Source organism: Vespula vulgaris, chromosome 25 (genome assembly GCF_905475345.1).
Source record: "Vespula vulgaris chromosome 25, iyVesVulg1.1, whole genome shotgun sequence".
In the NCBI taxonomy this organism is placed as follows: Eukaryota; Metazoa; Arthropoda; class Insecta; order Hymenoptera; family Vespidae; genus Vespula; species Vespula vulgaris.
This window is the reverse complement of record NC_066610.1, coordinates 221,041-293,129: the sequence shown is the minus strand read 5'-3', so window position 1 is coordinate 293,129 and position 72,089 is coordinate 221,041. Positions and strand designations below refer to the sequence as shown.

General features: G+C 26.4%; 4 protein-coding genes and 3 long non-coding RNA genes across 10 annotated transcripts in view; 3 read left to right on the top strand and 4 right to left on the bottom strand.

Moving 5' to 3' along the window:
* The window catches only part of LOC127072462 (odorant receptor 10a-like), a 4,132-nt gene extending 2,859 nt beyond the window's left edge, over positions 1–1,273 (bottom strand). Inside the window, exon 1 of the mRNA XM_051012906.1 lies at positions 1,121–1,273. Coding sequence (XP_050868863.1) covers positions 1,121–1,178 — 58 coding nt within the window. The 5' untranslated portion in view covers positions 1,179–1,273. The remainder of the gene's footprint in view (positions 1–1,120) is intronic.
* Positions 1,274–15,410: 14,137 nt separating this feature from the next.
* LOC127072459 (fatty acyl-CoA reductase wat-like) lies at positions 15,411–32,278 on the bottom strand. 2 transcript variants are annotated; one of them, XM_051012900.1, is made up of 9 exons: positions 31,049–32,278; positions 20,145–20,461; positions 18,938–19,186; positions 18,714–18,859; positions 18,499–18,608; positions 18,238–18,433; positions 17,759–17,998; positions 17,421–17,678; positions 15,411–17,334 (listed from the first exon to the last, which is right to left on the bottom strand). In XM_051012900.1, the coding sequence occupies exons 2-9, from the start codon at positions 20,439–20,441 to the stop codon at positions 17,229–17,231; spliced, it is 1,602 nt and encodes a 533-aa protein (XP_050868857.1). In that variant the 5' UTR covers positions 20,442–20,461; positions 31,049–32,278; the 3' UTR covers positions 15,411–17,228. The 2 variants fall into 2 exon arrangements, with proteins under 2 accessions (XP_050868857.1, XP_050868856.1); XM_051012899.1 differs by lacking the exon at positions 31,049–32,278 and adding an exon at positions 23,754–23,911.
* A 5,267-nt stretch (positions 32,279–37,545) lies between these two features.
* Positions 37,546–39,634, top strand: LOC127072463 (uncharacterized). The gene is made up of 4 exons (XR_007785454.1): positions 37,546–37,810; positions 37,940–38,859; positions 38,951–39,233; positions 39,384–39,634. It is a non-coding gene; the product is annotated as an uncharacterized LOC127072463 (long non-coding RNA).
* Positions 39,635–42,274: 2,640 nt separating this feature from the next.
* LOC127072461 (fatty acyl-CoA reductase wat-like) lies at positions 42,275–52,254 on the bottom strand. Its single transcript, XM_051012905.1, has 12 exons — positions 52,097–52,254; positions 50,342–50,552; positions 50,165–50,216; positions 49,486–49,781; positions 48,680–49,005; positions 47,068–47,316; positions 46,215–46,360; positions 45,335–45,444; positions 45,068–45,263; positions 44,727–44,966; positions 42,820–43,077; positions 42,275–42,733 (listed from the first exon to the last, which is right to left on the bottom strand). Exons 5-12 carry the CDS (start codon positions 48,941–48,943, stop codon positions 42,646–42,648), a joined length of 1,551 nt encoding a protein of 516 aa, XP_050868862.1. The 5' UTR covers positions 48,944–49,005; positions 49,486–49,781; positions 50,165–50,216; positions 50,342–50,552; positions 52,097–52,254; the 3' UTR covers positions 42,275–42,645.
* Positions 51,455–53,543, top strand: LOC127072464 (uncharacterized). The gene is made up of 3 exons (XR_007785455.1): positions 51,455–51,639; positions 52,228–52,405; positions 53,294–53,543. It is a non-coding gene; the product is annotated as an uncharacterized LOC127072464 (long non-coding RNA).
* A 1,405-nt stretch (positions 53,544–54,948) lies between these two features.
* On the bottom strand, positions 54,949–63,412 carry LOC127072315 (uncharacterized). The gene is made up of 3 exons (XR_007785343.1): positions 62,821–63,412; positions 56,308–61,461; positions 54,949–55,676 (listed from the first exon to the last, which is right to left on the bottom strand). It is a non-coding gene; the product is annotated as an uncharacterized LOC127072315 (long non-coding RNA).
* A 3,741-nt stretch (positions 63,413–67,153) lies between these two features.
* LOC127072314 (fatty acyl-CoA reductase wat-like) overlaps positions 67,154–72,089 on the top strand; it is a 23,950-nt gene continuing 19,014 nt past the window's right edge. For all 3 annotated transcript variants that reach the window (XM_051012630.1, XM_051012631.1, XM_051012629.1), the window contains exons 1-3: positions 67,154–67,281; positions 69,453–69,787; positions 70,883–71,131. In XM_051012630.1, the coding sequence (XP_050868587.1) occupies positions 69,473–69,787; positions 70,883–71,131 (564 nt within the window). In that variant the 5' untranslated portion in view covers positions 67,154–67,281; positions 69,453–69,472. The remainder of the gene's footprint in view (positions 67,282–69,452; positions 69,788–70,882; positions 71,132–72,089) is intronic.

The window sequence follows — 72,089 nt, the reverse complement described above, 5'->3', positions numbered from 1 at the left end:
ATGTCACAAAAAAAAGTAAAGATTATTATTAAATTTAGGAATATTTTTGAAAAATAAAAAACAGTTGTTTTCGAAGGGGACACGTTCTTATCATAAATTCATCAATTTTGGACTAACTTCTTCGAAAATCTTAAATGGCAACAGAAATTATTTGGAAAATCTTTTAATTCATTTTACAATTATGTTGTTTTAAAAATTTTGAATCAATTATTTCCCAGAAAATGCGTTTCGAAGTTTCAAATTGAAAAATATATTCATTTTATGAAATATTCGATTCCACAGGGTGGATCAATAACTATTAACACTTTAAATATCTCTATTATTTGTTATAATATGGAAAAAATTATATAGACAAAACTTGTATGGCATGAAAGTGGAAAATAATGAAAGATTTTTTTAATGGATTCATGCTTTTTTCTATAACGTGATAGTAAATCACAAATGGAATACGACTTATGACACAAGATCATTCAAGATCAACCAAGGTCAATAATTACAAGACAAAGAATTCGTATGGTTTTTTGAATTTCTATTATTATGACCTTATGTAATAAATCCACTCATAACTTTTTTCCACTTATGACCTACTATCATGCTATAAAAAAAAAACAACATATGAATCCATTTTAAAAAATGAATTGAAAACTTCTATACTCTCTCACTTACTCAAAATGGATGAATATATAATAAAGATCTATTCTCTTAAAAAACACGATTGATCTGTCCGCACATTGTTCGAAAAAATCATTAATTTCTAATAATCTATTATATTAGTATATATACATATGTATAATACATATTAGATATTTCACACAAGAATGAATTAAATGAAAGTTCAATGATAATAAATAAACAATCCGCATTTATAAATTACAATTAAACAATTGTAAGTAATTATAGATTACTAAAAAGAAAAAAAAGAGTTATATACAAAAATAATCTCAATCAAAATTTCTAGTAAATATATAAACATAATTAAAAAATGAAATTTTTAATAAGTGAAATAAATTTAATAACGATATGAAAAAACCTGTTTTTGTTATATGTAAGTACATATGTACAAAATATACATACTTTAATTAATAAAATTATTTCTTATGAAATTGATCGTATCAATTACCGATTTTTATGTTCGGTAATATCCCGACGATGAAATACAATCCAATGGCAAGGGTCATCGATATAAATGCGGTTAAAAAATAATATTTTGCCAGTTTAGTATATTTTATCAAAATGAATTTCTTCTCCGATGTATTATAATCATCATCGATCAAACTATTTTCAATTTCTAGGAGCAATTGTGCTAACGATTTTCTATTCATCCTGCAGATCGTTATTTTCGTGAGTGTCATTATGAATAAAACGTTTTCGGTGAAATTATCGAGAATTTCAGAGAAACCAATTTTATAATAAATCAAATTGGCAAATGTCAAGCAACAGTGGAAGGAAAGATACATAAAAGTAAAGAAAAAAAGTGGATCGTAGATCTCGAGCGGCCATATTCCAAGATATTTTAGTAATCGTTTGTTCCATCGTAATGATTTCATTAATTCGGTTATATGGAGTGTCTGTAATAAAAATAAAAAATAACCTTATTAATATTAATAATAAATATTTGAAAATAATTTAATGATCACACAATCGAATTTTATGTTTCGACGGAATTATAGTAAAGTTATTTTTCTATTCTAAAAGAATAAAATGGTTTAACGATTTTAATTAAATTAATTATTTCTTTGTATAAATATATATGTGTATAAAAATATACTTGCATATCACTAAAATATATATGTTTTAAAAATATGTAAACAAATATATATATCATGATAAAATATTATTTATGTAAATTGGTACATATAATTAAAAATTTTCGTGCCATTTTAATCTACATGTTTTAAGAAAAGTTGTTTGTTTCTTTCTTTTCTACAAAATGATGCAATTTTTTTAAGAAAAATATTAAGATACATATATATATACCTATTACATACATATAAATCTATATGTATGTAAGTATATAGAAAGTGTTGTTTAATATATGTATCCACTTCATCGATCTAAAATCAAGTTCAGATAAACATGTGACCCATCTGAGTAGATGTCTATCGATGATCCATTTATTTCCTGTCACACTGTGTATCATTTCCAAATAATGTTGGATTACTGGATTCAAGACCAGAGATGGAATCGTCAATTTTCATAACATTCATTAGGAGAAACCATAGTTGTAAGGGATAGATCAACCAATTGTCAATAATTTTGTACTGACACATGCACTATTGAAGAAAATTTTACCATAGAACTTGTAAATCATCGCTACTATATCATTTATTTGTTTTTAATACTTGTCTCTGATTTATTAGAATTTCTCAAAAAATTGGTTAACATAAGTAAATATGTTTTTTTAAAGATTTTTTTGTTTTATCATGCCCGCGGACTGGCGGACATAAGTTTGGGACTACTAATCTTTTGATAGATAATTATATACTGTATTATAGATAGTAAATAATCAACAGTTTGTAATTGCTTTTAGAATTTACACATACACTCATACACTACCTACGAATGATGTAGAATCATTCAATATATAAAGAATCCATGAAAAGGATAAAATCTTCGATGCTTATTTGCTACGAACATTACTTTGTGGGAGATTAGTATTCCATATGAAAAAAGTATTTATATTAATACAAGCAACAATAATTTCTTAAAAATTTAATATTTTGTACAATAACTATTATTTTTAATGATTGCAGTACATCTTTATGGCATGTATCTTTACGCATTGTTCTATTGAAATACTGATTCTGTTTCAATTGCAGTCTACAGTAATTCAAATTTTTTTATTTATATCTCTGCACATTTCTTTTAACAATTCTTTCAATAATGTTTAACAAGTTCTCGATCGGATTAAGATGCGGTGATTGTGATGTTTATTTGATGAGAATGATAAAACAGTAATATTTTCTTCCATGAAGTATTGTTTCACAATTTAATCCATTATCCTGTTGAAAGATAAAATTATCTCTCATATATTCATGCACGTAAGGTATCATGATTCCTTTCATAATCTCTAGATATTGAAATTCGTTTATAATGCCATTGGCATACATTCCTATTGATGACATACGCTCTTAATTGATAAATTGATCCTGGACTATTTTGTGAAAACGGTACCCACATCACTGTGCTTGAATGTTCTTATGTTGCATTTTGTATTCATTTTGTTTCGTCTTTATGACGTTTAACATAATCTAGTATCTAACGTAATCTAAAATAATCTAAATTCCATCAGAAAACACCCTAAACCTTTCAACTTGTTAGAAAATAACACATTTCTTCAATCTTGCACTATCCAATGTTTCTGTACTTCAGCGAAAGCAATCCGCAACTTTCGATTTTTAATCGTTAATTGATATTGGTTTCTTTCGAAACAATTATCCTTTTAAATCAAATTCATGAAGATGCCTACGAATGATTCTTACATTAATATTCAAATCATAGCACAGATTTCATTTTGAATATTAGTAGTAGTCTGGAAACGATCCTTTTTGAAATTACGTCCTGCGTATAGTTTTCTTCACTGACACTCCATATTTTCCTCACTAAAGTTTAAGAATGCGTAACCTAGGGACCCATTTAAAACAGGAAATAAACAGATGACTATTATCATTCTTAGAACAAACTCTCTGTATTTTATTGCAGCATTGTCAAGTCTTCCTAATTCTTAAACCCGTAGGCCACCTACGTGCTTACTATCAGCTCCAGAAACATAAACAGCTTAGATCTCGAATTTCTTTCGTTCTAAACAAGCACTTCTAGAAATTCTTTAAATCTTGACACCAGTCAAACCTCGCCTCTTGATACAATAGACCTTCTGTTAAAATATAAACTAATCAGAATCCTAAAATAAAGTATAAATAAAATTATTATCCAATAAAAAGCGAAACTTTATTTTTGGCAAATTTTGTAAGTAATCATCTAAGTACATCAAAATTAAAAGGAGTCAGTCGGAACAAAACTATAAAGTTAGTTCAGTATTTGTCTCTCTGTAAAAGCAGCCACTAATTAGCTAATAAGTCCGTAATCAGTTCTAAGTATATATATCTACTTAGTAAAGCCGTCAATTAAGTAATAAATTCTTATTCTGAAATCCGTAAAAACCGTATTCCGAAATCTGTAAAATCAGTAATTAAATAATAATTCAGTATTCTACATTCTATAAAAACGAAAATTAAGTAACAACTTCGTATTCGTAGCATTTCGTAAGAGCAATAATAAGACTATATTCCGAATTTCATCAAAAATCTAATAAATTTAAGAGACTTTATCCAAATATCGATGAGTCAATAGAGCCGCTTGTATTTTCTTATAATGCCTACTGAACATCGTTCGACTACCCCGCTGAGACGAGAAACCACCTGGTAACTCACTTATAGGCAAGATATGCAATTTGGAACTGCTATTCTAATACCGTGTCTACACCTTTCTTAGCTTATTAATCTATCAAATTCCTCCTGTTTTATCCCATAGATCTTAGTTTCCTACTTCAGTCGCTTGATAAACGGTGAATACAGAGGTTCATTTTTGCAGTAATTTTTAGAGTTCTGCCATTTTTCAGTTTATCGTACTTTTTAGTATTATCTCTATGCCACTTTTTGGTATTATCTCTTGCATACTATATGACACGAATTTTTTTCTCTTTTAAACTAATAGGTTGTCATATTTTTCATTTTAATTTATTAATTATTATTGCATATATAATATATTATATTAAACAATATTATTATTCCACAATTAATTTGAAATGCTATTGCGTTTGAATGTTCGTCTTAAACTATGTTCACAACAAATATAACATCATAGATTTCATGCTCATCATTTCAAGAATTATTTATATTTTAAATGATTCTAAATCGTTTATAGATAGAATATGAAGATATATAAAAATAATTGAGAACTGTTGGTTATTTAGTATCTTCGATAATCTATCAAAAAAATAGTTTTTAAAATTTAACCCACCATTGTAGTTACAAAAAAATAAAAAATATTAAAAGAATATTATTAAAGTTAACTTATTAAGAGATCTATTAAAACGTTATTTTTCTCATAAATTAATTTGAGATTATGTAGAGTATTGTAGTCAAACTGATCCGTTCGGATGTAGTTATATGGTTAACTGATCAACCAACTCGTGTAATATTAGTTTGTACTAGCACTTTATTACAAAAATTAATTATTTTTTAAAATTAATTAAAAATAATTATCTCATAAAACAATGAGGACGTATCAAAGAAAGTGAATTAATCCAATTTCAAAAGGAATTATAGAAGAATCATATAACAAACTAATCCTTAAAAAAAATGAAGCATTAATGCAACCATTAAGGAACATGATACACCATATAAAATATTTCATAGATATGTGACTAAATTGCGAAATAAAATTAATGGAAATCAAAGTGTCTTAAGATTAGAATTATTTTTTGATAGGTTTAGATACAAAAAAGAAATAAACAGATTTTTATCAACGACCGAAAAAAAAGCTTTAATTAATTTTATATATATAAGAAAAAAAATTGTTGACATTTATTTTATTTTAAAATAAATTATCAATAAAATCTTCTTAATTGATAGTGTCTATAATCAACTTACCCCAATACTGTAAATCTACCAACCCTCAACTATTAATACCTACTTAATCAAATTAGGTATAAGAAAAATATTATAATTCCTTAATTATTATTATATTAAATAAATTTTTATCATTGAATCAATTAGTCAAATATGTTTCATTGAATATAATAATCGTTACGATGATATTTGATTCACATAATTTATTAAAAATGGAAAAATGGGATAATAAAAAATGGCCTTACCAGCTCTGGTCTCTCCTATTGAACCGAAAAAAATCCACGTTTATTAGTCCGTCCAACAAAAATTCAACATCAATGTATAGCCTTCTGTTTTTTTAAAGAGATTAACAGGTCAACCTTACGTAAATTTCCTTAGAAAACAATTAATGGTAACAAAATATACTACGGATAAAATAATTGTTATCCAAATTGTCACGTCATCGTATATTTTCGATTGATGCTATTTTTTACTGTTCCATTGTATTCTTCAAGTAATTTAACCACATGTTTAAATGGGACCACATGTTTGCATAAACTTTTTTCATTGCTATTTCTCATCCATCGATAAAGTAGATCCCACATTTTATGAAACACTGTATAATACATATAATGTATATAATGATAATAATAGATAAATTGATGAGCTTAAAAACATTAACACGTTGACTGCTACAAGATTTTCATAGATCTTATCCTGAAATTAAAAATTATTTTCATAATTATAATAATTTTATTATAATAATTAATTATTGCGCCTGGTGAATAAATAAAATTATACTTTTGTCACTGTTATCCTATTAATGCTACTTCCTTGCTTTTATCACTTCGTTAAACAATTAAAAATTATTAATACAAAATTGCACAAAATAATAATTTACAGTTTTATTTATGCATGTCAGAAAATTTAATTTTTGTAAAATATATTTGTTAAATTTCGAATTGGTAGAAATAAATGAATTAATAATTCAAAATAATAATTTTCGAAAATATTAATTTCGTTAACTTTTGAATCAACAAAAACGAATAAACTATTCGTTATATAATATAAATATTCTCAATAATAAATAATTTATATGTATATTATAGCATAAAAATAAATATTTATTATTCACAATTTCATATATTATATTCATAAAAATTGTTAATAAAAAATGTATTAATTGTTCCACGACACACAGTTTTATTATTTATTTGCATTGTTAAAAAAAGAAATTAAAGTTAAATTTTTTTCATCATCCACCATATAACATATATAATAATTAATTTGTAAATTAATTACTATCACCATGCTTCAACTGAGAAAATATTTAGTAATCATATAAAAAAAAAGAAATAGAGTAGTCAACTCGTTAAGAAAATTCAAAAATAAAATTTCGATTTTTGCAAATCATCGAAAAAACTAAAAAGAAAAAAAATAATTCTTCATGATAATTTTCTAAAACCAGAATAATTTCTCTTCCCCTAAAATTTCTAAAAAATTCACTTGGAACAGTTATTATCACAAACGTCACACTTGTTAACAAACTGTCAATTATGTATTTAAAAAACGACGTGTACATCCATACTTCTCTACTCTCTTCCATTTTACTCGTTCGAAGGTCGTTGACAGACTGTTTCTCCAAGTCAGGATCTACTAACGACGTAAACTACGTTCGTAAGGGGTTAAAACGGTTAGTTGAATGGTTCATACGACTAAAAAAAAAGGAGAAAGAAAAAAATTACGGAACAGTTTTCGAACCCTTTTCCAATATATCGAAGGTGAAGATGAAAAGAAAAAAGAGGAGATGGTGAATCGTTAACGAACGAACAAAGTTGACCCAGTAATAATTGATTGAAACTTTACGGACGGTGTTTTTGCATAAATCATTTCTCTCTACCGTTCTGTCTAAGTAAGATATACCTTTTTCTTTCCTTTCTTTCTCTGTTTTCCTTTTTTTTTTTTGAACTCTATATCCGTCGATCGTTTTTACGTATCATTCTCGTGAATATTATTTCACGTAAAAAAAAAGAAAAAAAACAAAAAAGTTTACTACGAACTTCTACTGCAGGATGGAGAAAAAAACAAAGAAACTAAAAGTAGATGTGTTCAAGTTGTAAAACGGTTAGATGAATTCAAGTTTCACCTCGAGTTCTCTTGTTGTTAATTCACTTTTAATCGATCGTTATAAAGTGTTCAGAAAATGGTGAAGCAATTAAAGTTCTTACATTGGAATTGTTAGCGATAGTTAAAGTTCCTTACTGAAAATAATAGAATAGTTACTAAGTTCGATTATACGTAGAAAAGCAAGTAAGAATATCTTCGTACAGGAAAAATTGTTATTAATTATTATTTAGAAACAATAAAGGCCTTCGATATCATCGAAGTGAATTTTATTTTATTACGGTTAAATAATATAACTAAAAATTTTATTATACTCGAAAGATTAATTACATTAAATATATATTACGATGCACATTAAACATATATAATTAAATGCAATGCTATGATACATACGTATATTGATACTAATTCTCAGACGTTTATAATTTTTAATTAAATACCATATGCGTCTTATATATATATATATATATATATATATATATATATATATATATATATATTGTATGTGTATGTGTACACAATATAAAGGGGGTAGATGACGTCCTCAAAATTATATTTAAATTATTATTTAAATATAAAATTAGTACATAATAATTTAATTAGTATATGTAATTTTAAATTTATAATAATTTAAATTAAATGTATATTTAAAATTAAAATTATATTTAAATATAATACAAATTATATATAATATATATTATATATAAATTAATATATATAAATTATATATATAAATTATATCTATAAAATATTGATTAAAATATAAAATTTATAGCAATTTAAATTAAATTTATCATTATCGAAGAACAATACCGAAGGACGAGGAATGTGCTTAACTTACAATATCTAAACTCGAACTATAATAAGAATCATGAGAATTCAAGAAAAGTGTTCCTTTTTTCTAGGTATTCTTTTAGAGATTATTATTAAAGATATCACAAGAATAAATAATCTCAATAATGCTACTTAATTCTTAGCAGATAATACCATGAATATCTGAAGGTGTGCTCCAACATTGGTGAATCCTCTCATCTCGAATATTCTCTATTTTGAAGAATTCTATTTAAAAAACAACTTCAGTGATGATAATATCTAAAACGTTATTCTTTTTAATAATGAAAACAACACAAGATTTTTAATTTTTCTATAAAGAGATCGATTATAGTATCCCATGATCTGGGATAAAAGATATTCTGTAAATATAAATCATTCAAGTTTAATGCGAACATCATTTTCATAGGTTAATGCTGAATTTTGAATTATAAAAATGAGATAATTTTTGCTTTGCTATTCGGAAATACAAAATATATGTACTTAGTAATAATAATAATAATACTAATAATAATAATAATAGTAATAATAATAATAATAATAATAATAATAATAATAGTAATAATAATAATAGTAATAATAATAATAGTAATAATAATAATAGTAATAATAATAATAGTAATAATAATAATAATAAATTTAAAAAACAGATGGATAGTCCTGTTTAATCATCACATTTAAATATTTTATAAATCATGAAGATATGTATGTACGATAATTTATCTCATAACTCATAACATCGCTTATTTATCATATAAGATGTATAGTTACTTATACATTATTTAGACAATTTGTACAATTAACTATAAAATTACACCTTTTCTTTTATTTATTACTTATTTATTCATCCCGTTATTACTTATTTATTCATCAGCTGATCATTTTCATGCATTCACTATTACATTTAAATGTATATAACAGGCTATTATGATAAACGGCGTTGATTATAATTTATGTAAATTCGGTTTCCAAATACTATCTATTCCTTTCCCTCTCGATAACTAGGTTAAATGTTGCTAGCCGATAGAATCAACAAAAGCATTCAACCAAAATATCTTCGGTTACAATATATGAAAAGATATAAACGACATTACTTTAGAAAATTCATGCAATTGAATAGATGTAAATAGATATTTGTATAACGGAATAAATAAAATAAGAAGGAATATTTGATAGTGATCAAAATTAAAAACTTAATAAATTTCATATGATTCAATACTTGGTACCATACGTATACAATGAATAAACGCACTTTTAATACGAGAATATCAACAAACATTTATCATAAATTTAGTTCTGTTACATGTAAAATGAAAACAGATCGCGAAACTATTTTGGTTATGTTATTATTATATTTATCATTACATTATTATATTTGCATTCGATCTATTTTGTCATTATCATACAATAAATTGAACGATCGTGCTTACATATTTGCAAGCAAATGTAAACAGTGAGTAAATGAATTTTTTTCACATAATTTTATCAAAAAGATTATTTGATACAAATTAAATGACACGAACGAAAGTATTAGAGAGCAAATAATAGAAAAGATCCATGATCGTTCAATTATAAAGTTTAAGTTCTAGATAGAAATTTTCTTTCCATATATATATATGTATGTATGTATGTATGTATGTATGTATGTACGTATGTATGTATGTATGTATGTATGTATGTATGTATGTATGTATGTATATGTATATATACATATACACTAATTAAAAGTTTAATATTTATCAATATAAATAATATTTAGGAAATAAATTAAGTACTGTAAATTTATAAATGTATATGTCCTACAAAATAATAATTACTTTTAAGTATAGTTGTAATTATATTTTTCATGCCATACATTATTTCCATAGAATATTTTATAATACTATTGGAAATAACAAACATAATTTAGGTAGAGAAAATTAATGTTCAACCATATTATAAGAGAGGACTGATCGGAAATAGAAAAAAAAGGGAGATATTAGGCGTGGTCAAATGATGACACACAAATGAATTCTGATTCGTCCTGTTTTCTTGAGGTAATCTTATTGGTCATATTTATAAGCTGAAACATTATTACGTAACATTCGTGCCATTGTTACGCGAGTCATCAATTCCAAACTCACGAAGATACCATTCGCTATGAAGTTCGTTTACGAACACGCCTTCGGAAAATGGATGCTCTAATACGAAGAACGTACAATGGCTCACGAAAGTATTTAAACTCTCTCTATAAAAACTTTATACAATATAATAGAAATATAAAAAATATACATATTAAACTTAAATTCTGAAAGTAATGTTGCAACTTTATATTTCATACACATAATACATTAATTTCATATATACAGACACAGTTGTTTCTTATAGCAGTTATAACATTACTTATACAACTTAAATCAAATAAGAATATTTTTATTATTTAAAATTTTATTAGCGTGCGTTCGAATAATTTCGTGAGCTGTTGTATATATATGGCCTCGAAAAATAAGAACGTTATTTATAAAAGATATGTAATAATTTCGAATGAGATGAGTAATTGTGAATAGGAAAACTCGATCTCATATTTTCTAGATATAATCTCTTTTTCAGATATTTATTGTGATAGGATTGAGAGTTATTAACAATTCTCGAAAATAGTACACTTTTTGTTTTCAATTAAGGAATTATGTAAGTTATTTGTAAGTTATTTGTAATATAAAACTATTCTCGAAAATTTTATACTTAATCTTCAAATCATAATTTACTAACAATTTATTAAAAAGTGATGTCTATTTGAATATTTGTGCATTAATATAACATTAAAAAATTATATTTACATTTATGTATTGATATATTTTCTTAACATTATTGAAAAAAAAAAACAAATATACATTACTCCCTGACTTTTGAATTAAATGGTTTAGACTTTTTCGGGGATAAATGATCCATCATAAAATTATATCTTATTTCTTTTACGACGTAAATTTGGCTGTTTATACAGATGATGTATTTCTATTCTTTGTGTTAATCATTTTTAATGACGAAACTCTATTATGCTTTTTCTTAAATGAAGCACAACAAGCAGAACAATATCTTGTCTTATGTATCTAGAGAAAATACAAAAAATCAAAAATAAAAAACCAGAATCTATCTGATCTGTTTGTTAAGTACAGATATAAAAGACAAGTATAAAATCGACAAATGATGCAGTGATAGAGATGGTAAATAATACAGATGGCTGAATTATCGATAGTTTTGTTTTTCTCCACTTTTCATAGAGATGTGAATGATTTTATAAAATGAGACAATATGATGTTGATAATTTTTGATGACAATTCAATCTATAAAGTTGATTAAATGAGATCAAATGAAAGGAGATGAGATGAAATGAGATGAAAATGAAAAAATTAATGTGAGATATGTGCCAAGGAAGAAGCAATACACTGATATTTATACAAAACAATAACCAAAGAAAAATTCATTATATTGCTTAAATGTACAGATATAAAAAAAGCAAATATAAGACAAAAATAATCAAATAAGGTTATTATTTTGTAGTGACCTGTTCTGTTTAATGAGAGTTAATTAAGCTTGAATGATCGTACGAGTTCGTAATTCTAATTTTAACAGAAAAATCTAACTGATTAACAAGCGTTCCTGTATATTTATTAATATTACTATTTTTCTGTTTAATTATACGGTCTATTTCTTACATACACACAAACACACACATATATATATCCATGTTTTACTTGAAGGATGCATGTGAAATCTTCAAAATTTTAGACAAATAATAATACAAAATAGACAACAAAAACAATTGTATATCTGTTCTGGTTCATGTACATATGTATCATATTTCGGTATTACTTAAAAGATATATGTTGAACCTTTAAAATGCTAGACAAATAATTTCTATATCAACTTTCTTTTCCTTATATCTATGAAACACTAAATACTAAATACTAAATACTAAATATACTATTTAGTGAGGATAGAGAATCTGAGAGTTGAATCAGAATGGAATAATATAGAAATAATAATCTATCGTATATAAATCTCCCAAATTTTTCATAATTTCCCTCGTGTATTGAAATGACCTTCTCTTTTTTCGAACGTATCCAAAAACGAATACATCTGATGGTCCGAATATCCTTTCAACGTTCTTTCTCGGTCAAAAATTTTCTCATAAATCCAATTCAGTTGATTACGACTATATTTTGACCATGATAAAGCCCATAAATGATTACCAATATTTTTTTGTATATGTTCCACTTTATTATTTGTTCCTATTTATACAAGTATTCACAAATAGTTATATTATAAACACTTGTGTTTTTCCTCCGTTATATTTAACAGTAAGCACTATAGGATGGATAGGATATCTACATAGGTTATATTATATCTACATAGGATATACGCATATAGGTTATTTATAAGTTATTTATATGGTTAAATAATTAGTAAATTTAATAAGTACAACGAGTGTTTTCGCTTTAGTCTTCTAGTTATTTCTTCATGACAGTTTGTTACTGATGGATTCGTATGGTTTTTAATCCCAATCTTTTGTGAATTGAAAAGTCGTATTATGTCTTCTTGCACTAAATAAACGTTTAATGTTTTACGAATGTCATCGTTCCGGACGTAGCAGGTCGCATTTAAAATTGCACGAAGAATTCTTGATTATAAGCTTTCCAATTTTTTAATGTGTGACTTGGCAGCCATTTCCCAAAATTAGATTCCATAGCTCCATATTGGTTTTATTACGCTTTTCTATACAAGCATTTAATATTTTTATTGAGTTTAGATCTTTTAGGCATTAACCATTACATATTTTTATTTAGTTTAATTTGTTTTATTTTTTGCTGTGTATTTTTTTTCCATGTCAGTTTACTATTTAGGTACAGTCTCAGATATTGAACTGTAAATTGCTGAATACTGTTGTCATTCAGTTTCAGATTGACTGCCTGAATTCGTAATGTAAAGATAACATGAGTATATTTCGTGATATTAATGTTAATTCTATTGTATTCTAATCAATTTTTTAGTGAGTTGATGTAATTTTCTAGCTTGCAAGTAGTAACGTTGATATTATTGCGTTTAGATGATATTGTAGTGTCGTCTGCAAACGTAAAGATTCGAATGTTTGGATCATAGAAATATCAGTTGAATAAATAGTATAGAGTAGTAGACCAAATACACTTCACTAAGATACACTAACTTGGATAAAATCCAATAATAAAGTGGAACATATAATAGTGGATGTCTGAGATAGTACCCTTAATTTTTACGTAAAAATATCTGTTTTGAAAATAAGATTAAATTAGTTATATGCAGAGAAGCAAGAAGCTTTGTAATTTATCTAACAGATTGTAGTGCTAGACCTTATATAGAGAATACTTTCCCAATATCAAGAAAAACTGCAAAACAATATTTTTTTTCTTCTAGAAATTATATTATTTGTTACATCATGCGATGAGTTTGTTCGATAATATTGTGTTTTCTTCGCAATCCAAATTGATGCTTTTGTATCAGGTTATTTTCTAGTTTTGTTATTAGAAAATTATCAATGTATTTAATAAAATGAGAAGAAATAAATAAAGATAATGTATTCGTATACAGAGTTTCTCCGCTTTTTTTGCGTAACGATGCTAACATATTCTATGAGTAAACATAAGAGAACAATGTCATACCAACATATCCACAAAAATCATTGTTTACAAATTTATAATAAAAGTCCTAAATAATAGTGGACTGCTTTTCATTCGATATGGTATATATTATATGAACAAATTTCTTAATTGAATACAAAGAGTATTTTTCATGAATTTTGTTAATAATTGTCAACGTTACCAATAAAAATATCTGAGAATCGAAATATACAAAATAGAGACTCATTCGTTCTATTCACAAGGTCATATCATTCGGAATTACCCTAATTGTAATCCATAGTTTTTTATATAAAAATATGTTACAAAATATATTCATGATTATCCATTGAATTATTTTTACTAATCATATTTATGTACTTTATATTGAAGTTATCAATTCGTATGATTTTAGAAATAATTTCTTTTATCTTTAAATTAGTAGAATGACTAATTACAATGAGGTTAATGCAATCTCTAATAAAATCATAAATCAATTAATATAAATAATTTTTCCGATTGTAAATATAGTATTCGTTTTCGAGATAGTCTTATCGAATATGTCTTATCAAAACATACCTACTTGCATTTGTCAGAGTCAATTACTTTAAACGACTTCAACTCCACACTCGTTCTCCGTAATTATTTTAATACTCTGTTTAATGACCTATAGAAGATAATTCTATTTAAAAACTTGCACCAAAATTATAGAAATATATTTCTTTAATTTCTTTTTTTCATTACTTTAATCGAAATATATCTGATATTTTAGTATTTTATTATAAAATCTTTTTCTTTTACAAAAAATGAAGAATTTTGTTTTATTATAAAAATTAATTAATGTTTTAAAAATTAATGTCTAATTAATTCTTGTCTTCACTAAAATGATTATAAATATATATTAGGAGCATAAATTTGGTAATGTAGATGTCACTTACCATATTTACTACAAAATTTAATAATTGAAAAATCGGGTATAGAAATTGTATGCGCTTGTAATTACAATAAACAATTCATAAATATTTATTAAAAATTTATGAATAATAAATAACAAATATAAATAATAAAATAAATTCATAAATATAAATAAGAAAAATTATTTGCTTATAAGACGACTTTATTAAATAAACTTTTGATAAAACTATTGGCGTATAAATAAAATGTTCTGTAATATTACTGCAGTACTATGTGATTAATAGTATGAAGAAAAAAATAAAAAAATTGTGAATAAATCTTGCGATAATACAATAATAGTACAAGTGTTGCCCGAAAAATAATGCATCACATTTTCTTTTTCTTCATTTTTTTTTTAAATATTTATTTCAGATAAATGAAATTCTTGTACTCGTGATATAATTTAATTAAATACAAACACGTTCTGTTATTATAGATAATTATTATACATTAAATAGGAAATTGTATAAAGTGTATACATATTTTGTTTATAGCAACACTTCTTCAGTCGACGTATGTTTTTACTATATTACCATTTTGTGATTTATAATCGTCATAGACATATGATATCGTAGTTAGATCTTCATATGTTAGAAATAAAATTCATACGTTATCCAATATTTATTATTATATTAATTAATATTTATTCAATATTTATGAAATATTAATTTTATATTATATTAAAAAATGTTATAAATATACTTTAATGCCATTTATATTATATTTAAAATAAGTTCAAAATGAAATTCTTATAATATACATTATATCCAATTTTCATCAATATTCATTTTCATTAATAATATTCGAATTATCATACCATACCTATAGCAAAATCAGAAATAATACATGAATTGTCTAGTAATAAAAGGATATTAATTATAGATAACATTTTGAGCGAGTATACCAAGTAGCAATAATTACACAAATATATAGTATATATGATAAAAGCATAATAACTGCTCGAACTGATAAAAGCATGTAACTGATTTATACATTTTCCTGAAAAGTCTCCACAATGCACAAATATACAAAAACTTTTTTGTAAATATCCAAAAATCGTCAATTATTAAAAATGAAATATTTCAAAATCTTTTCTAAATTATTCTATAAAAGAAATATTTCTTGTTCCTTTCACATTCAACAGCCTCGAACAATAAAAATTTTACAATTTACGCAAAATTTTTGAAATAAATCTTTCTTCTTCACTCTACTGTGCATCGCGCAATTGTTGGAAAGTTAAAAAAAAAACAAAAAATCGAGCAAAACTGCCGAAAAGAAAAATAAAAAACGATTGCTGAAAAAAAGTATTTGAAATTTTAAAAGAATACAGTTTTGGAGCTGGCATTTTATATTAATTGTAAATATACTAAATATATTTAACAAAAATTTACTATTGAAATCTACGTTTCAAATTTTAACAATTTGTTTCTCAACGCTGATTGCAAATATTAGAAAAAAGAAATTACTCGACCAATCAATTTAAAAATAATGAAAAATATTGAACTTTTATTAATTTATCAAAATAATTAGGCTAATCTTTTTTATTTCGAAAATTTGTTATTTGAAAAGTCAGCCAACTATTGAAAAATCGAAATTTGATTTTTCAGAGAGCCATTGAATTTTTTAAATTCTCCACTCGTACATTTTTTATGTTGTACATTTTGTATAACATATTTGTATACAATTCAATAGCAATATTTAAAAAAATTGAAAATCTGTTCGAAATTTATTTCTTTCCTTTTTCTTTTTTTGAATCAACCTGCAACCTGTAATATGGTTGCCGTCAAGAGGATTTGGAAAATATCAGACCTTCATATTTTTATAATATCAAACCCTCTCATATTTTTTGATAAACAATAAATAGCTTAATAAATTACGCAAAAAGAAACCAAATCCTAATAATTACGCCTGAAAGTTTATGAATAAAAATTCACAAAAATTGTATCTTTATCCTAGGTATAACACCAAACCGTTTAACCAAGATCTTCCCATATTATAAGAGAAATAATTGATGTGCACTATGATGAAAGCTTAAATTATTATTATTCTTTCCTCTTCATCTTTTTTGGTGATATTGCTTCTTTCATGAAGAAGCGAATGCTACAAGTAATCTGGAAACAATAGCCCACGTGATCATACAAAAAATACAGACTGCAATAAGTTTGAATCCTTGATGGGTCCAGTAAAGCCTTGAAAAATAGAAAAATCAATATCATTTGGAAATGATTATCAATGATAAACGTGCGATGAATAAAACGTTCAAGAGAGAAGATACCTTTGCCATTTAATACGAGCTTGTGGAAGCGTTTCAATGGGATCCTTTAAAATATATTTTCTTATCCCTAGGACATAACTTTTAAAGTAATTATTCCAAACGAGATCTTTTATATCACAAAAGAACAATTCACGATCTTCTGACGTTAACTTCCCCGTTAGTTCGTTCCATCTTTCATTCATAAAGTTCCATTCGATCGTAGAAAAATGACGAAGTACGTCCGACATTTTATGAATTTTATTATATATTTTGAGTAACCTTGAACGAATGCATGAAATTTTTCACTCATTTTCCATCCTTATACTTTCCCTCTAGAAAATAAGATAAGAAAAATTTACCTCGGCTTTTTACCTATACATAACGCGATCGTATCGATTATAAAAGCTGGTAATAAATGTAGAAAGTACACATAAAACAGATAGACCAGCCGATATTTCGTCATCCTAAAACTACGATACCAAAACGTCTCTTTAGACGGTACTAATCGTTCATACTTAAACGTCATTTCCTTCAGCGTGTTGTAGGTGATTGGATTATCCTTAGATACATAATTGTAAATAGGAATATTTTCATTGAATCTGAAAGATTATATTGTCGGATTATAAGTCAGATTTTAATTACTTAATATGAGTGTTAATCACCCTGCTTTCGTTATATTTTTTTCTTTATGACATAAGCTATTTAAGAGTCTCATTGTCTATTGCCAGAGTGACACTCGATCCAAAAATATTTCTCCAGAATTGTTAATTTTTGTTGTTTATTTCAAATCTCTTACAATAATTTTTATAAGAATTTTTACGAGATCATTTGACACTACCTTGGATTATTAGCAATATCCCATGCACTAGCGATTAATCCATTGATCGTTAAATCTCCTGGTATCAAGTTCGCTTTTACCAACCCATCGCAATGATGAATTCGCATTAATCCTATTATAACACTTGCTGTAATTCCCACTGGTCCGTACACGTTGTCGATCCATCCAGAAACAGGTTCTTTATACGTTGATATTACTAGAAATATTACATTAATTAACATATATCATTTATTGTTTTGTTCTACAAGGATTACTATCAACCAATTCCAGGACGAAATATTCCAATCGGGATCGTGCCAGCATGCTTTTTTACCACACTCTCAGCAACTGATTTCGTATAGACATAAGTATTTGGACATCTTCCAAGTAATCTAAAATCAAAAAATTGTACGAGTGTATTATCAATCAACATGCACCATCTATTCTTTTAATATCTTTTTAAAAATTCAAAAAAATTGTTTTTATATGAAACATACTTTGGTGTAATATAGTCCAACATTTTTTCCTCCAGAGAGTTGACCAAATCGATCAATTTGTCGGCATCTATCGGTGGATCATAAAACTTTTCCTCGATCGGATTGTAGAGACAATTGGCATAAACCGTGGATACGTGGACGAAACTCTGAAATATCAAAAATAATAAACGTTTGTTATAGTCAGTCCTTTCGGTAGAAGATCTTGAATAAGATGAAGATGTCACCTTCAGTTTCGGCATTTCTTTCGATAAATTTATCAAATCCCTCAGACTTCGAATGTTAATAGTTATCGCAGATTTCAGTTTTTCGTTGAATCTCACGGTCGCAGCAACATTAAAAACAATTGATACCTCGCGTGTAAGTATAGCTCTATCGATTTTGGATATACCAAGATTCGGCAAACTACAATCGCCTTTGATCGCAACTATGCGTCTTTGGAAGGTTGGTTCTTTTTCTTTCAACGTAGAAAATAACTGGCAATAAAAACAGAATTATAAATTTGACTTTATGCATGTTCAGAATACGCTGAATCAATAATTTATTTCTTGTTTTTTATATCTACCAAATATATAAGGTGTCCCAATTATTTCGAATAATTGAAATACCTCGTGAGAAACTGAAGCAAACAAAGAAATTTTTGGAGAAGTTCTTTTGGTATGATCGAATACATCATATGATGTCAAATTTTCTTTTTGTAAATCGAATGGTATGCGAAATTTCAGAGCCATTTTTTATGAAAGCCAATAGTTTAATGGAACTATATATTCTTTTTTCATGGCTCAATCGTTCATTTTGTGAGACGGATTGGACGACTTGCTATATGAGGTTATTTATTATTACAAATTATAAATTATAAATTATAAAAATACTATAAATTACATTATAAATCTGTGAGATTCTAAGAATAAGTATATCGCTAGTTCCTGACTGTTGGGCTGCAATGCTAAATAAAAGACGAATTATTTGTTTCTTTTTATGTTTCTAATAATTTATTTATTTACAGTATGGAGCGATAGAGTTAGAAACTCGCAAATCTGTAATATAATTTATAACATTTTACAATGACGAATAACCTCGTATATTGGCACGTTGTTGAATTCGCCTCAACAAATGTCATGCAACTATCAAAAAAAGTGTAGTTCAATTTAAAAAAATAAATTTGATTTTGAAATTTCCTCCACCACTTAATATGTAAAAAAGAATTAGCATCCAAAATTTAGCGATGATGTACCTCTTCATATTAAACAAATCCATACAAAAAATTTAGTTTTGAGTTCGGCCTCTTACGAAATATTTCAATTTATATAAATATATAAACATAAATAAAAACAAATGAGATAGCCTATTATATATATATATATTAGTTAACAAACAGAAAATCTTATAATTAAAGGAGAACGAAAGACAATATAAAAATAACGAACAACTCACCGAATCTTCCATAAGTTCTACCATACGTTCAAGGACATTTTTCCCTTTCTTCGGACGTATCAAAATATAAATGTATTTGATACTCGGACATGCTCTTAACAATTTCTCAATCAATAATTTTCCCATAAATCCTGTTCCACCAGTTAAAAATACACTTTCACCATCGTAAAATTTTTGAATCGGCGTTAGCTTGTCGATTATTTCGATAGACGATTGCATAATTGATATTCCAACTCTTGAATCTTTTTTCGCAAGAACAACTTCTTGGTCACCTCTTCTTAACAGTGGTTTCATCATTCCTACTTTTTCAAATGGATCTGGAAACGTAAACATAAATTAGAAATATTTTTTAATTTTATATCTATATTTAATTTTATATCTAAATTCTATATTTTCTATTTCAAACAAGTTTTTTCACCCACTTCTGAGAATTAAACAAATAATTTTATAATCTTAACTTCAAAGCATAGATACTAACATGATAAAACTCAAGTGTCTTTTGAAAAAATTAAATTTTATGATTACTATTCATGCATTTTTCATTCTAACGTGTTTGCTTTTTTTTTCTTTTATTTTCATATTCATACAACACGAGTATGATCACTTCCAATTGTAAGATGTACGTTAATGACAAGCACGTCTGTGTACATATTTTTATATATTACTTTTTTAAGATATAAATGTACAAAAAATAATAATGCGAAATAAAGAATATTAATAACAGTTAACAAAATATTAATTAGTTTATCAATATGAAAATATTCATGAAAGTTTATATATATGTAGCGGTAAAAGGAAATATAAAAAAAAATTAATTAAAAAAATTAATAATTTACCTGAAAATAATGAAAATAATTCTCGATATTTAAACAAGAATGAATTCAATCATATCTTTTACGAAATTTTCAGATAAATCGCAGCAAAGATATTCTAATCATGTCTAAAGGTTATGGAAGATTCATCTTCGGATGAAAATTTTTTGAGATTTGGAAATTTCTGAATATTTTTTCAATTATCGGGAGCAATATAATTGTATCTTGAAACAAGACGACTGGATTATTAGACGTGATAAATGGTTTCAACAATTCTGTGATCTTTGTAGAATAATTATAATTTTTCTTCCTATTATATTCAAAATAATTTTTTTTACCCAAGGTATGATACCCTACATGGGACACAATTTCTCTTTTTTTCTTTTTAACAAAAATATAGGATTATTTTTTAATTTTGTTTCTATTACAAAATCACATGTATCTTCATTAAATATATATTTTGACTTTCGATATGAATTAAATTTATATTTTATTGAAGCTTTAAAAGGTAGATCATCACTCTCCGAATTTATCTGATATAATATCTAATTATATATGTACTTCTTCTTATCATCATTATTATTATTATTAGAGTAGTAGTAGTAGTAGAAATAGTAGTAGTAATTATAATAAAAGTAGTCCTACAGCGAAAACCATAAAAATAGAAAAAAAAAGGAATACAGCGTTAATAGTTCCACCATCTTATAGATGATATGGAGATAGAAGACTAGTCTCTTACTTACGTTCAATCTTACCAGAATTTATTAAAATTCATTAAAAACTTTTAATTACTTCTCACTATTTCTTATCGAGTATTGCGAAATATGTTTCTCTTTACATTTTCATAACACATTTACGATGTATTAAATGATTAAAACATCAGTTTACAAGTCAATCCTCAATCTGACAAAAATAGAACATTGCGTACATATGAAAATCAGTAACGATTTCTTTTCCTTCATTAAGAATTCTTTCATGAAGAATAATTAAATAATGCCGCTATAAAAACATTATTTTTTCAAAAAATTATCGGAAAAGATCAAAAACAGTAAGTTCACTCGAGGTTACACCAACAATGAGTCTTAATTGATTTTAATCAACAAAAATTCATTTTAAATACGGAAATTTAAACGATGGGATGACTATTCCAAACTTTTCAAAAAACTTCACTTTTATTGTTTCTGCTATACATGAACTATTTTTCCTAAAAAATGGTACATTATTTTCCTAATATAATCATTATAAACAAAAAATGGTTACAATGGAAAATAATACACCATTCTTTGACACAATTTTTCTTTTTCTCATTCAAAGAAAATTGTTTTTCAATTCTTAAGAGTTTAAATTTTTAGAACGTGATTTTGCCCATTAAAATCGATCAAGAATTACATCAGGATTAATGATGAACGTAAATTATCATGAAAGTAGAATTGATGAACAGACTTAAGAAATGAACAAGTACTGTGTAAGAAAAGCAAAAATGTTACAGTTTTTTGTTTCGTTCCATTGATACTTAGCTTATTCTATTTTATTGTTTTACTTTATGGCCTTGAACAGCCAAATATACTTTATTATTTCAAAATCAAACCACGTGTTGATGCACATTTCCATAATCTATCCCACACATCCTAACACGTCTAATTCGATGCATAGTACGAACTTTCATTAACTGGTACACACGACACTAACGCTCAGCCCACCGTTTTGAAACATTATTCAAAAAAAAATCAACGCTCACGTTATACATTCATTACTTTTTGTCAAATTTTACAATAGTTTTTTTCTATTCTTAATCATCGTCCAATTTTATTAAGAAACATAACATTATTTGAATAATCAGCCTTCGATAAATTTCAAATCGATGTAATTAAACAGTCGAACGTTTATCTAATGGTGAAATAACAAAAGAAAAAGAAACAACCGCGTGTAATGGGAAGAAAGAAAAGTTTACGTAAATCATTTAATTGAAAACACCATCTTTCTACAGTAATGTCGTTTATATATTATAATACATAGTACTGTATATATATATATATATATATATATATATATATATATATATATATATATAATTTGGAATATTCTTTTTTTGTACTTGATCCTCTTTCAAAAATATATAGTTCATATTTGTATTGTATATAACGGTACTTACAAATTAATATAATAAAATTATATAATTTAATATATTGTAAAATAATATAAAACTTTAGAAAATAAATTTTTATAAGATATAATATTTTATAAAATATTATAACAAAAAGAATACGAAACATATAAACCAAGTATCATGGACGTTTCTCTCGTACTCACCATTATTTTCACATAATATCACGGATAATCGTAAATAGAATCGCCAATATTTATATCTCCATTATTTAACGAAAGAGAAAAACAATATTTATAAAGGAAGAAACAATATTCATAATATCTCAAGTTAATTTAGATTAGACACGTAAATAAAAAATAATTCGTTTCAATTTGGCACATAACTTTTTTGTTTATGTGAAACTTTTTGTGTATGGGAACTTTTTACTACTTAAAATTTTCTGTCTGTTGACAATGTTGAATTTAATTTTCTGGAAATAATTTATACCAAATTTAATTCCGTTTTATTTATCGAACAGGTTTCTCAAGATAACTTCATGTAACTCATAAATTTCTTTATACGATTTAAATTCAAAAATTTCACACGCAATTTTGTACTCAAATTTTTCATACGGGAGTATTATTAAATTTTTATATCACGCTTTATAATTAAATATGATTTTTTTTTAATACATATACAAATTTTACTCACTTTCACAGATATTTTCCATTTCACAGAATTGAAATTGTATATGTTTAAAAAAAAATTATTAACGTTTGAAATTAGCGTATTTCCCTTCTGTTCTTATAACAGGTATACGTGTTGGTCGAACGAAGTTCACTTTTATACTAAGCTATGAAATCAAGTAAAGGCAGCTTAATATTGTTCCCCTCTACCATTCATTGAATATATCTAATAACGGCGCAAAAACAGAAATTCTAAAGGTCAAAACCACATCTATAAGTTTTTTCTTAAGTTATTGAGATCTGAAGTAATTGTAAATAAAAAATGCATATCGATTTATCATAATGGAAATAATACGAGATTAAAAAATACTTCGACAGAAAAACTAATCAATGATAACTTCAATGTATCTACGTATGTATTGATCTTATGCATAATTATTAGATTATTAATTTCACGCTAATTTTCATTATCTTCCAATAGATATCAAAGAACAAATCATCTAATAGTTTCCCAAAAATACTTTGGAATGGTTTTACATAGTTTACGATTTAAATTTATACTGAAAATATTTTTTATATAAGTATATAAAATATTTAATTACTTATATAAGTTTTTAAAACCATGATGGAATATATTTTTTACAAGTAATAAGTAAATTATTATGAATAAAAATACCATGACAATTGTAACTTCAGTCCTTCATCTGTATCACATTAATCAAAATCGTAAGAAAGAAAAATCATCGATCCGTATTTTGACGTAAATTAAAATTATCTTTTCCTCTTTATCTTCATTGGCAATTTTGCTTTTCTCACGAACATGTAAACATTACGAGTAACCAGGAAATTATAGTCAATGTGATTATAAAGAAAACACAGATGTTAACAAATTTCGATATTTGATGCGTCGAGTAAAGCCTCGAAAATTCGAAAAATAAATATTAGAAAGTGATAATTAACGATAAACGGAGAATGAAGGAAGAATGCAAAGAAACACACTTTCGTCGTTTTATACAAACTTGCAGATATGTTTCAATAAGAGTCATTAAGTTATTCTTATATTTGAAAATAAATATCGTTGAAAATAACATACCACAAAAGAACTATTCACGATCTCTGGTTACTAATTTCCTTGTCAGTTAATTTCATTTTCCATTCAAAAATTTTTATTCCATAATCATATATTTAAAAAATCATAAATTCGAGAAAAAATATCGCTTACATCAATGTTTTCTTTAGAAAATAAGATAAGAGAGATTTACTTTAGTTGTTCATCCACAGACACAACATAACTGTATCGATTATAAAAGCTGATAGGAAGTATACGGATTGACCAATATTTTATATTCACAAAATTATTGTAACAAATTGTATCTTTAGATTCTCAATTGGTCGTCGTAATTGGATTATCCTTAAATATGTAAATTAGAGTATCCTCGTTGGATCGGAAAGATTATAGAAGAGTACACGCTAATTAAATTTTTTCTGAACTTATTTGATTTGATCAAAAATAACAAAAAATAAACAATTTCATCCAAATAAACGAAATAATTTGATGAAATAATTTACATTACAAATTCAATTATTTGTAATGTATCAGCCACTAGGGATTACCGGTTTGGTTGTTAAATCTAAAACTGTCTAAGTTCACTTTCATCAATCCATTACGGTGATTAGTTTCTAATCCCGCTCCAGCATTTCCTATAACTCCTACTAACCCGTGTATATTATAGATCTATCCATATTATTAAAAATGTTATATTAATCCTTTCGCTACTACGAGCGATTATAGTCATTCACTACAAAATCTTTCTCATATGTCATGATCGGTCAAAGTCGTTTACCTTAAAAATCCTTCATATATATGAGAGGCGATTATTCGGGACTTCAATATTTAAGCTGATAGGATTTATGCATGAGAAAAAATTTTGCTAATCTGTTAAATTATAAGCGACGATCCATGGTCAACTGGGGAGTGAAATCATGATCTATATATACTCTCCGTGGTTTTGAAAAAGCGTTCTAACAACCAAACTAGCGATAACGAAACCGTTAATTAATATACAATTAATTAACATTATATTTATTTATTACAAGGATTACATTCAAGGAATCAGTACCTAGACGAAATATTTCATCATTTTTCTATAAATTTAAGTATTCAATCATATTCTAAGTAAAAAAAAATCCTCTTTTTTAATTCTCTTTTAATAAGTAAAACTAAGTACCGTATGTAAGAAAAAAAACACATGGAGATAAACGTACTGTGTATATTGTTGAGCAATTTCTTGTTCACATAGGCAATTAAACCACTCAATTTATCGATATCCATCGATAGATCATAAAACTTCTCACTCAAAACACTCAGTCGGTGAATATAATTGGAGAAAAGACGAAACTCTAAGATATCAAAAATAATAAATATTCTCTAAAATCAAATATTTCATTAAAAGATTCTGACGACATTCGGTAATAGATACAGTGTGATTCAATAATTCTATTGAAAAGCTATATATCTTTATTATTTTGATTGATACAAGAGAATATCGAAGAATTGCCTTAAAAGAAATGCCTTAAACCAATCATTTTTATCTCCAAAGTTTTTTCTTTTTTTATATCTACTAAATATATATATTACTATATACAGGGTATCCCACAACACTGAAATAGGCTGTATCTCCTAAAGTTAAGTTGAGATAGAAAAGAAGTGTCATAAATCAAAGTTAAATAGCAGACTGTGTGTAAATAATTTTGTTTTTTTGTGCATTGGTGCATCAAAAAATGCAACTGTATTTTTTAATGAAAACCTATATTTTTGATTATAATAATTGATTAAATATTGTTATAAGTATATACTACTATATATGTTATTATAAGTATATTATATATACTTATACAATACTTATAAGTTATATATTCTATACTAAATATTATTTTTAGAGGAAACAAGAAACCTTAAAATTTAATCAATATAAAATAATACTATAAAAATAATAATCAATTACGAACAAACAATTTACCGAACTCTCGATTAATTCCTAAGTGTGTTGAAACTATTAATTTCCCTATATTTTGATCGATATAATTTATCTAGAAATCCTATCACACTTAATACATAATGTTGTTAATAAATAATATCGATCACATACATAGTTTAACTAATCACCCTAGAATAGAATAGAATTCCCGGATAGTCATGACCTTGAAGTTCTCGAATGACAATTGTGTTTTAAATCAGTTACGAAGTATATGCAAACATTATTCTTTTTGCTCATGATCATTTCGAATTATAAAGGTCAATATAGCTTTTTCTTTTATCTAATTCTTTGATTCTTTTTTTCAGAATATTTAACGTTATTATTAGATTGATGTTATGAAATGTCAGATTTTAATTACATGTGAATATTAATTATCCTGCTTCCGTTATGTTTTTATTGATGACATAAGCTATTTGAGAGTCTTATTGTCTATTGCCAAAGTGACACTTCATTAAAAAATATTTCACCAAAATTGTTTATTTTTGTTATTTATTTCAAATTTTTTACAAGAATAAACTTTGCTAATATACGTGTAATTTACTTATATACGTTCAAACTTGGCAATAATGCTGCGAAACGTAACATAAATCAAACATTTGGAGAGGACATTGTAACTAAAAAAAAAATACAACATTGGTTAGAAAAATTTCATTCAGCCGATTTATCGCTTTAAATTAGCCGTATGGAAGACCCAAGTTGTCTGTAAATATTTTTCAGTCATTGTTGAAAATGAATCCAAGCGTAACAAATGAACTTGCTGTCAGAATGGAAGTTTACCATTCAACAATATTGCGGCACCAATCTATAATTAGGAAGATTAAAAAAATAAGCGGCTACCGTACGAATTTACTGAGAGAATTGACAGCATAATCGATTGAAAATGTCTTCATTATTACTTACTTAATCTCTTCAAGAGCCATTTTTTAATCGAATTGTCACTTATAACGAGAAATGAGTTTTACATGATAATAGAAAGAAATCTATTCGATGATTTTATAAAAACGAGACATCCGCTCACGGAATTGTTGCTTCATTTATAAAAAATTTTAATGACAGTTCGATGAAACGATTCATTACTCACTTCTACCAACTGGAAAGACCATTACTGTCGAAAAATACTCCCAAGATATTGATCAAATGCATTAAAAATTAAAAATTATAGGGCCATCGCTCATTAATTGACATGGACCATGAGAAATAAATTAGAGATCTATTTATGTCTCTGGAGTTGATAGTGAGCGCATTAGTCTAAGAATTAGGAAGAGTTAATAATGCCGCAATAAAATACCGAGAGTTTATTTCGAGAATGGTAATATTTATCTGTTTATTTCTTATTTCAAATGGGCCCTGGATTATGTATTGTTAAATTTTAGCAAGGAAAATATCGATTGTGAGTAAAAAAAACCGTACGCAGGACGTAATTTCAAAAAGGATCGTTTACAGACTACTGCTGATATTCAAAATGAAATCTATGCTATAATTTGAATATTAATGTCAGAATCGTTCGTAAGCGTCTTCATGAATTTAATCTGAAAAAATGTTTGACTCTGAAAGAAATCAATATCAATTAACAATTAAAAATCGGAAACTGCGGATTGTTTTTGCTAAAGCATAAAAGCATTGGACAGTACAAGACTGAGAAATTGTGTTACTTTCTAACGAGTTGAAAGGTTTAGGGTGTTTTTTGATAGAATTCAGATTATATCAGATTACGTTAGATGTCGTAAAGATGAACCAAAATAAATACAAAATACAACGTAAGAACATTCAAGCACAATGATATGGGCATCGTTCTCACGAAATGGTCTAGAATCTAGGAGCAAAATTAATGGCATTATGAACGAATTTCGATGTCTGGAAATTATGAAAGGAACCATGATACCTTACGTACGTGAATATGTGGAGACAATTTCATCTTTCAACACATGTGAACATACGAGCTAAATTGTGAAACAATACTTTATGGAAGAAGATATTACTTTCTTACCATGGTCATCACATAAACATCACGATCACCAAATCTTGATCCGGTTCAAAATTTGTTGAAGATCGTTAACAGAAATTTGCAGAAATATAAATCAATATTAAATTTATTTTCGTCTGAGAAAATAATGTTTTCAAATTTTAATCAAATTTATTTACATAAGTTTTTGACAGTGAAGTGATTTAGTTACAAAGTTGTTTCAGTTCATCATTTATGATTTCTTTCTCATAACTCTGCCGAGTTATATTTCAGCAGAATGCAAAATATTTCTTATAGTTCGAAGGTACATTTTCTTCCCTGATGTTGACACGATATCATTATATAATGTTCGTTATAAATGAAATTTTTGTAAGTTCCTAATAATAATCTGAAGTTCTTTAATTGTCAACATCTTCGACCAATCTGTTCTTGATTTATTATCTGTAGTTTTCATTTCCTCATATTTCTTAGGAATATAGCGCATTGTTATGAAAATTAGTAAAAAAGTAAAATTAAAATTTTAAGTCTTACCAAATTTTTCTGACAAAAAAATTTTTCTTAAAAACAACAAAAATAACGCGATCTAAGATAATATTTCACTTTTCTTCACTGTCATGACTTTTGTACGCAGTTCGAAAACACACTACCATCGTGAGCAGAATAAGATCGTCATATAAGCAAATATTTATATTTTGATCGCTGATACGGCATACACGCATACATACTTTCAAAACTAAGCAGCAGAATCATATACAGTGGCTCGCAAAAGTATTTTTTTTTTTAATAATAACAATATTCATGTTAGACTTAAGTTCTGAAAGTAATTACAAGTATAAAGCACAACTGTCGAGATTATATATACGAAATTTGTAGCGAATCGAATACTATTTATAGAAGTTATAAAACATTTGTTACAAAATGTATTGAAGATGTATTGATACAAGATCACAAAAGTATTCGAACGCTACTAATTATTTTATTTTATTTAATATTCACCTTAGCTTCCATTATGACTTTGGAACGATTCACTGGCTTTTCAGTTGTTATAGATTGGATAGAATTCCATACTTGTATAATCTTCTAGTTTAGTACATTTTTCGCAGTTATATAATTTTTTAGTCTTTTATTGATTTTCGCCAAACACAAATGTTCGATTATGGTTAATGTACTGACTTTGTGGAATGGTTTGTAATCTATGCGATATATAATAATATAATAATAATAACCACTCTTTTACAATTTTGGCGATATGCTTGAGATCATTATCTTGCTAGAAATAAAAATTTTTCGACAATCCTACTTTCATAGCACTTTCTTTTAAATTATTTTTTAGAATATTTAAATATTTATATTTATATAAAATACCATTTATAAAAATAAAATTTCCAATACCGTTTGTAGCCAGACCTCCACAACAACACAATATGTGATTTTCTCGGACGTAAACTTTTTCCATTCATTTCTAAATTGAGTTTTTTCCAAACAAAACAAGGTCCATCCAATTCAAATATATTAAATTTACTTTCGTCAGAAAAGATAACTCTTTCCAGAAAGCATTATTTTTATTTATGTATTTTTTTGCAAATTTCTAATGCTTGACTTGATTCATCTTGTTAATAAATGGTTTCTTTGTTGGAATTCTACCATGAAAATCATTGTTGCGTAAAATCTGCGACAATTCAGGAGGGACTCCTTTTAAACTCTGACACAACCATTTGAGTGAGATTTGTAGCCAAAGTATTTGGATCCTTCTAATATGCGAAATAATTATAATTTTCTCTTCTCTACGAGTTAGTTCTTTGAACGACCTCTATGATGCTTGTTCGCAATTGTTTCTTCAGGTTTTGATTTTTTAATTATATAATGTATTGTAGATACATATCTTCCTATTAATTCTGCAATATGTTTAATATTAATTCTCTCTCACATATTTGCATTCTCGATTTTTTCAAACTTATTGTAACTATATAAATTAATATTACTTACAACTAAGCACGAAACTCACTACATGATGTTACGACATCAACTGAATCTACAAATGTTTACAGTTTTTCTACATAAACATCGTTTGACCGCTAGATCTCTAGACGTTCGAATACTTTTGTGACTCTGTTTCATACATCTTACTAATAAATATTTCATAACTTCTATACATATTATTCGATTCGCTTCAAATTTCGTCTACATAATCTTTATAATTATGACTTACATTTCTTATTGCACCTACTAGTATCAATATTATTTTCAAAACTTAAGTCTAACAAGCATATCAGAAAATAAGATTAAAAATAAAAACTTAAGATTTTAATAAAAACTTACTTTTTAGTAGAAAAAGCAGCTAAAATCATCTGCTATTGTAACATTTATCTTTTTCCATACTGTACAAGCACATTGAAGATTATACCTTCTTGGATATTTCTGAAACATATAACTTTGCTTTGCCGACTTGCTTCGCATTCTCCACTGACTGTCGTATTCTAGCTTTTCTGAGAAACTTCCAATTTGCCAGCATTATCACCATTAAATGTAATAACATTATATGTAATCCATCATATATACCAAGCTTCGATGTATAGGATTTCAACAAATACATTTTTTAATATTTTTGTTAGCACAATGCTATTGAATGATTTATTGAATGATTCATTTAATATTTTCTCTACAAGATAATTCTTCAATAAACTATCTTTATAATAGATATAGCAGATTAGCATAAGGTCCTTACTACTGAACCTAAAGTTCTAACTGTCTCAGCAGTTTTATATTTATATCAATCATCTGAATAGAAGTTGTAAAATAACTTGTCGTCCATTGATATTTTATATAAAAATGTTGTTCCATATATTATCTAAATTATTTTCATTGCTTCTTATGGCACAAACATAATAATATTCAAACAGCTAATTGATAATATTATCTGATAGATGATCCAGTATAATTTCATCATCAGAAAGCGATATCATAGACGGCTTATACTTCCTCCATGAAAGTTATATATGAATACTTTTTACTATCCTTGCACTTATTGTTTGATGTAAAGAATTGTTTTTGTTATCTTCCGTACTATAACTTTTTTTCCTGCTACAACTTGTAAACTCATTGAACACCTATATTAAATATACTCAAATCAATAATTATATTGATGTCTCTTTTATTCAAACTTGTCTCACTTGAATACACGTCATCACACTTTATTTCATTTTTAAAATAATTTGAAGGCATAAAAGTCTGTAAAACTGATGTATAAGATAAATTTTCAATTCTAACCTCACTCGCAACTTTAGATACAATAGGATAAATACTGTAGTACCGATTCCCCATGTTTTTTATTGTTTTAAACACTCTTTTAACTCGTATCATGATCAACTTTAATTATTAACAAGATCAACGCACGAAAACAATAGGAGAAAGAATCAAAACATTATCACGTTATACGATAAAATAGATTATAGAAAAAAAATACATACAGTATCAATGAATTACAAATATAGAGATTTTAGTAATACTATAATCAATAATTAATAAAAAAAAACATCAGAATCACATTCACTTTTTTCAAATGTCACTACATAACTTTTTTTATATTGTGATGTCAATAAAAATTTACTAATGTAGAATTAATATACATTTATTTGATAATTTCTTGATAAAATTATATTTTATATAATAAGAGTACTTATATAATATTATGATCCGAACATTCATTTTCAAATATATTTTATTTTATATGTTATTTAAGTATATTTTATTTTACCAAATGTAAATAATAAAATTCACCTCTTTTTTCAAAGTATATAACAGTGTATTAAAGCGCCATAAATCGATACGCCGCCAACAGAGAGCGCTGATGATCCACGAGTGACCAATCACGTCGGTAGGAGAATATTATTCGTACCACGTGGTATAAGTCAAAAGATGAAAAAAGTCTCTTATATAATCTCTGTTGTATAAGAAGGAAGGGAGTGATTATTAAAGGCGCATTACTTGTAATTAACTGTCGAATTCAAATGATATTACACATAATGTATATAATAAAAAGTCATTAAACACAATATTGTATAAAACATTAACGTCGAACAACTTTACATACGAACTCCGATTCCAGAGATTGAAAAACATACCTGCAAGTAATTCGATGTTAAAAAAATTCGAATCTTTTACAAATAATATAAGTTATAATAGCTTTATGAATAGTACTTATAATAGCTAAATAGATAGCTAATCACAACATTGTTATGATAATGAGCATTGTATCAGGTTTTTAACTTTTAAAGTCACTAAAGAATCAAAAAGTTAGTTAATAATTATTATTACAAGACAATAATTCTTATTAACACAAAATGTCAGTTAAATACACAAAAGTGCGATTTATAAATTGATATTATTCGATCAAAGTATTCATAAAAGGTTCGAATATACGTGGAAGTAATGCTTACGCTTCTTCAAAATATTTACAAAAAGTTCGATCCTGTTTCGTCTGAATTCGAATCTACTTCAAATTATTGCTTTTCTTTTTTGAAATATTTATGAAATATTCGAAACTATTCCATTAGAATCGAACCTACTTGTAACATACTTGATCCCATCCTTAAATTCGAGAATTGGATAATATGCATCTACAGATATACAATCGTCAATAATATCATATCAATTTAAAAGTTCTACCATTACCAAAGTATATTCATAAGAAATGGAACAGTATTTACGAGAAAATTATTAAACGAAAAATTGTTCAGAGACATCAAACAGTATTTATCCTTCGATATTTTCCTAAATAGTAAAGAATATGTTTCTACGCATGGAGAAACTCATCGAAGATTCAAGTTGTTTATTTATAATGAATTAGTATTTTTACATATAATATCATTCTGATTTTATTATAAATGGTCTTTAATATTCAATATTTAGTACACGTAAGAAGAAGAAAATTGATAAATAAATTATTAATCAAACATACGTTTAAGGTGCGCAAAAATCGTCTATGTATGTATGTCAAGCAAAAAAGATTTACACGCATTACTGTTAATGCATATTTACCAGCTATTTTCCATAAGAAAGAAACAATCGAAATTCCGAAATTTCTCGTGATGAAAGATAATTGTAGCTTGATAAATTTCATTATTTTGATAACCGATAGAATTAAACATATACACGAAATATCAATTGTTTTTCATATTATACCGCAATCGTAAAGTTTAACAAGAAAACCTTCCCGAATGATTTAAACGTGATAAGAGAATTTGCTCGTACAAAATGTTGATAGCGAATGATGTGTGTATATTTCAACATTAATGTATTACTTGTGTTAATGTAAAAGTACTAATGTAAAGGATCAATAAATAAATAAATAATAATAATGATGATGAAAAAAAAAGAACTCCATCATAAACAGTCGAACACTTTTAATAGTAAATTAAGAAAGAAAAAAAAATAAAAGAAAAGAATGTGACGGAGGATGAAAAGACAAAAAAGCTTGGATATTCTGTGCGATTGAGCTCATATATTTTGTAATGTTTAGATTTATGTACATAAAGATTTATCAATTTTGAATATTCATACCACATGCAATCATAGTTACATGCAACATGGAAATAGTTTCGAAAGATTAAGATTATATTTCCATAATAATATTAATTTAATAATAATTTTGGAAAATATGATTAAATCGCAATCATAGTAAACGTTATTGTTATAGTAAGACTTTATATTTATTATATTTATTAATTATAGTAAGACTTATTAATTATCGTAGATAGAAGAATTATTTAACGAGAGGCAATTCGATTTTAATTTAACATTAAACTATTTATCTATTGCTTTGGAAAATTTTATATTTATTCATATTGCAAATTTAGCTATCTTTTATTTATCGTAACGTTCATTTTACTCGTCTATATTAATATTTATAAAATTTTTTTTTGACATAATTATCACGCATGGCTTTAAATAAATGTCGTATAACGAATGATGAGTACGAACGAAATGATCACATTTGTTCATTTTTCTTCGTTTTTCATCCTGCATTCTATTATATTATTTACTATATATTATTTAATTATTTTATTATATTATTTATTATATTATTTATATTCAATATATTATTTACTATTATATTATTAACTATGTACCAACAAATACCAATTATAGATTTATAACTGAAATGGGACCAAATGCTAAAAAATAAAAAACTAAAAAATATTTCCACGTTGCACAAAAATGAAAACTACCTATTAAATAACAAATTCGAAAATATTAAATTATTTGATGCAAACGATATCTACATATATAGATCTAAGCAATAGTTTATTTTGTGCAGACTATTAAATAGATCATTTTATCTTTTTTTCTCCCAACTTTCTTCCTTACTCTCTTTTTTTTTTTTTTTTTTTTTTTATAATTTATCAGAGAAAATCCCCGTCGTTTAATTAAGTCGATTTATTCGATCTTCGAACTTATATCGTACATTCGTACGAGGTGTATTTCTTACTTATATTTTTATATGAATTATTTAATTCGTATGAAAATACTATTTTAAAATCATGTGTAATCTTCGCACAGTCATAGTCATAATCCTGACAGTATTAAACTAGTTTAATTTTTAATCGTCAAAGTTTATTATAGATTAAGTTCCAAACATATCTACAAGAAGTGTAGATCAATTCTTCCTTGGAAAACCTTGTTTATTAATTAATCGCTTTCTACTTGTTTTTTCACTAAATTTGCATTTCAACTATTGAATAAAATTTACATGGTAATTATTGATTGAAAAGTTTTTAAAAGCATATCACTTTAAAAGATAGATTTATCTTTTGATATGTTCGAAAATACCGAATGCATCCGTAAAAATGAACAAACATAGAAATTTTCTCTATTTTTCTATCGCCTATTATTATTAATTACATAATTTCATTTATCCACTTCTAATATAAGACTGATAATTCTATCAAATCAACATCAGAAATTCAAATTGTTGATCATGAAGAGAAAATATTTAAGATCATTAAGAAAATATCACTGTATCAAATGAGTTTATCCTTTGATACGTTCAAGAAAATGTAAGGATATGAAAGAAAATAAAATATTATAACGATTTCTCAATCAATAATTATTCTAGAAATACTGTTCCGCGTATTATGGAAATCATCACGCATCTAAATGGTATATTATGTCATCACGCACTCTGATAACGACTACATCGTTTTTGCATCTACTTATAAAATTAGACACAATGTAATTAATTCAATATCGGTTCATCAAAGCTAACACGATGAAATTATTGATCGCAAAATTGTTGAGAGGATACAACGATATCGGAATCATTTATCTTTTGATATATTCAAATGAAAATTCAAAGAATTATTTACTTTTTCTTACGAACATACAAAAAGTAGCGAATAAATGTTTTCTTGGAAATAATATTATTTATAGTACATAAGTACATAAGACAGAACAAATTTAGTATTCTTTCAATATATGCTTTACAATTATTCTTGCTGTGGAAGGAATGCACCAGAATTGCAAAATTTAATAATCGCAAACGAAGACAATTGTTATCTGTCGAATCTTGGTAACTGGATGAATTAAGCTGATACAAGAAATCTCCATTCTTTTTCATTGCCAAACCATTCAACAAGAAAACCTTTCCGATTGTCTGCTACCTTGAGGTGGTAGAAGAGTTTATTTGTACTAAATGAAGACAATAAATGATGTATGAATATTTCAACATTGACGTGTGAATAAGTGAGTGTACGAATGTATACGGAACATATTCAAATATTAAAGTGCATTGAGCAATGATTGAAGGGCAACGAGTTTATTGTTTTCCTTTTTGTTTTACATTCATCTTTCTTTTGATTATGAAAATGATGAAACCCAACCGATCAGATTTCTGATAAAATTATATTGTGAGTCAAAGGGTTCTCATGGAGTCGCATTAGCAGAACAATCAGAGGTATATCTAAAGTTGACTCGGTTGAGATTTGAAAGGATTTTCTGGGAGGTAGAGGGAAATCTATCCGAGATCATGATCAAAATAAAATCATGTTGTGAGTCTGGGAAAGTTCTTATGATATCGCATCGGTCGAATAACCGAAAGTGTGTCTAAGGATGTGTCGATTGAGATTTAGGAGGATCCATGCGAGTGATTTTGAGTGGACATAGAGTTCAACAGAATATGATTAAACTCGACTTGGAGTCGCGAAATGTTTCATGAAACATCGGGAGCGGTGGGGCTTGTGCGGTTTATAATGAATAGAAGATTCGCGTTTATTGGATTCTTAATAATTAGGGAGAGTTCTTGCGAAGAAGAGGCGAGAAAAAACATAACAAATAGATTGAAAAATTTTTTTAATTTAACCAAATGAAATAATGCAACGCGGTATCGCCTGTTGATACAAATATGTAAATGTAACAATGTAATGAGATTGAACGATGTAATTTTTGAGTTTATCAAGAATTGGAGAAACAAGAACAAAAATAAAATGCTATAACGTTAAGAAACATAAATAACAAGATGTTAAGTTTAAAGGTTGCTAATTGTATTGCTACATTTCTGTATTTAATAAATATTTTATAAAAACAATTAATTTTCCACACATTCTTATAATCTTCACAAAATCGACTGTACGTCTGGTGATCTTTCTTCAAACATTGAATATTATCATTACGCCATCTATATCGTACATTGATTTGACATTTAAATATAGCTGATACCAAAGTGTCGATAAGTTAGGAAGCGTTTTTCCAAAAAAATTTATGAAACAAAATCCTGCAAAAATTACAAACTAGAACGCCACCAAACTACAACTAGAACACACGTGATAAGCATATCACCGCAAGGTGTCGCATAAGTTAGTTATTGTCTTGATTCTTCCACTCTAACAATAATCAAAATAAAAATTTTTGAACAAAGATATACAGGTACTATAAGCTCTGACTGTAAAAAAATCGTTGTTATCAATTAATTAGTAAAATTGTCATTGTTATTAAATATAATTGAAATTAGAACCATTAAATGAAGTTTTGAAATATATCAAAATGAAAAACAAATCAACACATCATAAATGGAAATATATATTTCAGGTATTATTATATTATTAATATTATTTTTAACAAAATTATATATTATTTATTACTATTTTCTACAGTTATAATTTAAATCTTTCTTTGAAAGAGTACGTAAGACAAATATTAATGTTTTTCAATATATAGCTTGTAGAAATATGGAAAATGAGAAAATGGAAATACATTTTTCATGAAATGATTCAGAAATGGAATCTCCTGAATCTAATATACAATTAATGTAATTCTAAAATACAAATGAAAAAAATCATTACATTTTTTCAATTATTCGATAAGAAATAATATATCATCAATCATTCTTAAAATATATCCAGAAACAATTATTCGTAAAATTATATAAGAGTTAGTATAATTTCTTTTCAAAAAATTGCAAGTCAACATTAATTTACTAGCTTTAAAAGGTTTATGTCTGAAAATTTGATAGACCATATCAATTTACTCGTTTGCAAAACAAATGTAACTTTGTTTGAACATCTTAAAAAATGAATTCATAAATTGAATAAGAAATATTCAATTAAGAAAAGGAAGATAAAAATGGTAATGATGACGATGAAATCATGGTGATAAAAATAATACTTTTGCTAACCAAGACAAAGAAGAAAAAATAGATATAAAATTAAATAATGAAAATATTATATATATTTAGAAGATTTATTTAGCAAATTATAAGATGAAACAATAGATACATATTTGTCTGATCTGCAAAAACAAATTATACTTTCATAATATAGATCAAACTATGTTCCAATAAACATTGAACATTAAAGAATTATATTTATACTAATCTGGTTGATACTTTTAAAATTTTAACTTAGAACATATTCGCACAATTACAACTAGATATTATCTTGATAAAATTAACAGACAAAATTATCAAAAACTTAATTTTCATCGCATAAATTTTGAAATAAGTTATAAGTCATATTGTTAACTCAGATAACGAGGATTTATATAAAGAGAGTAATATTTTATTTCTTACTCGACTAATGAAAGTATTAAGAAAAATTGTAGATATAGAAATAATTCAGTGACCTAATTTGATATCAGTGGTAAGTATTATTGCATTTAATACATGTATCATTGCATTTAATACAAGTATTACTAAGCTTTATGCTCGATATATAAATTTATTATTTTCAGATAAATACAACATTTAAATAGGTCACCAATGTAATGACTACTATATGATGACTACTACTACATGGGAAAATTAAATAAAATACTTTTTAATGTAATATCTCAATCGATATGATAAATGTCAACAAGTGAAGAATTATCTGTCTTTTGGGTTAATTGGCAAAGAAGATAATTTCTGTGAAAAAAAAAAAAAAAACAAATATATAATAAAAAAGAAGTAAAAAGATTATAAGGAAGTACTCGAAGAAACACTGGCTGTGAAGTCCTTTAATTATACGTTTCATATGTACATATGTATATGATTTCATTTAAATTTAGTGACATAGCATTATCAGTAGTACAAACAATAACGCTATACTGATTAAAAGTACTTTAAATAAATTAATATACTTAACACTATTTAATACAATTTCATATAAAAATATTTCTGTTGTAGGCTTCGAAAACAGCTACAGTTTTATACACCTGCACCTCTACTGAGACGTTTTTCCAAACTACGATAAAGATGAGTGTATTGGTGTAATGTCGCTTTATCTTCATATATTTTACACTTTCTTTCTGTGTTTTCACTACATCATTGTTTCTTTTAAAAGAATAGTGTTTTATCGCTAAAGGAGAAGAAAAAAAGAGACAATTAATTGTAATTCGAAAATCAAGCAATCTTAATTAAAAAATTTTTGAAATCAATTTTTCCAATCAAGTCATAATGCTATAAATCTATATATATTAATTTATACAAATGTATATATTAATATATACATATCTATGTTACATTTAATCAAGTGTTACTCATTAAGCTACATTAATTCTTGATGATTATTTTACACTATTTCTTACGAATGTAAAGGAAGAAATATAAACTAAGGGAATATTTGAATTGTTAGAAACAAGCGTAAATAATTTTCTAATGCAAACCTACAAGTAATTTCTTTTATTTTATAGTATATTTCATATTAATCACATTCGAATTTTATTTTTTCTATATATATATATATATATATATATATATATATATATATATATATTTCGATGTAAATCATTTCAAAAGTGTCCAAAATTTGTTATTAATATATTACTTTATTTTCTTCTTTGTTTGTTGATTAAATTCTTTACAAAATTTCTAATTTCGTGACTGAATATAGAAAAAATAGCGGTTCTATCATTTATAAATCGTGCAAAATTCTACAAAGTATATAGAAATTATAAAGTCAATCATAACTAAAAAAATTTATTCAAATTAGAAATCACTTTATACTCGATTAAAAATATGTTTTATGATAGTCCGCACAAAGCTGTTATGTTTTTCGCAAGTACTTTTGGGTTGCTATTTTTATAAAATGAATTAAGAGGAATAATACTGAAATTTTAAAGCCACTAGCGGAGTTCATCAATAACTCAATTTGTTCTAATGGAAATCCTTGGACCTTCGGCAGAGTGCCGTAGTTTAGTTGTTACAAGCCTTTTGCCGTCTTTCTCTAGGACGGGAAGCTTCGGCTGATCTTCCGAAATTGGACCCGAAAGTATATTGTTCAAAGCAAAGCTTTAGATGTATTCGAGATGAATTTGATCCATCTTATATGGGTTAAATCCGTCAACGGCTTTCAATGAAGAGACTTCTTTTGCGTTATTTTCCTTTTCGTATCTTTTTATTTTTATAAATAAATTCTTGAATACATTAAATATCATAAAAACTTTTTAATTATTTTATTAAATTAACTTAATGATTTTTAGCTCAATGTTGAATAAGAAACGTTTTGTAATATGTGCCTGCATTAGAAATTATTTAAAATTTCTTACCGATAGAATATTTTATTGGAAGTGACAGGTAATTTGTACATATTTTAATTTTTATTCAAATTAATTAATTTATTAAATTTTTCTAATTGATTCTATTTCATATAAAAATATGAAATAAGTATATTTTACATATTAATTTTAAAATTCAATCAATTAAATTAAATGTAATCCATATTAAATCTTAACAATACTACGTTTTGACTTGAATTATTTTTATAAAAAAGAAAATTAAATATAACTTAAATATTAAAAACAACAATACATAAATCAAAATTTTGTTAAATTCCTCTTAGTTTATCAATATTTCTCTAATAAAAGAAAAATACTCCCAAATCTTTTAAATTTAATAATTTATAATCTAATCTCTTATTATATATCTTATATACCTCTTTCTATATATCTTGTTATGTACCTATTATATATATATATATATAACACAGTATATAATCCTAGTTCCAAAATAGTATAGAGTGAAGCTCACTTTCAGGCGCAATGTTTTATATTTTCATAGAGATTATGTAGAAAAAAATGTTAATATTAATTATATTAAAATTATTATACGAATCATCACTTATACCTAAAAAAAAATAAAAACTTCGGTTACGAAGCAACAATTAATGGTTTATGTCGATGAAATAAAAAAAGTTAAATATATATATATATATATATATATATATATATATATATATATATAATATAAAAAGAATCTTTGAAAATCTTCGTAATTATGTCTTTCAAATCTATGTGATTATATCAATTGAGTGATTATATCAAAGTTGACGAATGGAATCTTAGTAAAACTCAGAAAGTTGCTGAATATTCTACTAATTGTAACCATCTAAGAAGTTTTGTCAATATATTGTCAATATATTGTTGCATAGCGATAATCTTCTAACGTTATAAATGTAACATAATATTAAAAAGCTTGCAAAATAATCACACACGCTGTAAAAAGTTTCAGTTTTACATATTAAAAAAGCTTAATCATTGATTGTCTGTAACAATATATTATTTGTGTCTTCAAACATAAGTAACATAAACTGCAATTTAATCGTTTTACAATATTGCAATTCACTCACAAAAAAATATAAATTAATAACAAATAATATTAAGTAACTGGAATTATAAAAACATATCTTATTATATCATAAAATCTCATTTATAAATATAACAAACTGCGATAATATAATTACATCAGGATAAGAAATTGATTACAAGCAATAATCGAAAAATTAATCGACAAACTTACAATTCCATTATAACATATACAATTTATAAGTTAGAACATATACAATTCTATTAATACTCATTGAAACTTGAAATCAAACATTAAACGCTTTTTTTCAACTTTAACGATCAAGATAAAAAAAAGAAGAGAAAAGAAAAATTATATCGTCATACGATTTAAACAATATATTCTACTTTATTGAAAATCTAATATTTACTCTTTTGATATAACTAAATTTAGTTTTCTTTCTTCTTGTAAATTCTTATTTAGAACATTAAGAAACTATAGAAAAATTCTATTAAAATCGATATTCAATCTTCTATAGAGCGTCTGATTTGTTCAATTTAAATTTCGTAAATTTTTTATTTTAGTGATTTTAATATCGCCATTCTTTCAGAATAAGAAATTGTTTGAAATATTTTTCGAATCAATTTAAGAATTTTCGTTGCTGTCAATACGTATTAAATCTGCGGAAATATAGCCTACTTCACAATATATAGAAATAGTCATAAATTTCCTAAAAGTAATACGTTGTTTAATAAATAATGAAAAATCATAAAGTTAAACCAAAACATCTATCGGAACTTTTTGAAAAAGATTCTCCAAAATTGTAATGTTAACTTCCTCAACGCCACGCGTTGATTATCTTGTTTCTTTTATGCACAGACGAACGTTACAAGAGTCTGCAAAACATAGCCCTCGTGATTATAAGAAATACACAGGCGATAATAAGTTTCAATGCTTGATGCATCCAGTACAGCCTTAAAAATTCGAGAAACAAATATAATTTGAAAGTCATTGTCAACGATAGACATTTAATAAAGAGAGAAGATAAAAGAGAAGATACCTTCGCCATTTTATATGAGCTTCTGGAAGCGTTAAAATGGGATCCTTTAAGATGAATATTCTTATTCCTAAGAAATATGTTTGAAAATAACTATCCCAGACGAGGTCTTTCATATCACAGAAAAACAATTCGCGATCTTCTGTCGTTAACTTTCTTGTCAGTTCGTTCCATCTTTTATTAGTAAAGTCCCATTCGGTAGTAGTAAAATAACAAAGTATGTTGGACGTTTTGTAAATTTTGTTATATATTTTCAGTAACCTTAAAAGGAAGTGTAAATTCTTTGAAAATTACATGGTCATTGAAAAGGTAAATGCCGCATATAAAAAAATCAAAAAAACTTTGAGTAAAAAGAAAGATGTATTAACATTAGGAGTTCGGATGAAAAATACAAAGTTGAAAGATGATGAAGGATCATAAATAATGCAACTATCTCAAGAAAAGAAATTCGAAGATTAAGTATTAGAGAAAAAGTTATTAGAAAGAAGATGAGAGATCCAATTTTATTATCAGAATTATTAATTTATAATAACCTCTCGAAAAAGGAAAAAGTAATTATAACAAAGATCTTGCATTTAATTTGTAAAATGTATGAAATTGGCAAAATCTCCCTTAATTTTATGAAGAATGTATATTATACCTAAAAAGAAGATGCTGACAAGTATAAAAAGTATTATTAGCCTAGTATCTTATTCGTGTACAATTTTCATGCGAATTATTTAGAAATTAATGGAAAAACAAAATCAGACTGAATTGGGAGATCAGTTTCGCTTTCAAAAAAATGTCGAAATATACGGAGCGATACTTTAGGCCAAATCTTAAAAAGTAAAATAAAGGAGAACAAACAGTCGTTTGTGGCATTTGTAGATCTGAAAAAGACTGTTTGTACCGAGGTTTTTGGGAATTGAAAATGACTGGAATCAAGTATAGAGAAAGAACTTGTATTAATAATTTGTACAAGAATCAAACTCTACTGATAAGAATCGTAGGATATAAAGGAGAAGCAACTATCCAAAAAGAAGTGAGATTCGGCTGCAATCTATCTCCCTTATATTTTAATGAGCATATATAACATACGATAAGAGAAATCGAACGGAAATTTGAGAAAAATCACAGTTCAAAAAGAAGAAATTAAAACCCCAAGGTTTTTTGTTGATACTGTCACAAACAGGGGTAAAAAAAAAGTAGATAGATATGAAAAAAAAAGTAATAGAATGTATTGAATGAAGTCAAATGAGGCAGTTGGTACCAGGTTAGAAAATGAAATAAAACAGAAAATATGTTAATTTTGCAACAAAAAAAAAAAAAAACAGTAAAATGTCCAGTGATGGAAGAATCAAGGAGAACACAAAATCTAGACTAGCTCAAGCAAAGAAAGTATTTCTGAGGAAGAGAAATCTGCTCACGTTAAACATAAATTTAAATTTCATATTGGAAGGTCGTTTTAATAAATCTCCGTCTGGAGCGTGGTATTGTATGGAAGTAAAATGTAGACAATAATTACTACAGAAAGAAAGAAAATAAAAGCTTCTGAAGTACGGTGTTACAGAAGAATGCTGAAGATGAAATAGATAGATCGGATTAAAAATGAAGAAACGCTGAATCAAGTTGATGAGATAAAACACATCCCGAAACATCCAGGACTTGAAAATGTAATTTTTGAGAGAACTGTATGCAATAAAAACGGTGAAGTGAGACGAATGCATTCGTATAATAAACAGATATCATAGTAAATATAAGCTATATTAATTATGCTGATATGAAAAGAATAGGATGGCATAGGAAGCTGCATATTAGTCTATAAACTGATCATTCGAACCAATCAGTCTTGAACAAAAAGAAATATCGGTCATTAGAACTTTTTTCTATTTTCGTCTTGTGATAGTTTTTCTTTAATAAGAAAAATTTACCTTGGTTGTTTAATCATACACAATGCGATCATATCGATTATAAAAGCTGGTAATAAATGCAAAAAACACGTGTAGAAAAGATGAATTGGCCGATATTTTGTATTCCTAAAGCTATAGTACCAAATTGCTTCATTAGTCGGTACTGATAGCATATACTTGGCCGACATATCTTTCAATTCCTCGAAAGTGATTGGATTATCCTTAGACACGTAATTATAAATGGGTATTTCTTCGCTGGATCTAAAAAATTATATGTAACAGTACGAGTTAATTTTATTTTGTCTAATTTTCATTTGATTTCATCGAAAATATTCCTAGTAAACGTGATTATGTGACCCTACCTTCGATTATTTGCTATGTCCCAAGCACTAACGATTAGCGCATTGGTCGTCAGATCTCCGGGTACTACGCTCACCTTCATCGATCCATCGCAATGATTAGTTCGTATTAATCCCATTGCACCACCTGCTGTAACTCCCACTAGCCCGTACATGTTATTGATCCATCCACAAATAGGTTCTCGATATGTGGGTATCACTACCGAATATTACGTTAATTAACAAATATTATTGGTTACTTTGTTCTGCAAGGATTACGTTACTACCAACCGATTCCTGGACGAAATATTCCAATCGGTATTAAGTCAGCATGCTTTTTTACAACATTCTCGGCAATTGATTTCGTATAAACGTAAGTATTCGGCCATATTCCGAGTAGTCTAAAATTAGAAATATCAGTGTATTTTTATGTAACGTTCATATGACTCATTCTTTCAATATATTTTTAACACATTCAAAACCAATAATATAATTTTGCCACTACGCCATTTTAGAATTTTTAGCTGAATACTGATAAAGTAGTTCTATATTATTTCAAAATTAATAACTGAATACAGATAACATAGTTTTAGCCATAAATATTATAATAGTTTGCAAAGAATTGACCTATCGAGGAAGTTTTGTTAAATATTTTTACATGTCTAAAGAACATTAGTATAAATTTTAATTATTAATATTTTTGTTCAGTTCCATTTGATTTTATTAAATTTTATTGTCAAAGATATTAAATTGTTTATTATTTCTAAATTTAATAATGTTTTGTAATTCAAGTTATTATCGTAAAATTATTATAGAAGATAAATCTGCAACAATGTAATTAAATTTTACATTATATTTATTCCCAAAAAATATATTTTTATGAATTTAATCAACTCTTTCGATTTTAATATTTTCAATAATTTTTCATCGAATGTTTTACTTTTTTTGGAATTTTAAACAACGAATGATTATAAATATGATATTAAGAAGCAATATTTCGTATATTCACATACATATAAATAGCAGAACCTTGCAATATTCAGTGATAGACTTTTGAAAATTATATGCGGCATCTACCTAATTATCTATCCCCATACACACAGATCGCGAATTTGTTTATAAATAAATATAAAAGATGTGTAAACGTGAAATCTCTCGGAGATAAACGTACTGTGGTGTGATATCATCGAGCAATTTTTCATCAATAGAATCCATCAAATCGATGAATTTGTCGGCATCCATCGGTGGATCATAAAACTTCTCCTCGATCGGATTTTGAAGACAATTCGCATAAGCCGTTGATACGTGGACGAAACTCTATAATATCGAAGATAACGAACATTTGCTAAAGTCAGATAATTCAATGAAATATCATCAAAGTTATTAATACGTACAAGATGTCTCACCAACCACGTTACAAAACAATATCCTTGTTACATTTAAAGATTCGAAGAAATACTGGAGGATATAATTGTTGATTCAAAGAGTCACACATTATTATATCAATCAATTGTTTCTCAAAGTCATTTTTCCAAAATTTCGATGTCATAGAAGATTTTTTCATCGTCGCAATAAGTGAAATCAGGATGAATTCAACGATCTATAATACTGTGTCTTTGACATGATTTCGAGTAAAAAGAAAATGACAAAAGTTGGGCAATTGATGTAAATGATGAAATAACTATGATGGAAAGATTAAAACAGAAGAATTTATTTTAACGAGTACTCGAAATGATATCCATCAATAATTAATTTCTCTAAACGGTTATCGATTGCGATAATTTCGATATTTCGATATTTGTTTATTACTTTCTTCACAATAAATTCTTACAAATTCATTCATTTTTAGCCGTTTATTTCAAATTCCGGTTGAGATGATCTCGAGAAAAGATTTATTCACACAATATGCGTGTCACTTTGAAATAAATAATTCGTTCCTTCGGTACTACTTCGTATCATTAAAAAATCGAAATATAACTTTGTAACAAAGTTACTGAGACCCATACATAGGATAAAATTCGTACTTTCAGTTTCGGCATTTTCTTAGACAAATATATCGCATCCTTTAGACTTCGAACGTTAATATCTGCCGCCAATTTCATTTTCTCGTTAAATTTCACAGTCGCAGCAACATGAAAAACAATGGAGACTTCTCGTATAAGTGTTGCTCTATCGTTTATCGAAATACCGAGATTTGGCAAACTACAGTCACCCTCTATCGCAACTATGCGCTTTTCGAATTGAGGTTGCTCTTTCTTTAGGATGGAAAACAACTGGAAAGCGTGCATTGGTAGATTTATATATCTTTCTTGCCTTACGTAACATAATAGTAGATACGTAACATTAATAGAAGAAAGTAATCAAAGTCGGACTTTATGTCATATCTCCGACTTCTTTTTTTAAATAAATGTTAGAAACTATGGATAATTGGGATATTACTGCCGAATAACGCCATAAATCTATCGAATCACAATCAATAGTAAGTTAAGAGTTGATTTCCATTTTTGTGATTTGTTCTTCCATATAACTTGATTTCTAAATTAGTAATTATCCATCTTTATCTAGCTTTTGCAAAAAAAAATTAACAAAGTTTTAAAATTTAGTCTTATCATACTCAATTGCTTTAATATTTTTATATTTTCAAATATACCAGCGTTCTTTTACAAAATCAAAATCTTAATTATCATAAAAACACATATCTTTATAAATAAATATCTGTAATTATTCATAAAAAAAAGCATTTTTATTAGGCAGTTTTAACGCATTCGAGATCGCTAAAGTAGTTTTACGTCACGAGTATGGGCAAAAATAGGAAACGTAAAAATACTACTTTTATTTACACACTTTGTAAAGAGCCACAAATGTAAAAGTAAATTTTATCGATTACTATACTAAAGAACATTATTATTAGAATATAAAATTTTTATTGACAGTTTGTTCGTTAAATTTCGTTCAATTTTACTAAATTTTATTATTGAACATGTTATATTTGAAGTTGTTAGATACAATGTAAAATTATTATGTAAAACAAATTTGTAAATATAGTATTTAGTTTTACGTATATTATAGAGTAAATTCATTGTATTCGCTTTCAAAATATATATTTAATCAATTTAAACTGCTCTTTCTAATTTCAATATTTTTAATAATTTTTTATCCAACATTAATCTTTTTCTTTAAATTTTAAACAAAAAATGATTATAAGCATAGTATCAATTATAGACTTTTGAAAATTAGATGCGTCATACAACTATTCATCTCGCTCGCCCGTGAATGTCTTTATATAGAAGAAGCAGTGTGTCCGACTTTGGAACACTTTTTGATTAGTCTTTATAAATTCGAAAATGCATTTCAATGTAATTTTTTATATGACTTCTATCAAAATAGATTTTTAGATAACTGATCAGAGAACATTTACCTTCAAAATATTAATTTTAACATTACTATTAAAAAAGATACACAAAAAAAACTAATTGAAGATCTGACTTTGGTCACTTTTGTTTATATTTTTCTTTTTCTTTTTAAGTATCTATTAAATGTACTAAATACTATTCAGTGAAAACATAAAATCTTAGAGTTAAATGAAAATATAATAATAAAATTGAAATAATAATTGATCGTAAATAAAGAACTCACCGAATCTTCGACAATTTCTTCCATTCGTTGAAGGACATTTTTCTCTTTTTTGGTACGTATCAAAACGTAAATACAACTGATACTAGGGCATCCTCTCAATAATTTTTCGATCAATAATTTTCCTATAAATCCTGTTCCGCCGGTTATAAAAATACTTTCACCATGATAGAACTTTTGAATCGGTGTTAGTCTTTCGACGTATGGCGTATAAGTTGGAGCATCGATCAATGTATGAACTCTCGAGCCACTTTTTGCAACGGCCATTTTTTACTCGAACGTTTTTATCAGTACCTCCGTCTTCTGTATTTCTGCTTTTCCAAATCGATCTGTAAATATAAACATAAACACAAACGTATAGTTTTTCGCAGTTTCTTATTTCATCAATTTTAATAATTGATTTCGATCGTTCCTTTTCTTTTTCTCTTCAACGTGAATTTTTTAATTCATTTCAGATAATAATTCTTACATAAAAATATGTTAATATATCAAAAATTAAAAAAAAATATTCTGCTCCCTAATTATAGCCCGTAGTTCTAAATGCTAGTTTAATATTATACAAATGTACATTAGAATTAGAGTGAAATTTAGTGGCAGTCAATTTTGACTTTGTAGCTTGAATGGCTACATTGACTTTTTGTCGGAACTACACGTAAGTGATAAACTTTTTTTATAACTTTCAAATTAAAAAATGTACGCATAATTCTTCGTTTGCATTTTCATAAAAGAAAGTTATTAATATTTTATATTACACTTCAGAATTATTATTTTATTTTATTTTTTTTTAAGTACATATGAATTTCACTTACGTTTAGAAATATTTTCTATCATGCAGAATTAATATTAATGCGCTTTCAACAATATTATCAATATTTAAATCGAGTTCTTTCCTTGTGCTCCGGCTACGTATAGTTGTTGCTCAAATGACACTCACTCTTGTATCAAACTATAAGGTCGGAAATACTTTTTTTTATCCTCTATCATGCAATCTTAACCTACGAGTGTACCCAATTCTAATGCAACAATCTATAGATTGAAATTTTTAATTTCTTTTTTGAGGATTGGAATAAATTTTTGAGATCTAGATCACTATTCCCGCCGTACACTATAAAAAAATATAAGGTTAATTGATTTACCAATGAAAGTGATAGAGTATTTAAAAGCACTTCGATAATGAAACTTGTCAGCTATAACTTAGATGTAAGTACGTATGTGTTGAATCGACACTCATTGATCATTTTATACTAATTTCCATTGTTTTGCAGGAAATATCGAAAAGCACATCTTGTAATAGTAATAAATTGTCTTTCAAAAATATAGGTTAATCAAGTTTAGGATTAAAAATATTGCGACGATGTTTGTTCATCCGCAATAAAGAAACAAAAATAAAAATATAAGTATATTTTGCTAAAAGTAATAAATAGCTTAATAAATGAAAACAAAAATCAAACCGCAATATCTGTCCAATACTTCACGAATAAAAATCACCAAAACTGTTGTTTCACTCCTTCCTCCGCTGCAGTCCGTTTAATCTAGATTCCTTAAATAAAAGAAATAATTGATCCTTAACCTTCTTTGACAATCTTGCTCCTTTTACACATTTCCGATCATAAAAAAAGATACAGACGATAACAAATTTCGACTGTAGTCGATAATAGTCCATACTTGACCCTTATGTCTTTTTTTGAATGTCGTTAGGAATGTTACATCGATTAACATACATCATATATTGTTTTATTCTACAAGGATCACATTACTAAGAACTAACCACTGAACGAAATATTCCAATCGCTATCAAATCAGTCTACTTTTTACCACGTATCGATGATTGATTTCGTGTGTACCCAAATTCATATTCGGCCATATTCCAAGTAATCTAAAATCAAAAAATTGCGTGAATGCGTTATTAATTATCGCGAATCGATCATTCTTTTAATATATTTTTATTAAATAAATGTGAAATTAATGGGAATAATCGATATTGGGAGGAACAAATGTACTGCGGTATAATATTGTTTGGCAATTTTTTCATTCATCCGATTCATTAAATTGTGCGACTTACCGACATCTATTGGTGGATTATAAAACTTTTATTCGATCGAGAGAAATGGCGTAAACTATGGTTACTTGAACGAAATTCAAAAATATAAAATATTATGGTACGTTTGATAAAATGAGATCTTTTATTGGAAAATTCTAATATTTATTAATACGTACACACAGAACAAATTGTTAGCATCTTTAGTTTCTACATTTACTTGGACAAGTTTATTGCATCCTTCAAGTCAGTGATCGAATATCGATATATTTTAAGGTTTTGATATTATGTGACATTTGTTTTAACATTACTGTAACGTAACCTTTATTTGACCAACCTTTTAACTAAGCTTAAAAAACCTAATAACAAATTCTCACAAATCACCATTAATGATACACCATTAAATCTTAAATACCCATTAAATCTTTGATAAAATATTTGTGACTGCATTTGGAATAAAAAGTTATTTTGAAAAAGTTATAAATCTTTCCTATCTTACATATCATAAATAAATATTATTTCGAGAAAAACGACTTTTTGAAACTTTATGCATATTCAACGTGCTCTAAACTAATTATTTCTTTCAATTTAATTTGTATTCGAATTAATTAATCGGATTCGATTATTATATAAGAATATAATTTTAGAATCCAATTAATTAAATTAAATGTAATCCATATTAAATCTTAACAATACTATATTGTTACGTCGCGAATTGTGTCATGCTTCAATCAAAATACTTGTATGATGCGTTTACTACAATCTAACCACTTGTCTCTTTTTGCTCAGTGTGAAACTTTATGCGGCAAGCTAATTAATTGAAACATAAAAATTATTCCTGGAATATAGGGAAAGGAAGGTCCACACATTGAGAGACTGCTTATCATTAGCTGTTACCGTTACCGAAGAACTTCTCCTTTGACCAGTAAGTCCCTTTCCCTAATCGATTGATGTTGAAGACGAGGTTCAAAGAAAAATACTTAAAATATTTGTTGAGGATGAAGGTATTATGGTCACACTCCGATAATAATAACTATATGAATATAATTAATCAAATAACTATCACTACTTCTACATTCATACATAAAAAAAAGGATATAATGAAATCAACACATTACAACGTAATGATAATGATTACGATTACAAGGATAATACTGTTAACGCGTATCGCGCACTATTATCTAGACTGATATACAACAAAATAAAAATGAAATAATTATTCTAACAGAATTCAAATACAAAGATAGAGATAAAGATTTTTATAGTTCGGACACGACTTTAACAGAATTTGGATACTGAAATTGAGACAGAGACTGCGACTTTACTGCACGCGAATTAATTAACAGATTAAACGAACGAACGAATTTTCATTGACCCCTTACCTTAACATATAGTTTATGCATTCACATGGGTTATATATGATGCTACACAGGCTGCTCTGTATATATGTCCACTAGCCGTGAATATAATATATGTTTTATTGCTATTTTGTATGCACATCAACCAATTTTAGATGCAGTGTAGATTGACGCTCGACATATCCCTCTACATGCGTGTCTCCTGACCTTGGGTGCAGCATAGTCTAACGCTCCACGTATTAATTCGCTAATAAGTTCAATAATAATTCACTATACGGAACAAAGTATATGGTCATAGATAGTTACATGGCAACGTGACATCTCCGCCCTTAAGTAAGTCCTCCGTTTGTTCTCCGACAACTGAATTCTCCGCGCACCCAGATATATCTAATCTCTTCTCTTGACACCTGTATAGATGTTACATCGGTCTCTTGAATATCTACTTGTCTCTTACAAGTATCTTTCCTCTTCACGATTTTTTTTACGGTTTTCTGATAGTGTTCAGCGACTCAAATGCAGTAAGAGATGCGTTTGCAGTTATAGAGAGTTCCTTTATCATCGGTTTATAACGAATTATGCCTTTATCATCCATATATAACGAATAAGACGCATCTGGTCTTGTTGTCCTTCTTACGAGTCGCTTATGGGGTTTCCCGATTCCCGTGTTTCTTGCTTATGATGATTATAATATTCTCTTTACCGGCATTTGCTTTTCGTATGATCCACGTTCTTACAATAATGGCAGACAGTTCCCTCATTCGGACTAGTACATCTTCGATTTATTCTATGAATTTGAATTGGATTTGAATTATTTTGTTCGTCTATCCATGGAGATCCCTTATCTCCTTGGGGCGAGATTGAATACGGAGCTTTCTATCGTTTCTTCCAACATCGCGCAGAAAAAAGTCTATAACTGAATATCGCTTTGTTAAAGTATTATTTAAATGTGTATGAATATACACATTTAAATAATGATATAATTCTTGATATTATGCTTATAATCATTTTTTAAAATTTAAAGAAAAAGTTAAATGTTGAATAAAAAATTATTGAAAATATTAAAATTAGAAAGAACAGTTTAAATTGATTAAATATATGTTTTGAAAGCGAATATAATGAATATAATTACGTTGTACCTGATAATAATTTTAAATATAACATGTTCAATAATATGCTCTAATTTCCCACAAATATTACATGTTGGCCTATTTGCCATTATAGCAAGTTTCGCCATGGCGTTTCGCCGCGTAGATGCTTTGGCTTTTTCGACGTCACGTTCTGATTTATACGAAGAAATGTGGATGATGGAGACGCAAGATCGTAACAGTTTTTGAACTTCAATAAAAGTTTAAATTTCTGCGATAAATTGTTTATGAAATACTCGAGAATTTCTATTTCTCTTATTATACCTTTAACTTATTATAACAAGGTACATAATCTTAGTTTCAAAATAATAGAGAATAAAACCTACTTACAGGCGCAATGTTTGATATTTATATAGAGATTATGTAAATAAACATCTTGATATTATTTATATTAATATTATATTATTATACTATACGAATTATCACTTATACTTGAAAAATAATAAAAACTTCAGATACGAAACAACGATTAAAAGTTCATGTAGATGAAATAGAAAAATGTTAATATGTATATTAAACATATAAAAGGACTAATCTTCAAAATTTTTCGCATTTATTCGTTTCGAGATATTAAATGTTCTAATATATGATAACGCGATATAAAAATGTTTAATATGTTATTAAATCAGACAAAATGTTTAAAATTCTTCTTTAGAAGTAGAAAAACTGTTCTTCGTAGAATCTCTATCGTGAATGAACTTAACATACTAATACGATAATAACCTTCTTTTCTTATAAAAAAAATCAAAACAGATCTCTTATTGATTTTGATGTAAGACTTATATTCGACTATCGTTCAGTAATAGACGATAGTTCAAAAAAATAAGTGTCGTTTATACTTAATTCCTTCTACATAATTCTTAATTATAGATTTAGAAAACTGAATTAACTTATTTATTATCATACTTTTGGTTCCATCGTTAGAAAGCGATACATATTATTAATGTGATTAGTTCCTAATCTTTTAACAACAATAGAATATTAATATTCTAAAAATTTGATTATATTTATTCAGATTTACTTTTTATCCACTAATATATAGAAAAACAATACATTTTATATTATATTTAATCATATTTATATATTTTATATGAGAATCGCTAAGAATAAATAAGTTAGTAAGAATAAAGATAAGCAAATTTTCATTAATTGTAAAATTGAAAAATGCTTTAATCGATAACACGACAAGATTGTTCAAAGAGTCCGATTTTTTATAAATACAACAAAGAAAGAAAAGAAAGATAAGATATTTTACTTTTTTAAAATTTAATTTTTGTATAATTTCATATAAACAATCAGGCAAGCATTGTAGTGTCGATAAGTCAGGAAATGAAATACCAAGAAAGCGATTATAAATCGAACGTTTGGCGCCACCTGCAATAATGTTGATGTAGCTTCGTGGAGAAAGTATTAATTATTATTGCAACACTTCGTTCAAGTCACCTAAGATTTTAACCATAATAAAAAGTTCTTAACAAAAATATGCGTTTAATATACTTGATTGCTTAGAAAAGTTTTTGTTATAAATCTAATCACTATTTTCCAATAATTTAACAATAAGGAAAATTGTTTTAAAAAAATCAATGCAGTTGAAATATTATACCTGTTCTTAGGACTATAATCTTAACCTCTACAAAGTGGTATCATTGACCTAGAACTAAAATAGAAGACAATCATATGCTATTTCGGAGTCAAATGTTCATTACTTTTCAATCAAACCCATAATCGTCATTTCTTTTTTTAGAAAGTGTACAAGTTTATTTCTCTTATTTTTTTTTCAATTTTATAATTTTTAAAAATAACGCCATTTAAATGCCAATGATTGCAGCGTTACTCTCGCTTTCTGTATACATTAATGAACACCTTATGCATATACACCTATCCTATTAGAATAATTTTAGGGTCTATAAAAGACATATTATCTCTAATTATTAGGTAAAATTACACTCTCAAAGAGAACAATAACTATAAATAAAATTCAAATAGTAAAGATCCCGAATGATTACTTATATCAACTACTATAAAAAACATTTCATTACATCGGCAAAGATCGAAATAATTTTTTAATCATCTCTATGTCTCCTTAGGGAAAAAACAGCTCACACTAAAAATTACATCTCTCATTCGTATACGCACATTTTTTCCGTAGAATATTTGGACATCGTTGAATTAAAAATTAACAAAGATAAGATTGAAAATAGCGTAAATAATTTATGTAGAGAAAATTTGTCCCACCATATATAGTATAAAATTGGTCGAATATAAAAAGAGACGGAAATAATAGGCACAGCCAAATGGCGGCGGTCAACTGAATCTTGACTCATATTTTTCTCTTGAGTCAATTTTATTGAAAAATTCATCAGCTAAATCAAGTTATGCCATTGTTATGCGTCATCATGATTACATCTTTCATAGTCGATACTGCCTTTCGTTTTGGAGAATGTATACAAATATACAACCTTGAAATATAAATGTTGGGTTTATAAAGACCCTATCTATACAAACATAATATTTATATTATATTATATTTCACACTTATACATATAAGATATAGTTGCCAACTGAATATATGGCAATGCTAGATGCCTTAGAAAGTTATTTTTATTATATTATAGATTGATCGGTATTAAAATTATTAATATTTATAGATTCTATGTCATAATTTTTCTATAAATATATAAAAAAGGTTAAATTATAAAATATAAAATGTTAACGTTATACAGACGTGATTTAAAGTTTAACTATTCGATTTCTAAATGATCGAATTTCAATATTAAGTATCAATTGATTTCTTCAAGCTTTCTTTTTATTCAAATAGAAAGGCTTTGAATATTTACTTTTTACAGATTTGTATTTCGGGAAAAAATCATAAATATAAGTATTTAAGTATACAACGAGTGAATCACAAAAGGCGATTGGTTGAGATCATTCTTATATTTATCTATTTTTTGTAAAACGAGAAATTTTTTTATTATATAATAAATTTTACTAAATATTAAATATTATTCAATGAAAATAGAAAATCTCAGAATTGAATGAGGATGAATCAATAATATAGAAATAATAATCGATCGCAAGTAAACAACTCACCGAAACTTTAAGTTTCTTCATTCGTTGGAGAACGTTTTTTCCTTCTTTCGTACGTATCAAAACGTAAGGGTAGTTGATATTAAAATATTCTCTCATCAATTTTTCGATGAATAATTCCTCTGTAAATCATGTACCATCGGTTATGAAAATATTTTTAGAATTATAGAACTTTTGAATAAGACGTGAACACGTCGACGTCCTCGACGGACAATTACATTTCAATAATCTCATATTCCTTTGATTCATCAATTTTCAAATCGATTTCAACAACAAGTTTTTCTTATCAGCCCATTTTTCATAACAGTTAAATAATTTTTGTTTTTCTAAATCGATCTGAACATATAAACGTAAAAATAAAAATCTAGAAATCTCTATCACTCCATCGTACATATTGATTTTAATAACTTCTTTCTCCTCTCTATGATGCAACTATCTTCAACCGTGTCTACAATTAGACTGATAATTCTATTCGATGTTGCTATTTTAGATTATTAATTCTATTCGATAAAGCTTTTCGCTGATGCGATGATACATATGATCATTATCTATTACAACTATAAAAAAGTAATCATGTTAACTATAACACTTGCTAATTACGCAACTAAAATGCCATAAAATAAAAAGGAAAGTGTAATTATCGTTAGATCGACGATCGTTGCATTTATTTCGAAAGAACAAGCTGAGAAGAAAAAAGATAATTACAATATGCTTCTACATACATATCTATGTGCATATATACCGGGTAAATCGTATACGCGCGAAACATGATCGATTTAGATAAATTTGTCGTTATTGGATCGATCGAAAATTTTATACAACACGGTTCAAATTATAGTAAATGTTTAATCAGCTTCTTTTCTTTTTTCGAATCTTCAAGATCATCACTATTTTTTTAATAGATGAACTCGTAATTTTTATTCACATATCTTTCGATTGATATTGAGACAAATTCGATATATATCATTGCAAATGTATTGTTTTTCCTGTTTCAATCAAAAAAAAAAAAATATTTAACAAATATCCTTTATCTTAATAAAAACGATGTTTAAAATAATATCAATCGACTGTAATACACTCATAAATGATAAAGATATGACTCTTTTTGGTCTTTCTATGACATTTGTACTGATAGATAAGCGTGTATCTTCAATCTTCTATAACATATATTTTTGCGTTAGAATTCTTATTAAATGTGTTTGAATGTATAGGAAAAAATATTTACAAGCAGTATATGAAAAAAATCAATCAATAAGAATTGATATCAATCTACATATCAAAAAATTCCGGAAAGTGAACAGTATACCGCGCGATATTCTTCATTGATAGTATCATATAAATTTGTTACAATTAGAATATTTTTTTAACGTTTCTTCGGTTCGTATAGAAAAAAAAAGAAAAACATTTATTGCGATACTTGTCGAATCTTTCACAATATCCTCTAAAATAGTAGGTGTACAAAAATTATACGTTCATCTTTGAAAAATTGAAGGGCATCTCGAAAATGTCGAAAAAATTATTATAATTTCATTTTACCATATTTATTAACTAAAAATATTTTCGATCGATCCAGTAACAAAAAAATGATTTCAATCGCTCGCCTTTTATGATTCAGCCATTGTATACATTAATATTTACATATATGATCTTTTCCGAAACATAAATATTCTATTATTACATTAGTTTTTGCTCATTTTCATAGTTAACCTAGAATTAATTTATTTCTATGCAAATTCCTCTGTATAGATTCAATAAATTTGCCAAGAGACTTACGATATCGAATGCACAGAAATAATAAAATTAATTTATATTCAATAAGTTGATTCTACGATTCATGTTAATTAGATATTTTTTATTCAATTCTAGTGATTACTATCCTTTAAAATATCGGATCTATTTTTGTTGGTCACTACCCTCTATATATATTCATGTAGATATCACGTACTTCTAATTATAATTATTTGTGAGTTTCGTGAGAATAAAGGTACGAGAACATATATAACATACATACATGTAGGTACTATCTGATCTGCTGTTGTTACAAATATTTAAGTAAGTACTTGGATAAATATTCGCTTCAGACTATGTTTTTTGCTGATGATCAATCGCATTCTGATGAGATACCGCATATTGGGATGTGGTTTATGCTAAATTAATTATTTCCGGTATCAAGATTTCTCTCTTTTTTTTTTTTATGTGTAAATTTCAGTTCAACGATATCACTTACGCTTATGTACTTGGAAATTGTATAGTGAAAATGCATCCTTCTTTTTGTTTTTTGTTATTTTAGTAATCACGAAATCTTTCCAACCTTTTATAGCTTACTTGTTGCTGAGATTGCGTCACGCAAATGATAATCTAAATAAGGGTAAATTAAACGAAATACGAATGGATGATCACGTCACAAAATAGTGCGAGAAATCTAGAGATCTGAATGTTAGAAACCATAATGCTTTGAGCAAAAAAAAGAGAGTCTCTTTCTATTTCAACTCGCTATAAGATCATACAATCTATACAAATCAATCTATACAATCATCTTCTTCTGTTCCCGCACCCACACTGTTAGTTACAAATATTGCTAGACGTAGTAGAGCGTCTTCATCTATTGTTCAACTTCATCTTTTCCCTTATTTTGAAACTTCTCTCAAATACATAGACACGTTACGTTAAAAAGACAAAAATGAGATCATATTCCGCGACTTTTTATTAACGCGTTTGCGGTCCTTCCTTTCACAATTTGGAATTTAAAGAATTTGTTGCAATTGAAAAAAAAAAGGATTGAATATCTCATTCTAGAATTTTTACAACGTGTCGAGATATGATTAAGTTAATTTTTAATTTTTTTTTTCTTTATCTCTTTGAAAATATTTTTCAAATAGCATTTATCAGAATTTATAATTAAAAAAATTCGAGTGTATATAAAAAAAATATTATTTATTTAGCATTTTAATATGTCATATATATAAATTGAATCTCAACGATAAGTAAAGCAGCAATCTCAGCAATACTTTGAAGATCATTTAATGAGGATTCATTCATATGGATCAATTCAAAGATCGAGGAACTTTTCCAAAGGATCATTATCGGTCTCTAATCAAACGTTTATATGTTCTATAATATTTCATATATAAATGTCTAATATATAAATATCAAAATAATATATATATACCTAATGTATATATCTAATATATATATATATATTTATATATATACATATATTATTTTTTTTTATAAATTTGTATATATTTAAAGAAAGACAAGTCGTTTTTTATTTTGTCACTATAGCTAAAATAACTTTCAAAATCATCATCGTTGAAGTTTACATCGATCTCATTGTTATTTAAAAGTTATAAATTTAAAACAAAAATAGAAAAAACTTAATAAATCGTTTTATGAAACAAATATACAACTTGGATGATTTAAACTTAAATGAAATTAAGTACAAAACGTGGCTTGTTACAATCTGACTTTCACAATTGAAAAATCATCATATAATTTGATCTAGAGAAATCGCTTCAGTTCTAATATCTTACAATTGTATTGGACAATTGAAATAAAATAAAAAAAATTGACAATAAAAAAAATAATAAAAAAAAAGACAAAAGAAGAACAGAAAATAATAAAGAAACGTATCTTTACGCAATCGACAAAAAATATGTCGTACGATTTAATACATAAAATGAATTAAAATTAATTCTTTACATGTATTATTAAAAATTTATCCATTAAAAAAACAAGATTTGTGTGAAGCATTGATTAGTTTTCGCAATATTTCGTAATGTTTTCTCCTATCCTTGATTCATCGTCTTTAAATATAATCGCCAAAAACAATCGAATTTGAAATATTTATTTGAATTTTCACGAAAGTCTATTACTAAATTTTCATATCACGCTTTATAATTATGATTTTTTTTAAATGCATATACAAATTCTAGTAATCTTTAAATATACTCTCGATTTTATTGAATTAAAATTGCATTCAATCAATTAAATATCGGCGTTTAAGTCGAGCGTTGTTTCTTTCCGTCAAGTGAATGTGTTGCTTACGAAGTTCACTTTTACACTAACAATAAACAATAAAATCAGGTAGAGAAATCAGATAGTGGATGAAAAAATTGTATTCTTTCGAAAATAATTTTTTTCTATCATTCCCAGACCAAAGGTCCAGAGCAAGTTGAGTTATCGACGAACTCCGTTAGTGGCTTTAAAATCACACATGAAGAAACTTTAGTATTATTCCTCTTAATTTATTATATAGAAATAGCAACCCAAAAGTAGTTGCGAAAAACGTAACAGTGACTCGCAATTCCTATCTGGCATTACGTTTTATGCGGACAATCATAGAACACATTTATAATCAAGTACAAACGATTTCTAATTTGAATATATTTTTTTAGTTATGATTGACTTTATAATTTCTATATATTTTGTAGAATTTTGCACAACAACTTACAAATGACAGAACTGCTATTTTTTCTACATTCAGTCACGAAATTAGAAATTTTGTAAAGAATTTAATCAACAAACGAAGAAGAAAATAAAGTAATATATTAATAACAATTAGGATACTTTTGAAATGATTTACATCGAAATATATATATATATATATATATATATATATATATATATATAAAATAAATGAAATTACTTGTAGGTTTGCATTAGAAGATTATTTACGCTTGTTTCTGACAATTCAAACATTCTCTTAGTTTATATCTCTTCCTTTATGTTCGTAAGAAATAGTGTAAGATAATCATCAAGAATTAATGTAATTTAATAATTAATTAAATGTCACATAGATATGTATATATTAATATATATATTTGTATAAATTAATATATATAGATTAATAGCGTTATGACTTGATTGGAAAAACTAATTTCAAACACTTTCTAATTAAGATTACTTGATTCTCGAATTAAAACTAATTATCTTTTTTTCTTCTCCTTTAGCGATAAAATATTCTTTTAAAAGAAACAATGATGTAGTGGAAATATAGAAGAAAAATTTGAAATATATGAAGACAAATATATGAAACGTATAATTAAAAAACTTCACAGCCAATCTTTTTTTGAGTACTTCCTTATAATCTTTTTACTCCTTTTTCGTTATATATTTATTTCTTTGTCACAGAAGTTATCTTCTTTGCCAATTGACCTGAAAGATATATGATTTTTCAGTTGTGAACTTTTCTTGAATCAATTGAAACATTACATTAAAAAAAATTTTATTTAATTTTCCCATTTGTAATACCTATTGCATCAGTGTTCTATTTGAATATTAAATATGTATGTCGAGTACGCAGATTAGTAATATTTATATTAAACACAATAATACTTATCACTGATATCAAATTAGATAAATTATATCTATATCTACAGTTTTTCTTAATCATTTTATTAGTCAAGTAAAAGATAAAATATTATTCTCCTTATATACATCCTTGTTATCTGATCATAGATATAACTTTAGTTAATAATATTAAAAACTTAAAAGTTAATAATATAACTTTTAACTTATTTCAGAATCTATGCAATGAAAATTAAGTTTTTGACAATTTTGTTCGCTGATTTTATCAAGATAATATTTAGCCGTAATTATGTCTTAAGTTAAATTTTTAAAGGTATTAATGAGATTAGCATGAACATAAATCTCTATTGTTCAATGTTTATCGGAATATAGTTTAATCTATATTATCAAGGTATAATTTGTTTTTGCAGGTCTGACAAATATATATCTATCATTTCACGTTTATCTTCTAAATATATACAATATTTTCATATGTAGTCTTTCAAATTTAATATATTTAATTTTATATGTACTCTTTTTTCTTTGATTTCATTAACAAATTGATGTTAATTACGATTACAATCATTGTCTTCTTTTTTACAGTTTTTAGATGTAATCTTAGTTTCACTTACGAATAATTCCAATTATACCTGGATAATTTGTTTTTGAAATTGAATAATTCTTTTTAATTTATATAAATAAAATTATGTAGTGATAAAATACTATTAGTTATATATCAATATATTGCAAATCTTCATCTTTCATAAGTTCATCTTTTAAAATATTAAAATGAAATTATAACGTTTGACTTGAAAAGAAATGAAATTAATATGATGTATTAAATTTTCAAATATTAATCTTCTAAAATCAGGAATTGCATCTTGACTATCTAATAATATTTTCAACAAAAATTGTACTAACTTTCATTTAACTTCGAAAATAATGAAGGTAAAACTTTCTATAATAAAATATTTAATACAGCATGCTTAGATTTCAGGTAAAAGTGCAAATAGCGAATTCAAAACTATTTGTATATTTTGGAATTAATATTGCTACAGAAATTTGAATTAGTTGACAAAAATGCGTATTATGCTTTTCCTATATGTTTTGTTCGTAATAAATAGATTATAACAATGGAGAAAAATACTTTCAAAAAATTATTTTGTAAAACTTACTATTTATCTAAACTATTATTATGTAAATACCATTTAAATATATACAACTTACTTGTCTCATGCTCTAATATAAATTATAGATACAACATCTTGCTTCTTTACATATTTTAAGAATGATTGACAACATATTGCTTCTTGTCGAACAATTGAGAAAGTATAATGATTTCTTTGATTCATATCTTCGAATTACAATAACCATAGATTAGATTCAGGAAATTCCATTCTTGAATTTAGTTTCATGAAAATATATTCCCATTTCCTTCTCGTTTTTCTCATTTTTACAAGCTATACAAAGAAAAACATTAATATCTATCTCCCTTACTCTTTCAAAAAATTATTTAAATTGTAACAGTAATATCAAATAACATATAACTTCATGAAAATCAGCATTCACATTTGAAGTGTATCCTTTCCACTTAAAACGTGTTGATCTGTTCTTCATTTTGATATAATATTTTAAAATTGCATTTAATGAATCTAATTTCAATTATATTTTGTGACACCAATAGCTTTAATGATAAATTTATATTAATTTATATAAAATTTATATTAATTTATATTTTTTTTTATTGCAACGACACAATGCTCGTATGTTATCTTTCAATAATTTTGAATAACATAAGAATGGAAATATTAAAATAATAATTGACTCGGGCGACACCTTGCGATAGTAACTCGTACTTGTGTTGTATTTGTACATGGTAGTTGGCACACCTTCATTTCATAATTGCTCTTTCGGACTAAAGTTTCCTAACTTATCGACACTTGTATACCACCCATATTTCAATCACATAACGACCCTGCTGAAAAGGTGACTGGATAAAGAACAGTAAATAGTCGATATAGTAAAAATTAGATGAGTGTGTGGAAAATTAACTATTTTGTATAAAATACTTGTTAGATATACAGGTATAACGATGCCATTAGTAATCTTTTTACACTTTCCTTAGTGTCTTATTATTTACGTTTCTTAATATAACGTTACAATGTCTTATCTCTGTTTATTCAATAGGCGATTGAACTGCGTTACATTATTTCATTTTCTATAATTGTAACAATTTTTCAATATATTTTTGTCGCAATACTCTTAGAAAAGTTTTGGTTTTTATTCGGTATCTATGTTTCTATTAATTTTGTTCATATATTTTTCTTTAAATGACTACTAAATATTAATATGAACTCCAGGATACAGAAAATTGTTACTATTTGGGTAAAGTACAGTCATAGATATTCAATCGATTCAATCCACTTTTAATCTATATTTCTATTAAAAATCCATTTCGACCTCTTCCAGTTTATTTTTATCCATAAAAAAAAACTATCCTTTAAAGGAAATTTTTATTTTGATCGTATTAGCTCTTTTTCAAACAATAAATAATTATAAGCGTGATATCAGGAAGCAATATTTTTTTCATATTCACACACATTTAAATAGTTGAATTTTGCAGTATTTAGCTATAAATTTTTGAAAATTATATGAGATATTCAGCTAAGCATCTTGCTCAATAAACTCCGATCATAAATGCATTAATATGTGAGAAATATGGGATGTAACTTTGAAAGACTTCTTTTAAACTATAATTTTTGACACTAATACGTAAATTCGTTCGTAATTTCCATCGAAATTTTTTTTACATGAATTTTGTCAGGACAGATATTTAAATAACTAATAGTGCCATTAAAATATTTATTATAACATTAATATCAAGGATATAATACAAGATAAAACCAATTGCGGTATCGAACTTGATCACTAACCTCTAGTTATTATTTCAAAAAAAGAAATTTTGGAAATTATTTATCGATTTTCTTTTTCTTACAGTAATCTACTAAATGTACTAAATACTAAATACTATTCAGAAAAGACATGAAATCTTAGAGTTGAATGAAAATATAATAATGATATAGAAATGATAATAGATTACGAATAAACTACTCATCAAAACATTGATAAGATCCTTCGTTCGTTAAAGAAAATTTTTCTCGTGCATATCAAAACGTAAAGGCAGCTGATATCAGGATATTCTCTCAATAATTTTTTGATCAATAATATTTCCATAAAAACTGCTTCACCGATTATAAAAATAACCTTCGTAGAATTTCTATATGGGTGTCAATTTGTCTAAAGGATGTATATTCAGTCAATGTACCCAATCTCTCTCTTTTACAACGCTCATTTTTTCTTCGTTTGCTACCATTATTTTTATCTTTTCAAATCAATCAATAAGCATAAAATAAACATAAATCGTGAAAATCTTCACAATTTTTTATTTTATCAATCTGATAAATTCATTTTGATCGTTCCTTATCCTCTTCTTTTTCTCGAGTTCTTTCATTTATCGATAATAAATAGACTAATGATTCTATTAAAAAAGAAAAGATTAATATTCACATCAATTATCATTTTTCAGTTCTTGTATATTTCCTTTTTATTTATATAATCGAGCGACCACACGATCGTTGCTAATTCGGATTGAATGAAAAATACTCATGGGAGTTCTTACAAGTACCAATTATGCATCTGTAATATTGTAAAATTATAAATGTGAAATTAGAATATCGTCTCGTCTATGAGCGTTATAATTAATTTAGTGTCTATACCCATGTTTCATTCTCTTTCTTTCCCCTTTCCTTCACATGTATACAAACACACACATATATTGTATATTATAACTGTGCAAATAATAATAAATATTAAAAATTGGAATATGCTAAATATGGCTCACAAAATGTCTTCTGAGTGACCTCCGTTGCTACGACAATCATATTAATAATTTTATGTTCTTATCAGTATATCATTATATTTGCTTCTTTTATATTTATACGTATATATGTTTATATAATTTTTTATTGTTTATATATTATTACATTTATATAATATTTTCTTTTTTTATCTATTACATAATAAGAGATATGACTGCCATAGGTGAAAATTCACTATTTTGATTAATTTTGAAATTACTCGAAAAATAAATGAATAGAATGTAACTTAACGAGCTGATTGAAATCTACTCTGAACTTGATTCGAATTTGTTCGCGAAACCTATTTATGATAATATATGTATCTTATATTGCGCTTAGTCATAAAAAAACAAAATGAATATGTAATAAATTAATTCAAATACACAAAACGATTAAAACAGGAATAAAAATAATGTACAAGATGATCGCCTAATCACGAACTTATGTCTTTTTTTGGCCCTTTTTTATTTATCGATGTTTCCCATACAAATATAGCTAATATCAATCGAGACGAATTTTATTTGTAAACAAATTTGTATTGTAGAATAATAATCTATCTCTCAAAAGTAAACAATATTGTTCAATGGCCTGTAATATTCCTTATTATTTGCCCGCTACATAGATTGGGTCATTACATTTGTATTGAATAATAATCACATTGATAATACCATGCAAAAATATTTCGCCTATTCAGTGCTTGAATCTCTTTATGTCCCACGTAATCAAGATTGTTCAAATTGTCGATAATAACAAATTAACAATGACTTATATACATGGATAATGCAAGTTCATCCTATTAGTTGCGCACTAAGTATCCTACCAAAATCCTGACAAAGTGATTTTTTCCCCTAATAAATAATAAATCGAATTGTAAAACGTTTGCTAGTAAAATAATTACTAGAAATAATAATAATTCTTATGATAACTAATAATATAATGAATATAATGTCTTACTATAACAATAAGGTTTATTATTATTGCTTCTTGATCATATTTTTTAAAATGGTAAAATTAATGTTTAGGATTATATTTGCGATTAACACATGATATTAAATATGCAAAATTTATACAAAAACGATTCGAAGTATATCGTGAAATTCATTATTGCAAGTAACATTACATACAATGCAGATGCTAATTATAAATACTTCCTTGTGAAAATATGATCAAAAAAGAATCCATCACAGGAAAGCAAAACAAAAAAATCACTCATTGGGAAGTATTTTTATAATAAACGTAAAACGAACAATCTACAATTGTAATTAATCTAAACGACATTATTCCACAAATACATGCACCTAATTGAATAGATCGTGTAAGCTGTCATCTGTCAATATTTCACTTTTTTTATGGAGAATATCATCGAAACGTCCGACTATTTAATTAAACATACGAACTCAAGACTGGCAAGTATAATTGTCGAAGTAATACTAAATTCTTCATCATTTTTACTGATAAATCTATTAACATTGCATTTTTTATGGTATACGGGAAGTACAATAGCTCAATTTCAAAAATTTGGCATAAACTATAAAACTTGGCATAGAAATAAAATTTCACATTTAAATTTATTGTGTCAGGTTTGGTTGCACTGATAGATTAAACAATGTATATAAAGGTAATTACTTCGGACTATATAATTCAGTGCAACGGTGAGCTTCGTTCGAACAACATCTACAGACAAGAATACAAGAAAAGAGTAATCGGTTCGAACTAATTTTATTGATAACGCATCAATTTTCATTCTGCGTAAAGGACAATATTTCTGAAAGTAAGTAAAATACATTTGTGCATTCAAAATATAATTGTAAAATAATTGCGATATAAAAAGTTAATAACATTTTTTTATAAAAATTCATGATAAGATTTATGTGCAAATTTTTTTTATTAAAAACGTATAACAGACTTTAATTATTACTATCGTTCAGTTAAAGAATCCACAAAAATCAGCTACCACAAAGTTTTATTCGAATTCAGATAAAAGTTTGTGTGATGTTAAAGCAGTTAGATATAATATTCACAGGAATTGATACCAGCGGAGAAAATGTTTCTATAATTCTTAAAATATTAATACATTTTAATTTTATATTCTTCAATAATTTGACTAATATAATAATATAATGTTTTATTGCATACTAATATTTAAACAAAGTAAGTGAACATATCAAACTTTTCTATGAACCCTTCAACAGAAAATATAATAAAAAACTATATGGTAACCAGATATAGTGGATCGGGCAAGAGTAAATAAATAATAGCTAAAATAATTCGGTAAAGAAAGCATAGTAAAATCCGCAATATCAACCAATAGGAAATTTTATAAAATAGAGGCCAAACAATTCGATTGTCAAATTAAAATCGAATGATCGCCCGTCAAACAATTCTTACAATAATTTGAAGTCTTACTATCATTAATAAATATAATAACAATGAACTATTATTATATAATAATCAGACTCTATATAATTATAAAGTAAAATGTCTTTTTATTAAAATCGTACAAGTACCATCAGACACGTTATAAATGCCAAATATGGATTTCAACTTGAGATAGTACGAAATGCAAGTAAAAAACAAAATATCACTATTTTGAAAATATTTCTACACTGCACAACGTTAGAACTGCAAGTGGAACGAAAATCCGAGATTGAAAAATATTCAGTTATTCCCTATAGGCATATTGTTCGTACCTATGTACATAGATACAAACGACATTACTCTACAAAATTCGTGTATTCAATTAAGTACATCATCTAAACTTTCCTTCCGTTTCATCACCAATTACTGTTTTTTCATTTTTTGAATATACGATTAAGAATGTTCTACATTTAACTGAATCGATTTGCGATTTAACGATTCATATTATTATACAAATAAACTCATACATCGTTTTTAAATTGAACGACGATAATTCAAGGACAGGTGAAATTATTGCGTGATACAGCAAGAACTAATAAGTGTCGTCATTGCATCATTTTTATTCCTTCATAAGATAATATTATTAACATATTCATAAGATAATGTTATTAACACGATTAATAACATATTCAAAAGATTAATGTAGATTTATTCTATGCATCAAGTAATATTATATGATAATACTATGCGAATATTGTAAGTTGTAATTTTCTTATGTCTTTGAATTAGAAAAAAACATTGGATAGGTCGTCGAGTATCAGGGTGGTGGGGCGAGAGGGTTATTAGGGTAATAAGTGAATATGCTGGATTTTATAATCAAATGACATAATAGGAACAGATACCTTCTTGCTGGAGTGCATCAATTTTTGGAATCCACGCGGACCAAGAGATCTCTCGTAATTTCGACAATCGTGGTGCGACAGATTAGAATTTTAACTATTTTTGCCGGTACCATATTTAATAAAGTTATAGTATTTATATGCGACGCGATCAGAGATGAGGAGAGTAGGAAGATTATTCGGGAACATTATTATGAACTTACAAAGAATTTACAATTCCTGTCGAGGGATTTGTATTCACTGGCGATCCTGCAAAACGATCTTTCTTGGAGATCCAGAAGAAGGAATTGGTCTCTTTAACCACCAAATCTCATTGGTTCTATCGGTTTTGAGATTGGATTTGCAATCGTCTTAATTCATTATTTCAACGGAAAAATAAACAGAGTAAGAAAAAATATAAAACGCTTAGACTTAGATAACATTGAGAGTTAAGTGTATCTTTTTTTATAAGTGTATTTACATAATTCAGTTATATAATTATCAGGTTCTACAAGATAAGATAAACATCAATTACAGAAAAATTATTACGAATGACAAAAATTAAGTTCACGATGAATTTGCGCTTGACTCAATCAGAGGCAACATGTAAATTTATATATCGAATAAATTCAAAGTGAACATTTGCCATTGAAAATCATATCATATAATTATTAATAGTTCATCTTATGAATCTTTACGCTTACAGATCGGTACGGAAGAACAGAAATGATGGAAATCTTGAAGAAAGCGGACGAACGAGGAACGGACGCTGCAAAAAGTGACTTGAAATTTGGCACATCGACCGAATATGTGCCAAGTGATACCACATCTTCCGTTGAAAACGTCAACAAATTAACGACTGTTCAGAAATTTTACGATGGACAAAGTATTTTCATAACAGGTGGAACAGGTTTTATGGGGAAATTATTGATTGAAAAATTATTGAGAGGATGCCCTGGTATCAATTGCGTATACGTTTTGATACGAAAGAAAAAAGAGAAAAACGTTCTTCAACGCAAGGAAGAACTTATCGATGATACGGTGAATAATTTATATGTAATCTACCATCATTTTTATACTACTATTACATTTTCATATAACTCTAAAACTATTTGATTCCACTGAATAGTATTTAGTACATTTAATAGATACTTTCAAGAAGAAGAAACAAAACATAAAAGAAACTGACCAAAGCTGGATTTTAAACGGTTTTCTTTGGGTATCCATTTTAAAAGCAACGTTAAAATAAATATTTTGTCAGTGACTATTCTCTGATCAGTTATCTAAAGATATAATTTGATGGAAATCATGTACAAAAGTACATTGAAATTCATTAAAAAATTTTTGTTTCTCGTACCCTGATGCACTCAAAAATGGATATGCAAAGCGAAACCAATATGTATGACGCATCAAATTTTCCAAACTCCATAGCTGAATACCGCTTTGTTATGAAGTTATCTTAATGGGAATCAATACCCGAAGTATTGCTTATAATCACTTTTTCTTTAAAATTGAAATGAAAAAATAAAAAACGAAGTCAAACGTTGAAAAGAAATTATTGGAAATATTAAAATTGGAAACAGCAGTTTAAATTGATAAAATACATATTTTGAAAATGAATATAATTAATTAACTCTATAACTCATGTAGAAATAAATAACGCGTTCTCAGATTTGTTTTAGATAATACATCTATGTTGTGTTTAATAGTAAATTAAAAATTTACATGATCAATAATAAATTTAGTATAATTAAAGAAAATTGGAAGAACAAATAACAAATAAATATTTACTATTTTAATAATAATTTTCTTTAATATATAATAACTACGAATTTAAAAATAAAGTTATATGGAAGAAAAGATGTGTTGAAATAATTTCACAAATCATAAAAATAGAAATGAACACGTAACTTACTAATGCTCAATAACAAAAACGCGATCATGATTCGATAGATTCATGACCTTACTATGGTGTAGTACTACTATTTTCAATATTTTCCAACACTTATTTAACAGTATTAGTTGGAGATACGGTACAGTGCATGACCTTTATAATTCTCCTCGATTAATTGTATGTATGTATGGATGTGTGTAAGGCAAGCAAAATTAATAAATCTATCAATACACGTTTTCTAGTTATTTTCCGTACTGAGGAAGGAGCAACCAGAAGTCCAAAGACGTATAGTCGCGATCGAGGGAGACTGTAGTTTGCCGAATCTCGGTATTTCGATAGCCGATAGAGCTACACTTATCGGAGAAGTCTCTATTGTTTTTCATGCTGCAGCTACAGTGAGGTTCGACGAAAAAATTAAATTGGCAGGAGCTATTAACGTTCGAAGTCTAAAGGAGATGATACACTTGTCTCTAAAAATGTCAAAACTGAAGGTACGAACTATATTCTCTGTACGAATCGCAGTAACAACTTTACGAATATCTAAATTCGATCAAATTTAATGATATGCAGTAGAAACCGAAGGAATGTATTGTCTGATTCAAAGAAATACATGATCGTGTGAATCAGTCTTCTGTCAAGATATTTGAAATTTATCCAAATGCTGATATTAGAGTAAGCAATTAGGAATAAACGAATTTGAAAGATTTTATTGCCAGGAAAATATTCAATAAATCTCTTTGAAATCTCATTGTTTGTACAATTAAAGGATGAATAATAAAATATTTTGTTTTACAAAAAATTCATAAATATTATAGTTGTAAGGACGAACAGATAGTAACCTGAAAAGGTGTTTCGTAGTAAGGAACGTTGCGTTTTAACGTACCGTGTTATACGAAATCAAGAAATCAAAAATGGATTTTTAGTTTATAACTATACGCATAACATAACCTTAAGAAAAACAAATTTTTAAAAAATAAAAAATTCTAACAAGAATGATTTATTAAAGCAATAGAATTGTAAATGCATATTCATATCAAATGGATATTCCTAAACTATTTTTTTTCATCGCCGCATGATAGCTCAGATCAAAATATAATACTGTCATTTTGACGAAAACCGTTTTGCCATCGATAACCATTTCGAAATTGTGCACGGATATTATTTCGGATATATTTGTTCAAATGATTTTTTTTTTATTAATGTTCCCATCATAATTATTTCAATATTTACATTAATTATCCAACTTTTATCACTTTCTCTTAAAATCACGTCAAAGTCGATATGTTATAAATAGTTGGATTCGTCTTGACCTAATATATCAGGTTGGGCCAAAGGAAGTAGTTCAATTTAAACGATCTTCAATAACATTAAAATCTTACAAAATTACGTTGAGAGGCAATTGACTGACATACTAATATGTACCTCTTTGAAGCAAATAATATCCTCTGC

Bases quoted from the DNA above. Each gene is read 5' to 3' on its own strand.
- LOC127072459 (XM_051012899.1), bottom strand. The intron at 18,860-18,937 runs GTGACATCTTCA...TTGATATTTCAG, and splicing joins AAGAAATGCCGAAACTGAAG to AGTTTCGTCCACGTATCCAC. The intron at 18,434-18,498 runs GTTGATAGTAAT...TAATATTTCTAG, and splicing joins AATATTTCGTCCTGGAATTG to TAATATCAACGTATAAAGAA.
- LOC127072461 (XM_051012905.1), bottom strand. From the start codon at position 48,943: ATGGCCGTTGCAAAAAGTGGCTCGAGAGTTCATACATTGATCGATGCT. The intron at 45,264-45,334 runs GTTGGTAGTAAC...AATATTCGGTAG, and splicing joins AATATTTCGTCCAGGAATCG to TGATACCCACATATCGAGAA. The intron at 42,734-42,819 runs GTATCTTCTCTT...CGAATTTTTAAG, and splicing joins GCTCATATAAAATGGCGAAG to GCTGTACTGGATGCATCAAG.